This window comes from Hakea prostrata, chromosome 5 (assembly GCF_041222555.1).
Source record: "Hakea prostrata isolate BN-2017 chromosome 5, UWA_Hpros_2, whole genome shotgun sequence".
Taxonomy (NCBI): domain Eukaryota; kingdom Viridiplantae; phylum Streptophyta; class Magnoliopsida; order Proteales; family Proteaceae; genus Hakea; species Hakea prostrata.
This window is the reverse complement of record NC_142604.1, coordinates 47,647,011-47,717,885: the sequence shown is the minus strand read 5'-3', so window position 1 is coordinate 47,717,885 and position 70,875 is coordinate 47,647,011. Positions and strand designations below refer to the sequence as shown.

At 38.6% G+C, this 70,875-nt stretch overlaps 5 protein-coding genes and 1 pseudogene across 7 annotated transcripts in view; all 6 read left to right on the top strand.

Annotated features, from left to right (window-relative positions):
• Nucleotides 1-18,434: 18,434 nt before the first annotated feature.
• LOC149016233 (2-alkenal reductase (NADP(+)-dependent)-like) lies at nucleotides 18,435-22,621 on the top strand. Its single transcript, XM_089157359.1, has 5 exons — nucleotides 18,435-18,758; nucleotides 20,282-20,459; nucleotides 21,536-21,702; nucleotides 21,789-21,871; nucleotides 22,014-22,621. Exons 1-5 carry the CDS (start codon nucleotides 18,525-18,527, stop codon nucleotides 22,390-22,392), a joined length of 1,041 nt encoding a protein of 346 aa, XP_089013485.1. The 5' UTR covers nucleotides 18,435-18,524; the 3' UTR covers nucleotides 22,393-22,621.
• Nucleotides 22,622-34,096: 11,475 nt separating this feature from the next.
• On the top strand, nucleotides 34,097-34,867 carry LOC149016232 (uncharacterized). Its single transcript, XM_089156710.1, has one exon. It carries the CDS (start codon nucleotides 34,097-34,099, stop codon nucleotides 34,865-34,867), a length of 771 nt encoding a protein of 256 aa, XP_089012836.1.
• Nucleotides 34,868-36,263: 1,396 nt separating this feature from the next.
• LOC149016231 (2-alkenal reductase (NADP(+)-dependent)-like) lies at nucleotides 36,264-38,681 on the top strand (annotated as a pseudogene). Its single transcript, XR_016173686.1, has 5 exons — nucleotides 36,264-36,531; nucleotides 37,181-37,358; nucleotides 37,765-37,931; nucleotides 38,043-38,125; nucleotides 38,276-38,681. The product of XR_016173686.1 is annotated as a 2-alkenal reductase (NADP(+)-dependent)-like (transcript).
• Nucleotides 38,682-49,877: 11,196 nt separating this feature from the next.
• On the top strand, nucleotides 49,878-51,817 carry LOC149016230 (2-alkenal reductase (NADP(+)-dependent)-like). Its single transcript, XM_089156709.1, has 5 exons — nucleotides 49,878-50,221; nucleotides 50,505-50,601; nucleotides 50,967-51,133; nucleotides 51,230-51,312; nucleotides 51,439-51,817. The coding sequence occupies exons 1-5, from the start codon at nucleotides 49,979-49,981 to the stop codon at nucleotides 51,815-51,817; spliced, it is 969 nt and encodes a 322-aa protein (XP_089012835.1). The 5' UTR covers nucleotides 49,878-49,978.
• A 6,685-nt stretch (nucleotides 51,818-58,502) lies between these two features.
• On the top strand, nucleotides 58,503-64,672 carry LOC149016229 (cysteine-rich receptor-like protein kinase 15). The gene is made up of 7 exons (XM_089155660.1): nucleotides 58,503-59,404; nucleotides 59,564-59,713; nucleotides 60,377-60,498; nucleotides 60,645-60,855; nucleotides 63,086-63,320; nucleotides 63,633-63,780; nucleotides 64,331-64,672. Exons 1-7 carry the CDS (start codon nucleotides 58,543-58,545, stop codon nucleotides 64,613-64,615), a joined length of 2,013 nt encoding a protein of 670 aa, XP_089011786.1. The 5' UTR covers nucleotides 58,503-58,542; the 3' UTR covers nucleotides 64,616-64,672.
• Nucleotides 64,673-69,344: 4,672 nt separating this feature from the next.
• The window catches only part of LOC149016228 (2-alkenal reductase (NADP(+)-dependent)-like), a 3,571-nt gene continuing 2,040 nt past the window's right edge, over nucleotides 69,345-70,875 (top strand). The window contains exons 1-2 of one of the 2 annotated variants that reach the window (XM_089157354.1): nucleotides 69,345-70,140; nucleotides 70,335-70,539. In XM_089157354.1, coding sequence (XP_089013480.1) covers nucleotides 69,898-70,140; nucleotides 70,335-70,539 — 448 coding nt within the window. In that variant the 5' untranslated portion in view covers nucleotides 69,345-69,897. The remainder of the gene's footprint in view (nucleotides 70,141-70,334; nucleotides 70,540-70,875) is intronic. The other variant, XM_089157353.1, reaches the window with a different exon arrangement.

Here is a 70,875-nt window from a genome sequence, read left to right as displayed (position 1 = left end):
GTGTATGCAATGTCTTGGTAGATTTTCAAAGCATGTCTACACGACCTTCTCCCTATTTCTTGAGCGTGGTCGTCATTTCTTAAGTTAATTTACCCCAGAAAAAAATGTTGAGAGGCCGTGTATTAAATCTTTTAATTGTTTTTTTTTTTTTGGTGGCTCACGTTTTATTTAAAGCGAGCCAAGAGTAGAAGGTGAACATAATTCAACCAACCACTATATCAAAAGTGGCTATTTTAGGGCTCCAAACCAAAAGGGCCTTTGAATATAATTCAACCACTCTACTGTATCAAAAGTGGCTATTTTTAGGGCTCCAAGCCAAAAGGGTCTTTCAGGGTAGGAATATAGAAGGGGATATGATGGTTTATGTTTTCATGGTGATGTGGGCAAACTCCAATCGACCAATCTGATAAAGACCGACCTGGTCCAAGACGGTCCGACCATGTTATGGTCATACGACGAATAAATCAAGAAGCAACCAATTCCGCCTATAAACCAATTTCCTTGAAGTTAAGAGTAAGTATCCTAACCAAGTTCGGATTGGAATCAATTGTCATCACATGAATAAAACACTTTTTCTCTCAATGGATAAGATTAGATCCATCATAGAGTTCAGGTCGAACTCAACCACAACATTACTAAGGTAACTTCAACTATAAATATTTATACTTTCGCTAGAGATCAGGTATGCTTTGAGAGTAGACGTACTAACTTAGTCGAGCACGTTTTTGCAGGTACACTTGATCGAACCATTGAAATGATTTTACAGCAACACATGACAGGTTATACTATCAAGTGTTTGGAAAAGGATTAAAGGAAAGAGACAATCAAATTCTATTTATTGTATTTAATTTGGATTAGGGTCAAACACTCAAACCGGAAGAAGAAGAAGGAGAAGAAGGAGGATCGAATCAGCACAAGTCAAGCTGTCAATTTCGACCATATAAAATTTCTCCATTACACGTTTCTTTGACAACAAGATTTGAACACGTTTACATAGAAACAAATTTCTCTCCCTTTCACTAGTAAAACCTCTCTTCACGTCTGGATTTTATAATCGATTTCACATCACAAAATTCAAAATCAAACCTTTTGAGTCTTCCTAACCCGGTCTTACTTTTAACACACATCGAACCGGGTTTAATTATTATCGACCCAAAGGTTCTTTAATTATGAATTTTGGACATAATTTTAGAATTCTTGTAAACACCATCCTTCAAGGTTGTTTTCTGTTGCCTTTTAAAATGCAAGTATCTTCGATTTCACCTTCAATCAAGATCAAAGAAATGAAATCTTTGAATCACTGGCTCAAATCTATTGTCGAATTTTGCTCAAAGGAGTATAAAGGTAAGATCTGGTCTAACCTTTCACAATAAAATGATAGAACTTTACTTATCTTTTTTTTGGTAAATAAAAGAGGGGATGCAATAGCGGCAACCTAACACCCCCTGTTACGCAATGTTCAGACTTTTTATAAAGTGTGACCTACGCAAACATTAATATTGTGCACTACTAGCGCAAGCATTGACCCCGTTAGCAGAGCCCCTCGGAGGTCTAGTATAGTCCATAGAAGCCGGTAGAGCTTATGCCCAACTAAAGAGCACACAACCGTCCAATGCAAGAAACAAAGGAGCATAGGAAATTTAAACCTGGAATATGAGGTTTAGCAATCCACTTGGGAGTGAGCTTTGGACCACTGGACCACCACCCCTGGTGGTTATAGAACTCTACTTGTCAGGATAGAAGTTTCAAACCAGTCATTGACGTCTCTTTTCTTTATTGGGACCATTTAACTTATGTGCTTTTTGTTTTGAACTGGTTTAAGTGCCCTTCTAGTTTTCATAGACTAGAAGGCCCAAATATATGGGCTTAGCTCAGAGATCTGATCAAATCAAACATTTACCCAAGCCTCATTAGTTAACATGGGATAACCAATTGGCCCAATCCAACAATTTATTTTTGGGCATTAGCTAGTCCCTCTCTGGTTAATTAATATTTTGATGAGTAGCCGGTCATCTATCTATCATCTGTCTAGCTAGTGAAACTTTTCTTGGCCCCAGTAGTTTTCCTAGGAAGCTTTGGGTGGCGTTTGGTTCCGCAATTCCCTGGAATCCGCTTCTGTAGGGAATCATGAGTCTGTGGAATTAGGTTCTGTAGAATCATATTCGTAAAAAAAAACTGTTTGGTTACCCTGATTCTGGAAAGTGAATCTATCTGAAAAACCATTTGGTTACCTTGATTCTGAAAGTGAATCTGTTTGAAAAACTGTTTGGTTACCCTGATTCTGAAAGTGAATCTGTTTGAAAAACTGTTTGGTTACCCTGATTCTGTGAGTAGATTCAACCTGAATCACTTTGAACAACCATTTATTACTAGGTTGAGGGCATGACAATTTTTTTCTTTAATTTGGATACATTTTTTTCCCTGTTAAGTATAATATATAATTTTATATAAGTGTAACTACATAATATAAAACATGGCAAGACCAAAACTTTATGAGAGTACCAACCACCACCACCAACAGCTTCAAGTACTGGATCCAATGTTGCATGATATTGCACTTCTAAAATGTTTATAGTTGGTGAGAATATAAATATGGCTAAGAAGATTCGTAAAAAATGTTTGTAGAGAAAAAGTGATTCAACCAAATTGAAGAATGTCCACGAAAGAAAGCCATCAATGGAGATCTCTTGGAAGATCCAATTAATAGTGATGGATGTAAATCTTTGGCAAATCTTGAGTTTTGATATATCACACCAGTTTTCTTTTATGGAGACCTCACAAATGCTTTGGAAAAAAAAAACCCTCTTGACGTTCTATAGATTATGACTGAATTACATTCCAATACTTAACCTTTTAAGTGGGTAAATGAATATTTTCTTTACTCATCTTTTCTTCTTAGAAGTTAGACCTTGCTTGAAACTGCTCACCCACCACTGGAAACTTGCTCTGTTAGTGATTACCGCTCTTATCTTTCTCTCTCTTATCCTTCTCTCGCCATAAATCACCCACCCAAAACCCTTCAAAGTAATAAAAAAATAAAAACGTGCATGCAATCTTTGATATTGCACTAAATAGATATTATTGATGTGATTATCATAGAGCAGCTAAGTTGGTCTCATTTAGAGCTCAATATAATCTTATACAAAGACTTGTTATGGTAATCTCATCTTCTCTGAAATTTGAATGCCCTATACAATTTTTGTAGGGCATCGGAACACCACTAGCAACATTTATCACAACAACGCAAGCAACAACAACCGGCAACCGAGAAATATTAATGTACCCTTACAATACATGTTGAAAAGACAAATGTTTTTACCTATTTGTTGCAAACAAAAATACATAACAAGAAAGTAAAAACCCACACACATAAGAACAAGAATCCATGATACAACATTGTGATTCGATTTGACATAATTTCAATGTGCATGATATCGGTAGGGGCTCGGCACGCAACACCCAAATTCTTCTTGTTGATGTCATACGATGCTTTGAGTCGGAGAACCCTCATCCATTGTATGAATCTCGGACATATTATCTAGCCAAATAAAAGAATTTGGATGGTTACTACCACTTGGGCACCTATAAAATCTTCGACCTGGATTTTTCCTAGTTCTTGAAGTCATTAGGATCATCCTTCCTTGCCTACAATAGCACAATGGAGGTGTTGTTCCATTCCAGTTGAAGTTTGATCTTCACAATAGTAACCACCCATCACTTCACCTAGAAACAAATTCAGTTGGTATATATCAAATAAAAAATATTTTAAATGGAGAATCTCTAGGCGTAAGCTGAAAATATATTAAATAAAGTTTTTGATGTTCTATTTTCTTAATAAACTAGGTGATCCGCACTAGCATGACATAAAACACGGAGAAAGAAAATGTTTTTGGAACTCTCAATCCATTCAACTGGTGGGGATGCCATATATGAATCGAGGCCTTAATGGGGCTGGCTAGTTAAAATTTCAAAGCAAATTGATGGTTAGATTGGGAAAACCAAGCAAGGACAGAAACGAAACTATACACCCGTAATTAGAAACTTGAGAGAAAAATAACTAGAATTCGCGATGCAAGTGGCTGGTTGGGTGAGCACCAGTCTTGAACTGAATCCAGTTGGAAGGAGTGCAACAACATACTAATAATTGTAGATTATTTGGCCATAGGTTAGAGATAAATGCATGTCTGCTCTGTGGGACACAATGGATGGAATACGAATCATATGCAAGTAATATAAAGCCTGTTGAATATCAGTGAGGAACAAAACAGAGATAGATATAATGGTGAGTAGAGATCAAAGTCGCCCAAAATAGATCTACGTTGGATGAGGAAGCTTGTTAGGAAACACTACATGGTAAAGGAACAAAGAGAAAAGAAGAAGATGTGAAGATGGAAATCAATAATGTCCAAAGGTCCATCTATGGGTATAGCAAAGCTTCACCGATTAGGAGCAGCTGATTCACCACTCCACACTCATGTATGGCATAGATTCTCAAATATCCAATTTGTGGACAAGTGAGCCCTTTCTCTTAATCTATTGTTAATATGTACATGGTACATCAGTTCTTAGTAGCTGTCACAATAAGGGGGAATGTCTGTTGTACTATGAGTTACTAGCTAAGTCTTAGAATTCCCTAATAATCTGTTTGCTCTCCTATAAATAGAACAAAGCGTCACCGCAATAGACAAGTTGAATCTTTTGTGGTTCAGAATATCTCCTTCTCCAGTGTTTTCTGTTCTCTTCTCTGTCTTCCACTCTGCAAGTGATGGTGTCTGATCCTGATTAATTACAGGGGTATCATAACCAATCCTTGATAGCTGTTCTGAGAGTTGTCCAACGTTTCTGGTTTTTAGTGTAAATCCTCCAGCTATGTTTTGACTTCGCATTTTTGAAACTCTATTTGATTGAACAAGAACAAATAGCTTGTCAGAAGATTGATTTGTATGAAAATTATAACTGCTACTGCTGAAGTGAAAATAAAACATGTAAGCTTGGTCTTCATATCAGAAAGAATTCGAGTGGAGACTAAATCAAGGATCAATGAGGATCAATGAGGATATATCACCAATACCTAACCCCTCACACTGATAACAAACAGCATACCTTAGCTTTAACAACAACAGACACCATCTCTTTAAAGTAAAATACTTATGTGGCCCTTCCAGCTTCTGCATGTAACAAGAGAGGTTCACATGATGTTTGTAATTCTCATTCCCTTCCGGCATAACTTCTGCATTGGCAGGGGATGTTCACATGATATTTGTAATTCTCATGCTCTTCCTCAAAAAGAATACATCCAGCAGAAAGTTAAGGCATGAGAACTGAAATCTAGGAGCAACCAATCTATATGATCTTTTACAGAACACGTGGGTATGCAAGCTCATCAGAAAACCCTACTACAGAAACGGCTAAAAATAAGAACTGCCACAAGAAAATGTTTTATCTGGAAAACCAGGAACATGAGTTTAGATCTCAGAATAGATACCCTTAACCCTGGGCAAATTCTTCCGTCTCATTAAAGAATGGGAAGAAATTACATGTTTAAATGACTAATTCACCCATTCACCCATTCACCAATACCTAACCCCCACACTGATAACAAACAGCATACCTTAGTACACACAGAAATCACTCAACAACCATTACAATTTTCACATGAGGATATATCTTAAGCTCCACTTTGCAAAGAATGTATTGGTAGGTGAGGCAATAGATACCAACAAAGGAATAGGAGTTTATGATTCTAACTTACTGAGCACCACCTTGTTGTTATGGCAAGACATGAAAAAACTAAGCAGTATAGCATAACCAAAGTCATAGCTATTTCTCTTTGACTGAAAAGATCTCAGCGTCATCAATATCAATTGGTCTTCATTTAAATAAACACCTAAATAAAACCCAACTACCACTGCCATGAAGGAAAAAGGTAACAGCATAGTTGTCATAACAAGTAATTAAATATCCACATAGTTTTGTACCCGAAATGAAAAAATATCCACATAGTTGAGCTGGACCCAACTAAGTAAAATGTTAATACCCTAAATTAAAGCTTAAAGTCATGTTATCAAAACAGCATGATTGTTGGGGTGATTCAATAGCACTAAACATCAGCCATATTTATCTAAGAAGTACTTGATGGCGCTTGGCGCCTAGCCTCCTCTTTTCTCGGAAGTAGTGCATTCCTAAACCGGATGTGATTTCCGAAGAGGTCTTTTGCACGCAGCCGAGTCTCGAAGTCAAGATCTGCTGCATTAATGGCATTTTGTAGAAGTTCATCCTTGTCTTGACCTTCTCGGCCGCCTCCCTTCTCGGCGGCGCCCCTTCTCTGGGAAAGTTTCACCATGTCTATGAAAGCGCAGAGATATTCTCCAAGGGAGCCAATGCTTTATCAACTGCAGTTTTCTTCTTCTTCTTGTGGGAATCATGAGACTGCTCATCACCTCTTGGCCTACCTCGAGAACGACTACTCTCATGTGGTGTAGATTGGGTACATGACATGTCGGGTGTAGTAGTCCAGGCTAAACTGGAGTTGCCAATGTCATTGTCATCCAATTGGATGTTGAACTCATAGGCTTCATGTGAATTCAGGTGGGAGTCATTGAAGTAGTCCTAGCTGTTCCGGCTTCTGCCGTTGCCATCTCATTACCTAGGGCTGCAGCAACCTCTAAGTGAATGGGACGCCCGAATGGTCCTTCCGTATTTTGCTCCTTCTTCTACAAATACAAATTATACATTTTCAACTTTGAATCAACTATATTAAAACTTCACATTCACTCACTTTTTTCTTCTAATGTGCATAGCAGGAGGAAAGTGTTTTAATCTATAAAAATTGATGGTTTGTCAATATAGTTGTTACCTTAACTTCAGACCAAAAATGTGGGGCGCTTCAAACCTCTTCTCACTTGGATTCCATCCAAGTCCACTTTGTTTTTGCAAGTCCGATAATGCTCGAACCTAGTTTTCCAAATCCTAAAATGGTTCGCTTGCTCCCAATCATAATTCGAGCCATGCTTTTCAGATATTTGTCTACTAATTCCCAACCAATGCTCTTTTCGAGTCCATTGTCTCCTCCCTACCACTGCCATGAATTTGTAGGAAAAACTCTAGTAATGAAAGAGACACCTCTATAGGCCATGAGGCTTGTCTCTTCCTCTTGAATTTGATGTATTTTGAGACTCCATCCGGTAAAATCATAATTGAGGGACAAAAGTAAATACATATGATGCATTGCTAGTTATGATCAATCAAATACATATGGTACAAACATAATTGCAGCAATCATATGATGACACTAGTATTCATGATCAGTTGCAATTCTAACATTTGAAGCTAACATTTGAAGCAATCAAAGCGAGACATGAAATAATACCACAAAGTTTGAGACAAAGTAAACAAAATAAGGTACAATCCAAAGTCAAACTCAAACGTTGGAGTCATACAAATTGAAGTACATTAAAAATTTAATCATTTCATTCGACTCTCTCGATCCCATGTCTTCATCATCTCCATTTGTTGTTGCATATGCATTCCACATCTGTATTGCCAAGTCATTCCGGAATGCTTCGCATCAATGACTCGCTGTTCTCTTCATCTTCATCGAATCACTACTTTCCTCATCTTCCTCCAACTGTGGTGCTTTTCCACCCCTCCCTCGACTCCAGCGCCTTCCTCCTCTTCTTAATGGTTGTGGTTTAAATGTGGTTTACGCCAAGCTATCACAATCTTAACTTGGTTCAAGGAAACTCCCTGAGTTCCATTCTTGCACTCTTCAACAAACTAAAAGCACCTTCAATGACGTGGCGTAACCTTCGTGCCTCAGTTAAACAACTCCTTTTCATTTTTGGGTCTTAGATTTCCCCTCTTCCATTCCTTGATGGTCCTACATTTCGATTCCTCAAAAACCTCTTTGGTTGGCAAAACCGATCAGCAAGATAGAATTTACCATTTGGAACAACTAATCTTCCATCTCCTTCTCTATGGAGAGCATCATCCAAAATGCAGTCCTCACCCTTCCCAACCAGCAAGTTATCTGATTTTTTTCTTTCCTTGTTTTGTGTAATAAGACCCTTCCTATCTCAAACCTCCTATGTTTTTCCGTCGTGTTTGAGATCCATCATGGCTCCAACCACTTTGAGTGGGTGACTTGATGGTTCCCTATCTTCGATGTGTTGGACTGGGGTTTTAGCAATGTCTTTCTCTTGCATTTACACTTTTTAGTGTCGACTCCTTCTCCCGTGCCCAAACGGCTCTTTAAAGTTGATTTTTAATGTGGTGTCCAGACATGTAGAAACATCTTCTTGTTCCTCAACTACACCATTTTTGTCTTCTTGCCCGTCGTCCATAATTCACCATGTAAGGATCTTTGGCTCATTCTTGTTTCACACATGTTTCTCTCCCCATAACGTTGGGTTTCAAAACCCACGCTCTACTCTTGTTGCCTCTCACCATATGTTATTCTAATATATTCAATGATTGTGACCTTTCCACCATAAAGTTCAGTCATCGTCTTCTGTTGATCTGGTGGGGCCTTTCTATTTATCCCTAAATGATGACCCACCAACAAGATTGAATACCTTATTAATAGCAAACATCGTTAATAACCATTCAATCAAAATCAACCAATCCACCAATGATAAACTCATATATCCCATTGACAATAAAACCATCCATCCATTCCCCCATCATTCTCCATTCCAATTAAAATAAAACACAAGTCATTCTTGATTCCGTTTCAAATTAGATATAAAACTCAACCACACTGCTCACGTCTACTGCTATGATTGATACAAAACCACAGTAACCACGTCATGTTTTTGTTGGTTAAATATTTACTTCTTCTAATTTCTTCTACTCTGACTCTGCGCTCTCTCCTTTCCGTCTATCCCACCCACTTTATTTTTGCTCATAGATTTGTTATGTCTCTTCCTCCACTTACTTTGTTCTCCACATCTATTACCTGATATATATGTTATTATAGAATTTATTATTTAATTGTGACACATATTAATCATTTTCTTTTGATTCAACCCATGTGTTTTTCAAATCTTATCCCAACCCACCCTTGTTTCGCTTTCTAGTTGTATGGTTTAAACCATTGTCTATATTGAGAGTCTCTCCTTGTTTGGAAAACTCATTAATTCATCTCCTTTGATAGCTAGCTGCTACGGTTACAAGTTCCAATTACATAATTTTAAGTGTAGAGCCAAAATATGGAGTACCCGCGAAAGGTTTCTGGGAGGTCTTCTCATCAAGTCTTTGTTCAACAAACGTGCTGCCAGGGATATTATTGTTTAGAAATAGTCAAACCCTTCATTAAGAACAAAAGAGATGCCTTCTTGGATTTTGCTGTATAAAAGATTAGTTCCACATCTAATCAAGTCGGAACCATAATGAGCCACGGTCCCTCATTAATTGGATTTCTTAAACTTATCAGTGGGGATATTTCGCCATTGTCCTAAGACCATGCTGTTCATTGGAAGAAGCGAGAGGGTTCAAATCCGGTGTACATCCTTTCAATGAACACAAACATTAAACACTTCTCTTTATGTATAATCTCTTATAAGTAAATAAATTTCCACTGAAGCAAATAGAGCCTCAAGTGATCGAAAGCACGCTTAACACCTATCATATTTGACAATGGTGGTCTGAAACAAAAGCAATAACCCCTTTGTTAATATTTATACTGATAAATCAAGTGTTATTACCATAGAACTCTAATAAGAACGTTAATGAATCTCTGTTGTTGTTGTGTATGTGATACTAAAAGAATTTATAGCGAATGCAGCATCCATATTGAGAAAAAAATAGCTGTGCCAATATACGAGCATGAGATTGTCAACCCGTCCTGCACTAATCAAGTACACCATATAATCAAATACAGCCAAGATTGAATCAGGATAACAAATCTTCTTGCAAACAGAGAATTAATGATCAGACATCAATCACCTAATACCTAAGTGAGCTCATTATTCAAGGCTTACAGATAAATGATTCACCAAACCCATTGATCTCACATCACTTAAGCTTGTTCCATTCCCATTTCGGAGGGAAAGGGAGGGGGAAAGATATGAAGCAAATATTTCAGTCAGAGCAAATTTCCATCATAAATCATGTTATCACCTATCAATACAAAATGAAATAAAAGATGCAACCGCAAGCCAAAACCAAACAATGGATCGGATAACAAGACATTAGAGCTTAACAAAGAATAAATCATAGATTGCAGTGACGGCATATAAGAGAGAGATGTTACCTTTTTGTAGAAATGGGTGTGAATGAAGCTTAGAAGAAAAAAAACCAATGGAGCTCAACGAAAGACCAGTGCTCGGCGACGAAAGCGGAAGCCGTAGCGAGAGATGAAGAGGTGTTGAGACAAGCTGAGCCCTCGAAGCTAGAGATCAACAAGCTGCTCGCCGATGACGATGACGGAACGGAAGCCCTAGCGAGAGCGAAGAGGTGTTGATCAAATTTGTTGTACAATGACTCAATAACATGAACCTCTTACCTATAAGACTCACAAACCTTACAGAACCATGCAAGAGAAGCGTGAATCTTCACTACAGAAATCACCAAAACACACAGAAGAAGAAGAAAAAAAACCCCTAGAAACAACACCCTAAACCCTTCGATGCACAAGATTTTTTCCCAACAGAAAAGCGATGAAAATGAAAATGAAAATGATCCAAACAACTGGGTACTATACTCTCTTCAATCGGAATAACTTGAAAAAGGAGCCCGGAAATGATGATCCGAGCAAGTTGGCTGCTCGCGATGGCGATGGCGATGGCGAACCGAGCCCTAGCGGAGCGCGATGGCGATGCGGAACCGAAGCCCTAGCGAGAGCGCGATGGCGATGGCGGCGGAAGTCCTACCAGAGCGAAGAGGTGTTGATCAAATTTGAGACCTCGGCTGGAGATCAACAACCGCTCGATGATGGCGATGACGGACGGAAGCCCTAGCGGAGAAGAAGAGGTGTTGAGGATCCTTTCACGACAAAAGTGATTCGAAAGTGAGTCGATGTTATTTATACCCCCGCTTCAAACGATGAGTCTATTTGGAAACCACCTCAAGAGGTGGTTTCCGGTGGATTTCATTTTTAGGCAAAAACGTGGATCCGGCCGATTCATGATCCCCTTAGAATCGGACTCATTTTTAAACCAAACGCGTTTTTGTTGGACTCATGATTCCCTGGAATTAGATTGGAGGGGACAAACCGGCGCCCCTGTGCTAGATGTTTGGTGGGGGGTTAGGTTGGTTTTTTTTTTTTTTTTTTTTTTTTTTTTTTTTTTTTTATTTTTTTTTTTTTTTTTTTATTTTTTAAAAAAAAAAAAAAAAAAATATTTTTTTTATGTTTTGTGTGAGAAAGACGCCAAACCCCGCTCATTGCGGGAGGGGAGGGAAAAAAAAAAAAAAGAGGGGGGGGGGGGGGGGGGGGGGGGGGGGGGCCCCCCCCCCCAAAGGAAATAAAAAAAAGGGGGCAAAAAAAGGCGTTGTTTTGAACCGGGCGCAGAGGAAAGAGAGCGAGGAGGCCCCTTTTTTAAAGGAGGTAATTTTTTTTTTGGGGTTTTCCCCGTCCCCTTCGTTAGATTTACTCAAACCTTATTTGGGTGGCCGTCCAATCTTAACGATTAGATCCATTGCTAATAGATCCGTTCGCGGTAGGATAATGGATAACTGCACGATCATAGCGTGGCAGTTATCTAAGTAAGCACGATCGTTTGCTCCCATAAGTGTCGTTTAACCGTCTACTTGACGATCCGTCAACTTCAATTATCATGGATTCGAGCGTGCTTGTTGATTGAGTCAGTTTACTTCCTCAGCAAGTTAGCTTTTAAAACCGATCCGCTCGAATGCGAGTCGGTTCCTTTCTTCCCGACCGAGGTTGAGGGTCGAACCAAAAGCAAACCCGGTTCGATTATGATTTCTCCCGTATCAATGAGAAAAGGAAAATTTACTAAACATATACATACCTGTCATTTTTTATCTATGAGACTAATTCGACCTTGCTTTAGTTCTATGCATTTAACGTATAGGACAGTTAAGCTGTACATCTCGGTCCATCGGATTGAAATCTTGACTGAAATTTTGGATCCGACAATTCGAAATTTCGCTTGATCATAAATGTGCACGACTGAAACAATTTCGAACCTAATTCTACTTCAAAAGCCTTGTTTAGAAGTCATTTTAAGAGAAAATCATTTTTGTAAATCATGAAACGTAATATTTTTCGTCCTACTCGAAATACCCAATAAAAAAAGGTCAAGTTAAGAAGGTAGGATATTTGTATTGGCATGGGTAACAGATCAAGTATCTCTTTCTAAGTTCCAAATCTCCTGGATTTTGATAAGATAGAAGCGTGCGTGATCTATAACATAAACGGCAAGGTGGCAACCAACTAACCATAATAACTTCAAAAAATTGATAAGAAGCTATCCATCCCAGTTACTCATTACTATAAACCTTTTGTATTCCAATCCGAAAAACCATTTCAAGAGAAAATAAATTTTTAAAAGCACAAGACTATTTTAACCTAATCAAAATATCGACAAAAAATGGGTTAGGAGCATAGTTCGAAATTTCGCCAAAAGTCAGGCGACTTTTGGTAGGGGTTCGATGAAAAATCGAACCCCTGTTTCGATGGGTTTTTTTGGTCATTTTGACCTGAAATTTCATGTGTAGCCTAATTTGAGGCTAATAAACACATTGGTAGTGTTATTTTGATCTAAAACATTACCTAAACTAATGTTCTTAATCGACCCATGTCCTACTATACGCGGACGAAAGCCCCGAAACTAAAAACCTAAAAACTCATAAAACCAAATCATATAAAGTCTACAATTCATTGTACAAATACTGTAATACATAAAGTCATCCAACCATATAAAATCTGAAACTCTCAGTACCAAGTACTGTGCCTAGGTGGATCGAATTCCTCTGACTCGGACTGTCTCCATTGATGCCCCCCCAACAAATTCACATACTCATCCCATCTCATACGATATTGAAAATTGTCTAAGTAATCATTAACTGAGTTCTATAGCGGTCATCTTCCGCACGTGCCATGAGAACTCCAATTTGAGGGAAGTGAGAATAGGGCCAAGGAACGTCTCGCATGCCATCGGATGCCCTTGTTGGTACGAATGACTCTGATTGTGAAAGAGGGAGATGGACACCATAGCTCCCATGATACGAAGAACTAGAGGGGACACCATAGCTCCCATGATACGAAGAACTAGAGGGGTTACTAATTTCCATATCATACCTGTCCATCCGAAGGAGGGAGAGGGACACCATAATTACCCGTAGGCCAATAACCGGTGTGGAGCCTACGACTCATCCAAGCTCATGGACCCCATTGCGCAATCGCCGCATCCCAAGGATTAACATAGTCATGGCCAGCTCCCCTCCGATGGTGGCTCAGCCTCGTATCAGGATATTGACGACCACGCTGATAATCACCACCATGATCATAATCGTGAGTGGCATGATCAAAATGACTCTCCCCAGTGTATCTGGGTGGGGGCTCTGTGTCTCCGGTAGTGGAACATGTATACGCTCTCCAATTCCTCCACCACCACCACCACCACCACCACCACCACTACCACCACCACCACCACCATCATCTCCACCACCACTACGATGTGTCATCGGATTGTTGTCCTCGCCCTCCGTGCCCGGTGCCATCATCCAATCCTCATCAGCGGTGGCAGCTGCCTCGCATGTGCCCGACCCTCTTCAGGGCCATATACTCACCCACATTAACCCTGCAGCTGAGCTAGTTCGGTCGGCCTCCCTCCAGGTTGGTCCAATACCGCTCACCCCGTCCAACATCCCCGGTGAGGGGATCTTGTCATCTTCGGCAACATCAAATATATCATCAGATTGATGTATTGCCTTTCATTCCGAGCCCGCTCTCCGCATATTCGCCTCAACCTCATATTATAGTGAATAAATACGAGGTCATTTAGCGCTGGTCCCAACCGGTTCCTCCTCCGGGAGTGGATCATGTTGAATGTACTCCAATTCCTCTCACATCCGGAGGCGAGCAAGTCCGCAGGATCCCTCGCCAATCTTCCAAGTTTGATGAACTATTGCCATAGAGATACCACCATTCAGCCGCATTATCACAAAAACATTAAGTTAGAAACTCAAAAGTCAAAAGACTCAAAACATTTATGCATCTAAGCCCTAAAGATCTAACTATATAAGTATCTAACCCGGATCCATGGTTTCTCCGCCCGTCGACCACTCCACTAAAAGACCCAAATGCATCTCTAAACAATTTGATCTGCAATAATACAATCATTAGTATTGATTGGTTATCTAAATTATTTAAACAATTAATACAACTCACTAATCGTTTGAAATTCCCAATGTCTCACCTCATTGTGGCAAAATGATTGGACCATCTCATCCGGCTCCAACTTCGTTATCACCCGTATTAGGGCATCCAATAGGTTTGTGTCCAACCCTAAATGTTGACTATATTGATACTTAGGGTTTAGAAAATATGCTGCATAATTAAAAAAGCTTAAAATTAGTACCAACTACCAAAGTACCAATACCTACAATGCTACAAGCCCACAAGTCTACAAGACTACAAGTCTACAACTACAAATCAACAACCCGAATATTTACTTACCGGCCCTATGAAGAGGATGCATCGATGAGCCGTCCATCGTGCACGACAATATCTAAGAAAGCCCATGCCTCAGGGTTTGCGCCTTTATAGCACCTTCATCGCTCAAGGGATGCATACAAGTGGGGCTAGTGGGTCCCCTCAAGGAAGAGTCCACCATACGCAAGACCTTTACTATATGATCTATGGTCCAACACTCAGAACACATCTCCGAAATCACGATGATATTGTGTTCGCGGCGCGCCCATTGGTCGTGCTGAATTATCACAAACTCATTAAGTCAATAGACAATAAATATCATACAAGATAATCATAAACTCATAATATAAATATAATAATTTATAAGATGAAATAGTAGATAGTTATCTTACTTGGATCCACCCAATCAAACCACTCTTGCGATGCAAACATGGATGTGAGGCCCGACTTCTATCTTGCTGCTGCTCAAGGCGACGAAATTTATCGCAAATCTTGTCGGACCGGTCGCACCAACTCACCTCCACATGATCTCCGCATCATTGCCAAAGCAACGTTATGATTGTAGATGAAGTTGGTTACCTGCTTGCACTCTCAACGTGTTGTGGACAATGCTGATTTTTCCAATGTCCTTCAAGTTAGGTCAATTGAATGTGCAGCACAAGGTGTCCACATAAGGTTATAATCGGTGAAGCCATCAACACTTCACCGGCCTTCTTATAGTTGGAGCCATTGTCGTGACAATTTGCACCACATTTTCCTACCAACCCGGTCGATCACATCCTGCGAGCCCATGATATATCCGTGGTCTTTCGTATGCCGTGCATCCACTCGATTTCAAGAAGACAGTTCTCCAATCACGATACCATGAAGTTGATGATGACTTTCTCGTCGGGCCGGTCCATCCATCCATGATGGTGCATCCATAGTATCCCAAAAGGGTTTCATACTATCAATATACTCCTGCCTCTTGCTTCCCTTTTGAAGGAGGGTGGTCATCAACTCTAGGGTTGGGACCACTATATCCAGGGCCTCCCCAATAGTATCAATCATATTCGTTGTTGGCCCGTGCTGTGTTTCTCGGATGTGATTGTAATAAACCACTTTGACATTGCCTCTTTACCTTCTTTGCCATACCTTTCCATGCCCATCTTGCGCTTGGCCCCTTTTCTCCGAATGTATCGGATCTGCTCCATGTCTCCGCGCGGGATAATCGTGGTTCCGTGGTGTGGCCCGACGTCCAACATGATGTAGGGGCCCGCCGCTCGTGATCCCCAAACATGCCAAATACACCACCCCTCCCCCGATCGGGTCTAGCCCCCGTAGGCCTAGATGGACCAGCCCGGCCGCTCGCCATACCCGCTCCCGATGGTGCAATCGCCGCCTCTCCCATGGCCCGCCGCATACCCTCTCCTCCCGATCTCGCCACATCAACGATCAACATCCCTATCATCATCCCAATCATCCACATATGATGCGCCCCGCATCACATCTAGTGCTCTGCTTTCCTCCGATCATCTTTCTTCTCCCTTTGTTTTGTAAACCCCGAGTAACTTGATTACATCCGGATGGCCTCCATTTAGTCACACCTTTGAACTCCCGGATGTGACCCTTGAACCTACCGATGCCACCCGTATATTCTTTGGACAAAAATTACACTCCTTTATTTTGTCTCCATCAATAGCCGCAATATTCCAGTTGGGTCGCCCCCCCTCCTCCGCGATCTCTCGGTTGCCCCGACCCTCCCCTTGCCCCGTCCCCGCCCCTGCCTCGCCCCCCGGGAAGACCTAGTCCCCCGACTCCCACCGCGCATGTGCTGCATTCAAATAACATTAACAAATAACAACATCATTATAATTGTTTATACACATATAAACAATCATATATGAAATTATGAATATTGCATGTATGATATAATTATAAAAATAGCGCCCATATCAAACCCGATGAAGCCACATGGGCAACACAACCAACAGTTGAAAAATACTTATATAATTATTCCATAATTTTCAAAACATTTTCCCCCATTTTCCCTTATTTTTGCATTTTCATAATTATTGATATTTTTATTAATATCAGGATATTTTTGAAAAATAAAATAACTTATTTTTGGGTCAAAAATATTTCGACTCCGTGAGTCCGTAGATCGCTCACGGAGTTCCACATATGTTTTTCTATCATCATACAACCACCGTATCACTTAAAAAGTAATTATACAAGATAATCAAAATATCATTTTTTACCCACAAAAATAAAAAAATTAAATACTTTGCGAAAAAATTCCGACCCGTGAAATCGTAGATCGTCACATGGTATTCAACATATATTAATTTCAAAATCATCCAACATCATATAGCATGCATTTTGTGAAAAATTACTGGATAAGAATGGTTCCTGCTTGCGAAAAACTCTCGATCCATGCCGCCCGACGCGAAACAACGGATACCGCACAAGGAAGCAAGATGTCCCGTAGATGTCAAGATCGGCGAAAATATAGTGAAAGTCGAAATGAGAGAGAGAGCTCGGAGAAGAGAGAGAAGAGAGAGAATTAAAAATTCGGCCCCGCTTCTCCGATGTCGTGTCGTCGCCCCCCGCATGGCGACATATCGCCCGTGTCCGTATGTCGCCCATTTTGTACCGTGGTTAGGAGATCTGCCTATTTGTCTTGGCATGGGTAACAGATCAAGTATCGCTTTCTCAGCACCAAATCTCCTGAATTTGTCAAGATAGAAGGTGTGGTGTGCATGATCTCTACCATAAATGGGATTTCGGCAACCATAACTTTGTTATGTGCATTCGGACTTTGGATTGGTACCATGGATAAGGCATCTGGTGGCTAGACGCACGGATACATGCCCTGCCCGGATGTAGGAGATCTGTATGTTTTTGTATTTCAATCATCATCATGTAGTAAATATGTTTAAAACTTTATATAAATATTTGTTTTAATTGTGTCTTTTATCCATAGTTTTATTTAGTCCCACATCGGGTTCATCATCATCATTGTAATTAATCAAGCATTGTCCCAACTAATGAAGTTAGCTTCATGGACTATTGCCAGCTTTGTTTCAGGTCATGCTAGATACAAGTCCTAAGCTATGCATGTCATTTTTCAATACTCCTCTTAAGTTTATTTTAGGTTTGTCCTTAGCTTTTCTAATCATTTCAATATGGATTATATCATTTATCCGTACAAAGGTATTTATAGGTGATGTGGACAAAAGAGCACCGAACCGGGTTTAACCATAGTCGGGTCATGGACTCCGTTTGAGGATGGGTTAACCATGGTCGAGACCGGTCTAAAGTTTGAACCAGTTAGTTACGTAAGGGTGGAAGAACTCTGCGGTCGTAGAGATGAACGTAATCCCATAGAAATTCGGATACATGATTGAGTTATAAAAAGATAACTTCCACTAACACGAGGACAACTTCCACTAACACGAGGACGATCGTGCTAAGAAAGGTAATTAACCTTATCTCCAAAGAAGAGAATAAGAACAAAATAGTTTATTTTATCAAGAATCTCAAGGCTGATCCATTTTTGGATGCATTAATAGGTGGATGCCATTGTGTTACCTCAAACGATTTTTTTGTAGCTTATCACTTATTGGAGCTATTCCCACCTCAATTCTAATATAATCATTCATTATTTTATCATTCTTAGTTTTGTTACGGAATTATCTATCTTAAACGGGATGGGAGAGAAGCCAATGGCAAATAGCCAAACTTTTTACTGTAGCATATGAGATTAAGGAGTGGGAGTGGGTGGACTGGTGATGGTGGAAGCTTGTCTGAATGGAAGCTCGCTTTCAGACAAGAGTCCCCATGATGGAATCATGGAAGCTTAAAATGGGCTCGTCGATCAAGAAAAAGGCAGAGTCACAGAGAGAGACACAAAGAGAGATCAGGAATGGCGCAGGGAGTGGAAGTCAGTAACAAACAGATAATCTTCAAGGACTACATCACAGGCTTTCCCAAGGAGACAGATATGATTTTGAGCACTGGAACCATCAGGTTGAAGGTTCCTGAAGGATCTAATGCAACTCTTGTGAAGAATCTCTACTTATCTGTTGAACCATACATGAGATCCTGTATGTCCAAGCTGGATAAACCCAACTATGTCCCTTCTTTCATTCCTGGCGCTGTAAGACACTACATTCTACATTCGTTTCAATCATTCTTAGATATGTGATATGATGATCCGTTAGTTTTTTGTTGCATTAATTGGTTGCGTCGTTTCAGGGGTTTTCTGTTCTCTGTTGCAATAAAATAAACCTAATTTCTTGGTGATGTACTGACTTCCATTTTTAGATTTAAAAAATGGTCACCCTGTTCCGGCGTCTCCAAATCTGGTGAGACAGTGATCTCTGGATAAAAAGCATAAACAAATGTTTTCTATTCTGACTTTTATGTGCTTTGTTATATTTTCTATACTAAACTTTTCTGGGTTTTGTTTATTCTGAATCCGTTCTGGTTATAGCCTTATCTGAGATGTTTAAACCTTTATTAGCCATTAATCCAATCGTGAACCGGATTCAACAAAATTGCAGGATTTCATGATTGGAAAGTCGGATTGATGAATTTGCTCGATCTGATTCAGATCAGAGCTGTTGTTGATCGATTTTCTCTCTGTCGCTCTGTCTCTTTAGTAGTAATTTTCTCGATCAAATGAGTTGATTCTGGCCCGTTTCAGATCTGAGTTGGGAAAGACGATTGCTTTCTTATCTGTCTGCAAATTTATGGGGTGACAGTTTTTTCTAGTTCCTAAAGTATCTTAACCCCTGGGAGATTACTTTAATGCCCTTACCTGATCCTATCAATTTCAAACCCTAGCCCATCAAACAAACAAATGGTGCAGGAAATGGTGCAAGCTAGGAATCAATTCAAAAACCATTTCATCCTCAGTGCAATGTACTCTATGTGTGGATATCCGAAGTGCGATCAATCAAACCAGAGGAATTTGTTTCAGTTACCATTTTTAGACCAGATAATTTCACCTTTCCATGCGTTTTCAAGGCTTGCACTGGGCTTTCATCCTTGGGATTGGGACATTCCATTCATGGCATGGCAACGAAGATGGAGATGAGTTCAGAAATTACAAACTCCTGCAACTTCTTCTTCCACATTCCTTTGCCTTCAAGCGGTAGGTCCGGCCTCTGCTACCTGCTTCTTGGCCTCTGGCACGGTAAGCTGATTCACCACAAATACAATGAGTTTTAGTCGGGTTTCTCTTTCAAGCTCGATTCGCCATGGGAGCTCTGCAACACAGGATTGGGAAATAAAGAGGGAAAGTAGAAGAGGCATAATGAAATTTTCATATTTAGACCTAACATTTCTAACAGAAAAGGAAACGTGTGTATTTTTTAACTTGTTGTGTATCAGCATTCTGCAAGTTAGGGGTTCCATTTTGGGGGTCTTGCTGCAATTTGAATTTTACTTTTTAAAAAAATGATTGTTTTAAGTCTTGAATTTGACATATGACTAATTTGGGTCTAGATCAATCATTCAACACTTAGAATTACTGCATTATCATGCCACATTGATAAACTTGTTTGGGGAAATTGTCTAAAACAACTTTGCACAACGAAATTAACAATTGAATCCAGTTAGTTGTGCGGGTAGTATTATGTTTGTGCTTACTTACTCTGTTTTGTTTGAGAAATGCAGCCTCTAAATGGAATGGGTGTGGCTAAAGTTTTGGATTCTGATAATCCAAGTTTCAAGGAAGGTGACTTGGTGTGGGGGATAACCAGATGGGAGGAGTACAGCCTGATTACAATGCCAGACAGCCTGTTTAAAATTCCAGACACAGATGTACCGCTCTCCTACTATATAGGATCACTTGGTAAGTTGATTTATCTTAATTCATGAAAGATTCCTACTAGTCAGTGTTAATTAAAGCATCTAAAGATCATTGCCAATATGTTTTTATGTTATTGTTGTGTTTAGTTTGCATTCCAAACTATAAGACTCATACTGAATACAGTCTTCATGAATGGTTTTAAACTTTTGGATCTAGTAACTACTTATCATATAATTATCTTCTGAACTTCTCAATCTGAACATTTTTAGTGTCCTGGCACCCTAACCCTAAAGATGTCACCATAGACATTGTGGTTAAGGTGAATGAACTATAAAACTACTCCATGAAATTGTTTGGAATCATTGTTGAGGGATTAGTAATTAAAAACGCGTTCGGTTTATCATTTTTCTGGATGCATTTTAGACCTATAATGCTTTCCAAGAATGCATACCAAACACTGCCTAAGAATGCCCTCTATTTGCAAAGGAAGGAATGATCACCTTAGAACTTGATGAGAGATCAGACACAAAGCTCTCTAGAGATCTGATACAGGGAATGCTTTTCTATGGCTATAGTCTAAGGGTATCTGTGTCGTAATAACCAGAAGAGGGTATTAGCCATATTATCATAACCATTGTAAGTTACTGGAAGCTTGGGACTCAGCAGAACTCGCCTTAAAAATGCTTTTGCATTCAACATATCTCCTTCACACAAGGAGGACATTTGGGAATTGGGATCTTCCCAGGTTGAATTTCTCCATTTCTGGAGGCACATCAGAGTTGTAGGATCCCGATTTTGTACTGGTTGAGACCTGGGTAGAAGTCACCCTTTAAAGTTTAAAGCTAGGCTAGCCATTATAGGGAAGGCAGCATGCCAACATCCTTATTAGCTTTAACAACAGACAGTACTAGCCTTCACAACCGACTACTGACTTCTGATTTTGCTTAAAACCCCAACATTTGCATAGTCTTTCTATACTAGTGACTGTTTTACCATTTCACCATTTCACCATTTTGTGATCCTCTACCTATCGTTGTACATCACAGTTTGCAACCACTTTGATTTCACTTATTAAAGTATCTAATGCTTCACCTTATTGTAACTTTGTTGCTTTATAGGGGGCACTGGTTTAACTGCTTATGCTGGTTTTTTTGAACTGTGCTCACCAAAGAAAGGGGATAAAGTGTTCATATCAGCAGCATCTGGTGCAGTTGGCCAAATTGTTGGACAGTTTGCAAAGATAACGGGTTGCTATGTAGTTGGAAGTGCTGGTTCCAACGAAAAGGTGAGGCTTCATGCTTACCATCTCATTTTGCTGTGAACTTCTTGATCCAGAATCGTGCTAATAATTTGTTTTGGGGTGAAATTAAGGTTGATTTATTGAAGAGCAAGTTTGGATTTGATGAGGCTTTCAATTATAAAGAAGAGCTTGACTGGGATGCTGCTTTACAAAGGTCTGTCTCAGATTACAAGATAAATCTCTATATGGTATCAATTTTGAAGTCATGGATTATACTGTTAGTTTTCTCTTCAAAATTATAGATTTCCTTGCTTCTGTTGAATGGTTATAGTTGAGAATTTCTATCTTCTTGTCAGGTACTTCCCTGAAGGGATAGACATTTACTTTGACAATGTGGGTGGGAAGATGCTTGATGCAGTCCTCCCCAATATGAGTTTTGGCGGTCGAATTGCTGCATGTGGGATGATCTCCCAGTATAACCTTGAAAAGCCAGAGGGTGTTCACAATTTGTTCTGCCTTGTCACTAAGCAGATTCGCATGGAAGGTTTCTTGGTTTACTACTACCGTCACCTTCGGCCCAAGTTCCTTGATTTTACTCTTCCTCTCGTCAAAGAGGGGAAGATAGCTTGTGTAGAAGACATTGTTGAGGGGATTGAGAATGCACCTAGAGCTCTGGTCGGACTCTTCACAGGCCGTAATGTTGGAAAACAGGTAGTCGTAGTTGCTCGTGAGTGAATGATCTACATTCTATTATCTATCGACTACACTACTCTGTGAACTCACTTTGTATCAGATGTTATTAAGTATCAGATGCTATTAAGCATTAGTTTAAGCATGAGACTCGTTTAGGGAGATGGGGGGATTGGTTCTGAGGGTGGTTGCTCCTCTTTGAGATTTGGGTTTTTCTCAAATCAGGAAAAAAATAAAAAAATAAAAAAGAAGAAGAAGAAGTATGGGTTACCAAGTACCAATGCCTTCTTGTGCCTAATCAAATTTGGATACTCAAATGAAATTATATCTAAGGTCTAGTTTTTCTTTCTTTTTTTCCAGTGATGCAATTGTGGCAGTACAGAGATTTCTACCTACATTTTCCTTCATTTGCAGAGAATTTTCCTTCCTTGGTCGTTTCCTGAATGCCAATGATTTTAGGCTCCAAGGGACCATACCTTAGCCCTGTGACGATCTGTTGGAACACTTGCAGTTAGACATCCAATTAGTGTTGGATTGAGTCCTCAAAAAGTATAAGAACCCGTATATTCTCCTCTCCTTAAATGAGAGATAAAGAAACAAAAACAGACGAAGGAATGCGAGATATCTACAGAATAAAAGGAAGGAGATGAGAGAGAGAGAGAGAGACTTGGCATTTGGCTTCAATGTGCAGCACTGAGCTGCCTGCGGCTTCGATTGATTCTGGTGGTCGAGATTGAGGGAAGAATAATGTGTTCAAGGTCATAGACTCATAATTGAGAGCTTAAAGCGAAGGAGAAGATTTGAGCGAAAAGTGATGTGTTGAGGTCAAAATTGAATGCAACTGTCAAAGGGAAAGCAACAAAAATGGTGATTCTCGCCTATCCATCACCCACTTTTCAAACAAAGTGTGCATATGGGTAATCATGGTAATCCAGTCAAGGGAGAGAATGTATGTGGAGTTCCGGTTGGCTTGAGTGCTGTGCATTTGAGCTGCTTGCGGCTGCGATCGATTTTGGTGGTCGAGATTGAGGGATGAGTAATGTATTCAAGGTCATAATTGAGAGCGTAAAACGAAAGAGAAGGCTTTAGGGATAAGCGACCTTTTGAGGTCAAAGGTCAAAGTTGAATGCCACTTTCAAAGGGGAAACAACAAAAATGGTGAGTCTTGCCCATCCATCACCCACTTTTCAAAGAAAGTCTGCATATGGGTAAGCTAATCCAGTCAAAAGAGAGAATTTATAAGGAGTTCACAATGACCACCCTTTTATTACACTCTATAGAGAGGAATAAGGGATAAGGATACATCATCACTAGATAAAATGCTAAAAAGAGTTAGTTCAAGAATTCTGAGTTTTTTTTTTGGATGAATAGAATTCCGACTTGTTATGTAAATATTGATTGTTAGTTTTCTTTCACAAGTTAGGAAACGCAGAAGAGTTTATATTAACTTTTAGAGGTATCATGTTGGAAATTTTTTTTTCCTAATATTATCAGCTACCTATTCCAAAAAAATAAAATAAAATAAAATAAAAAAATTCACAACATTTTAAAACATGTTTTATTTGATTTAATAAGGTGGAGAAGTCAATTTCCTTGATTTAAAAAATCTTGTCTGCTAAAATGAAACTATACTTCTCAGTTTTCCCACTCTCATCTTCTTTTAAAGTTCCACTAAATTAATATGACTTTGTAGAGAAGTGATGAAATATGAGATAATTTTTTCACACAATCCATTTCTTTCATTTTCTACTCCCCCACCCTCACTACATGTAAGTCTTACATGTTTATTTTTCTCACATCTTTTTATCAAGCAAAGAATCGATAAAAAGAACGGGTGGAGACTATTACATATACTAATAGGGAGTATTGAACTTTAACCTCCTCTCTAGGAGACATTGGTCGTTACCAATTGAGCTGAAAGTTGTATTATCTCTATTGTTATAGTAAAGAGCTGTTCAATTATCTAGTCTGAACAATATGATTTTTTTATATATTTTGTTTTGTAATATAAATTTGTGTAATTTTCATTTGGACGTATTGAGATTTGATCTAAATTATTTTTATTATTCATAAAAAGTGACATTTTGCATTAGTCTCCTATGTTGTATGTCCTTTATTGGTCTTTTTTGGATATCATAAAAGAAGCAAGGGCAAAATTTCAATTTATGTTATTTTATGAAAAACGATTCATGACAAACCTCATGGGGTCGAAATGAAAATGATTCAATCTATTTTACACCTAGATCCATACTTATTCAATATCCAGTCTCTTGATTTCCAGCATTGCTTTTGCGTCTGGATGGGGCTGTTTATGCAAGGCAGAGGTGGATGCGTCGTCAGAAAGTGCGAATGGTTGATGATGGGTGTTTGTTGGACAATTGTGTACTCCTTGGTCTGAACATGGGCACTACAGGCTTCTGTGGACTATACTAGAGCTCCGGTGAAGCTCCGCTGATAGGACTAGTGCTTGCATTGGTAGTGCACATAACTAATGCTTGCATAGGTCGCACTCGATAAAAAATTCGAACATTACGTGGGGAGTGCTAGATTCCCCCCTTCTTTTCTCTTTTTTTTTTTACAAAAAAAAAAAAAAAAAAAAAAAGAAGTATATAATTTTTTTTTTTTTAAGTTAATTTTTTTTTTTTTTTTTGATCAAAGAAGAGGCAAAGTATTATATTAGTTAAAGCCACAACTACATATTTTGGTTGTATCTATTACAACCACTCTGTTGTGATAGTCTAGTGCAGAAGATTCATATGCTATATGGTTAAACCATTGTTGGAGCATTGGTTGGCTACACCCACTAAGGTGAGAGTCTTTAATATTACATATTATGTTAACCAAAATGGGGACATATGCTATTGGCCAAATGTTGTGATTCCATGATGAGAGAAGATGTAGCACATTCTTGTCATCACACCAAATTTCATCCAGTAAGATATTCCTTTTCTGTGCTTGATCCAACCCATCCTTGATCCCAACTAGTATGGCCTCGTCTACCTTTCCTTCCCCTATTCTTCCCGTACTAGCATAACTTAGTCTTTCTTTCGCAAAAAGGCCAATGCTCCATCCCACGCTATTTAGATCTGTGTTATGTACCCCTGCACATATCAAGAAAGACAACTGACTCATATTAGTTAAAATTCTACAAATACAAGTGTTTGGTTTATCACTTATGACACTGGTCTCACTATTTGAGGCATCTTGGTAATCAGGAAGAAATAAATTTAAGTCTTGGGTCCATCTAGCTGTGTTGTGTAACACTCTGCTTGGATTGGGACTGTCTTTATTAAAGATTTTATTATTCCTTTCTTTCCATACAAAATAACATGTTATTATGAAAACCGATGCCATCCATTGCTGTGTGTCTTTTCCAAACCTAGGGTTTAGAATAAAAGAGCTGCAGAAATCCATAATAGACCCCTGTGTCAGTCTTTCAGCTCCTTAAACCTAAGGGTCCAAGCAGCCCATATTCTTTTTGTCCAGTCACAGGACATGAAAATATGCCCTAAAGTCTCCACATTTTTTTCACACATCTCACATATCGGGTTCATTGGTATCCATTTAGAGAGAATTTCTTTCACTGGAAGCCCTGTATTTAACAGGCGCCAAAAAAACAATTTAAATTTGGGATGAAGGGGGAGTTTCCAAAAAAAGAACCACCATTTTTTAAGAGAGTGGGCTGTCATCTGGCATTCTTCTTTGTAATAGGGATTTCCTTGCCAATTTGACAGAGAACTCCCCATTACTAGAAATAAGAGCCCTCCACTCATCCCTGTTCATTATTCAAAACTAGATTGGAAATGCTATAAACTTGTGAAGGTTGAGGAAAGATTAACTCCCTGTTTTGATGGTTGGCTGCCACTTGTTCAACTGACGCATTTCTTGCCCACATATCGGTATTTGGTGTTAGATATGATCGATCCATTGGTTCTTTTATCCATGGATCAAACCAAAATGATGTAGTCCTTCCATTTCCAACTTTCCTCCGGACCATTTTTTCGAGGGTAGGTAAGATTTCACGGATGCTGTTCCAAGTCCAAGAGCCCTTTTTCTTCAAAACCTTAGGATCAAAGGGTGTGATATTTGGGAAATATCTCGCCTTCAGTATCTGCACCCATAATGCGTCAGGGTTTTTGAGAATTCTCCATCCTTGTTTTAGGAGCAATGCATTATTGATATCTTCCATTTTCTCGAAAACCCAAGCCACCCCCGCTCTTTCCGTTGACAGATCGATCCCATGAAATTAGCGTTAGTTGCTTCTCCTTTGTTGGATTCCCTAACCAAAATTTCTGCGAGGGAATCAATTTCTTTGCACAATGTCCTTGGAAACTTAAAGCATTGCATGTGGTACAATGATTGCGCTTGAAGGACAGACTGTAGTAGTACCCCCCTCCCTGCAAAGGAAAGGCTCGCCGCTTTCCACAGTGCTAATTTTTTCTTCATTTTGTTGGTTACAAACCTCAGGTTTTTCATTTTGGATCGACCATGTACCAACTGAGAGCCTAGATAGACCGAATCCTTTTGCATTTCATTGATGCCCGTAGATGATGACAAGATCATTTTTTTGTTGCTAGGACTCACTTTTTTGCTAAAGAAAGCCCCGCTTTTTTCAAAATTAATTTGTTGGCCGGTAATATCGGAGAAAAGTTCTAACACCGCTTTGAGGGCCAAAGCATCTTCTTTCTCCGCACGGCAAAAGAGAAAAGTATCATCCGCAAAAAAGAGATGAGAAATCTCTGGGGCACCTCTTGCGATCTTGATTCCTTTGAACAAATTGAGGCTTCTGTATTCATTCAAAAGCCTCGAGAGGACTTCCATTATGAATAGAAACAGGTAAGGGCTCAGTGGGCAACCTTGACGCAATCCTCGGGTTCCTGAGAACCAGAAATAAGGATTACCATTATATTTGATAGAAAAAGAAGCACTAGAGATTAGTGACTCTATTAAGGAACCCCATTTTTGGTCAAAACCCAGAAACTCAAAGATTTTGAGTAACACATTCCATTCTACCCTATCATAGGCTTTAGACATGTCAAGTTTGAGAGCCACATACCCCTGCTTACCATTGGTTTTTTTCAAAAAATGGAAGATTTCTTGGGCTATCAAAATGTTATCTGAAATTTGTCTATTTTCCACAAAAGCCCCTTGACATGGAGAGATGAAGGTTTTCAGTAGTGGCTTTAGTCTACGGGCCAATAACTTTGCTATTATTTTGTAGCAAACATTGCATAGACTAATTGGTCTAAAATCAGAAACCGACGTTGCAAGGTCTTTTTTTGGAATGAAACACAGAAGGGTATGATTTACACCAAATGGAAGTGTAGAGGAGCTAAAAAAGTTTAAGACAAGATCACAGAGATCATGCTTAATTATTTCCCAATTTTTTTGATAGAAAAAAGCATTAAACCCACCCATCCCAGGGGCTTTAAAGGGGTCCAAAGAGAAGACAATTTTCTTGATTTCCTCCACCGATGGTGGCCTCGCCATTCCTTCAAGATCGACCTGGGTGGCCATATTTGGGAATAAGCATTCAATGAATAAAGGGTCCAGAGGGTTTGAAGACAAGAATAAGTTTTGCATATGGCAAGAAAAAGCTTGAGTAATTTCAAAAGGGGTACTTACCAGTTTACCATTGTGTACAAGATTTTCAATCTTACCTTTATGTCGATGGAGTCTAGACGATAGGTGATAATACCTTGTATTCCGGTCCCCATCCTTGATGTATTTACCTCTTGACTTCTGAAACCAGAACTGTTCCTCAGCTGCAAGTGCCATCGAGAGGGCCTGTTTTTTCCTCTTAATCATCTCCCAGTCCGTACTAGGCATGCTCTCAAGTACCTCAATTTCATTAGAGATATTGTGGAAAATATTATCTATATTCCCAAACACCTCTTTGTTCCATTGCATTAGAAATCTGGACAAATTGGCCAGTTTACAGTTTAACGGGACATTACCTGTATTTACCCATGCATTCTCAATGGCTCTTTCGAAGAGTGGGTGGCAATGCCAGGCCATTTGGTAATGGAACAATTTTCTTCCCTGGTTTTCCTTGTTGGCCAAGCAAAGAAAGATAGGATTATGGTCAGGCCCTGTTGCTGGTAATTTTTTGAGATTGGCTTCGGGAAACAGACCAATCCATGATGGTGACGCCCAAACTCGGTCTAACTTTTCTTTGGTTAGATTGGGGGGCTTTTGTTTGTTGGACCATGTGAATGGTAACCCTGGAAAAAGGAGCTCCTGTAAATCAAGATTGCAGATTAGGTCTTGCAGGACCGGTAGAGCTGGAGATGGTTTGAACTGTTTGCCAAATTTGTCACCTTGGTTCATGACCTCATTGTAATCTCCCATGATGATAAAGGGTTTGTTCAGGGTTTGGGTAAAGCTTAGAAGATCAATCCAAAAAGCTTTTCGGGAGGCATATTTGGGTGGTGCATATATGAAGATTGTGATCCACTCCTTCCCTTCAAGGGTACAATTGATGGCTAAAAAGGATACTTCTTTTTTGAAGAGCGTACATCTGGTACCTTCTTTTTGAAGAATCCAAAGACCCCCTTTTAAACCTTTTGCCCCTTCACTATCGATAAAACCAATAGAGGAATATTTCTTAAGAAAATTTCTCCTCCTCTCCAAAAAATTTGCATGGTCCCCACATTTGGTTTCACATAAGAAGACCAGATTTGGGTTAAATTTCTTGATAAGTTTAGAAAGGCAATTAACAGTAAAATTACCATTAATGCCCCTAACATTCCAGGACAGAATTTGCATTGTGAACAGAGAAATGGCTTCTCTAAAAAGAAACAAAGAGGCTAATTACAAGAATAGGACATCGAACAAAGGTAGTGAAGACAGGTTATTTCAGCAGACGTGTGTAACTAAAGAAATCCTATTGCAGATTAAGTAAGTCAGCTGAGGGAATAAAAACTACATAAGATCTTTAACCAAGATTCCTACCAAGATGGAGGTCAACCAAAGACAGACAAGCGTAAAAACGATTAAAGAATGAAAGTTACTTCCTATCGCAATTATTACAACTTTTCTAGAGTCAAAAGAACAGAAACTCAAGCAACCGTCAACTAAGATCACGCAAGCAACAATCATTTTCTAAACCAACTAAGAATGATAGCAACCAGCAGATAAAATAAACGATACACCGGTCAAGAAAATCAGAATACAGGTGATATGGGAATACTTGAGGGGCCATAAACGCCGGAGTTCCCGATCTCTCGCTGGTTGTTCAATGGCTGAATGTCGTGCTACTCCCAAAGACCCGCACATCTCCAGCTTGTCTTGGATTGTTCATAGTGTTCAAATTGTTGAGATGTTCGAAGATTTGGTGACGAGCATCCATCTCAGACTTGAATTGGTAAAATACAGTAAGTGGTTCCGAACAGTTGTGAAGGGTTTGGTCTAGGTTCAAACATAATGAGGCCACCGCATTCGGGTGGTTGAGAGCTCAACAAGACGTCTTCTTTTAAGCGAGGTTTGGGTCGGGGTCGATGCAAATGGAATACGGTTAACCTCCCCCCGTCGCAGCTTATTTTGTCTGCTGTCCTTCAAACATCTCGAACCATTCGTTCTCATTCCTTGAACACCTAATTCAGAGGCTTCATCCTTGCTTCTATTCTCATTTGTTGCAGAAGAGGTCAGCCTACTCTCAATGTTTTCTATTTTATCCAACAGCTTCAGCAGAACCGGGTTGGTATTCTCAATGTCCTTCATCCCATTTGCCTCACTTTTCTTTGCTTGTGCTTCAAAGTAATGTTTGAGCAACATTTCAACTTCATCTTGTCTTTCCTTTAGTTGCTGAAAAGTCAACTGATAGTTTACCTCTTCTTCAAGAACAATCTGCTTGCCCTTTATTTTTTCCTGTATTTTGTTTCCCACAACATCTTTTGCCACCACAGTCCCTGCTGCTACAATAGTATCAGCAATTTGTGTTTCATATTCCCGATGAGGTCCCTGAAGATCCTGATGTTGATAAAACTGCATAGGAGACTTCCCTTTTCCCAACTTTACTCCTTGTTCTTTTCCTTGACTATTTGCGAACACTCTCCTTCGTAAACCGAGTTTACATTCTCGCAAGAGGTACTTCCGGTACAACCTAAGGCCCTTCATTGTCATCCTCCTCTTCAACCAATGCATTTGTGGTAGATCCCATTGGTATTGCCAACATAATTCTAATACTTTTGGTCGAAAGAGTCTTTGGAAAACCCCCACCAAAGGGTTCAACTAGCATTCCTTCATATAATTTTGAAATAAAAGCGACATCGGAGGGAGGAGAAGAGCTTTCGATTCATACCTTTTGCGGAAGCCCATTTGGTGGGAAATTTTCCCACATCTTAAATACAAGACTTTTATTTCATACTTCACATCAAATGAAATCCATTCATTTCTAGCATTCCTGAAAGAAGTTTTTGTTTGCACTTTCTTATTAATATCAAAAACTATTCGGATTCTAGCAGTTATGCTCGGCACCTCAACATCACATGGATTCATCTGAACCTCAAGGATCCTTCCAACTTTAGCAGTAGCCATAAGGATCCCTTCATATGACAGGTGATCTGGTCTAAGTGCTAAAAGCTGGATCCATATAATTATAGGTGGCAACAGAGTATTTTTCTTGCACTCAGGTAAGGGGTCTAAAGCTAAATGCCAGATAGAATTACCACTCCACCAAGGAGACATGGCCATCACCTGATTTCGATGCTCCTCCGAAACAAACAGTACTTTAAAATTTTCCCTTCCCATTCCAGAAAGGAGGTGGCTCCCAGCGGAGACCAGAGGTCCGTTATCTTAGTCCTAGTCACAGAACTGAGTTCCCTTGGGAATCCAAGAGCGTACCCATAGAGAACAAAGCACAATGGACTACCCTCACCTTGCTGCACATTCATCAGGCGTACCTGGCTTGTTGAAGAATCAACAACCCTCCAAGAGTCTGCTTCAGCTCCCTTTCTAGCTTCAAGATTTCTGTTAAGATACCGATTAGCTCCAGCTGAGTGGTGACCAGCAGAAGGGTGGTGACGCAGCTGGAGGATAAATTTGGTTTACACGTCCACTTTGTCTACTCATCCTTACAGCAGTAGAAAAGAACGAATCACAGTAGATAAACACCCTATCCTCCAGTAGAAACGAACAAAGTACTGAGCCTTCAAACAACAGAAGCAACCAGCACCAGTGACAAGGACAGAACGAAGGCAAATTCAGCAAACAGCATACTAGCAACCCACGGGGGAGGTAAAATATGGTAAGTCCACTTCAAAAGAGCATAACACGTTTTTAGAACATAAATGACATAATTACTCATTTGCAGTCAGTAGGTAGAATGGGTGGTCATGGAAACGAAGGGTGTAAGTGGGTAGGTTGTGAGTTATGCAAGTAAAATGGGTGGTTAGAAGCAGATGGCCATTTAATGTAGTGAGAACCTAGTTGTTGAATCATTACTCATATTTCCAATTCATGGGAGATGGATACCATTGCAAATCAATTCGGGTCTTTGACTAGCTCACCGACATGCATCGTTAACCAGGTGTTAATCATTCCCCAGCTCCATGGCCCCCAGGTGGAGCTCCCTTAGCCTCCACAATGGGACTCAGTAGAAAAATGAGACCAGAAAAAACAGACAGAAACAAGTGCAGCCATAGCTAGGATAAGAAGAAAAAGACAGAACAACAAGTTAACTAAATAAAAGGAAACATCAAAAACAGCAGTAGCTGTTCAAGGGAAGATATGCAGAAATATGCAGAAATGCTCCATGAGAAATTGTTGTAGCGAGATGTGCAGTAGCTGTTCAAGGGAAGATATGCAGAACAGCAAGTTAACTAAATAAAAGGAAGATCACTTCTTTTGAGCATGTTGTTCATAAAACTTGGAGCTCCTCTCCTTCAAGATCTCATTGCTTTACTTTGGTGCTAAAATTGGTGCTCCACCTCTACTTAGGTAAATTTCTTATTTGTTTAAATGTCTATACTACTAAAAATCTACAGGTAATGGTTTATCAAAAAAAAGTATATCTATGATAATGTTCTTACACATTACCAATTATAAAAGGACAAACCCCATATCCCAAGCTTCCATGTTAGTAAACTCCAAAGGAAAAAGAAAAGGGTTGAATGGTCCTTTTTGGAGAAGGTTCTATTGAAGATGGGTTTTGGTGGTAAGTTGGTGAATCTTATTATGGCCTCTGTCACCTCAGTTAGCTACTCCTTTATCATAAATGGTTCCATAAGATTTGCAGTGAAACCAACTAGGGGGATACAACAAGGTGACCCACTCTCCCCAGTATTATTTGTCATTTGTGCACAAGCTCTAAGTGCTCTATTGAAGCAATGAGAGATGGATAGGCATATTGGAGGGATCAGAGTAAAAAATAGAAGTGAAGCATTATCCCATTTATTATTTGCAGATGATTGCTTGGTCTTCTCAGAGGTGAAGTTACAAGAAGTGCATAATTGTAAGAATTTATTGGATCAGTATTGTCAGGCATCTGGGCAACTCATTAACTCCAAGAAATCCTCCATCTTCTTTAGTCCAAATACTCCATCAAGACTCAAGAGGTGGTTTTCAAGAATCCTAAAACTTCCATATGGAGATGGTCCATCCAAGTATCTGGGTCTTCCAATTATTATAGGTGGCAAGAAGGTGGAGATTTTCCATGATTTAAATGACAGGACTGCAGCCAAGAATAAGGGTTGGGCCAAAAATTTACTCTCATATTCATGGAAGGAAGTACTACTAAAGGCGGCAGCACTCCCTGCCTCTAACTATGTAGCCCAACACTTCAAATTACCACAAGCTCACCATAAAAGAACCAAGAGATTGGCAGCAAAATTTTTTTGGGGTGATAAGGAAGGTCAGAAAGCAATCCACTGGATATCATGGAAGAAGTTAACACTTTCAAAGGAAAATGGGGGTTTGGGGTTGCGGGATCCAACTCTTCATAACCAGGCCTTACTCTCTAAAGCTGCCTGGAGGCTACTGCAAGAGCCAGATTCTTTGTTCGGAAGGATAATGAAAGCTATTTATTTCCCAAACACATCCTTCTTGGAGGCCAGATTGGGTAGTAAACCATCATGGGGGTGGCGAAGCATTCTAGAAGGAAGGAAAGTACTCATAAAAGGTCTACTATGGAAAATAGGCAAAGGAGACAAAGTGGCTATATGGGGCTCAAAATGGATCCAGGGCATTGATAAGAACAAGGTTTTGATTCCTATGCATCCGGTTGGTGATACCTTTCACTTGGTAGAAGAGTTGATTCATCCGACTGAAAGGATATGGAGGAGGGAATTAGTTGAACTAATATTTGAACATGATGTAGCTGCAGCCATCCTTAAGAATGCATATCTCTTCCTTTCCCTATGAGGATAAATTGGTATGGGGAGCATATAGAAGAGGTTATTTCTTTGTCAAATCAGCATATCATCTCCTCAAAAATGAAAGTGAAGTAAAGGAGAACCAACAACCTTCTACTTCAACACGCGATGCTTGGGCTGATGTACCAAAATAGGTGTGGAAGAAAATTTGGAATTGTCACACACTACCCAAAATTAGAAACTTCATATGGAGGGTGGTTGCTAATGGGGCTGCATGTGGTGAAGGTTTTTTGAGGAGGAATCTAAATATTGACCCTTCATGTAGTTGCTGTGGGGAACCTTCGGAGACCATGGATCATGTTCTTCTACATTCATCCTTGGCTAGAGCTACTTGGTTTGGCAGTTCCTTAAGTATAAATTTGGGTATGGACTCAAACATGACAGTAGCTGAATGGGTTGCACAGTGGAAATTTTTCTCGACAAGTGGAAAGGCTGAAGGGCAGCAATCCGAATGTCTAGCATCCTTTATCCTATGTCAGTTGTGGTTAGCACGTAATGAGAGAGTCTTTAAAGGCCGTCATACCCAACCTGCAGATGTGATAGCAATAGCCTCACGATTTGCAAAGGAATTTTTGGACAGCAACTCTATCAAGAATGGATCGGGGAGAAGGGGGCTACTAGTCAATGAACCCATCTCACCCATCTCATGGACCCCTCCTCCACAAGGTACCATTAAGGTAAACATAGATGCTGTTTTTAGTAAGACCACAACCAAAGCTGGTCTAGGTGTTGCTATAAGAAACGAGGAGGGTCAGTTGTTGTTTGCAAAATCGTTTCCTATGATGTTTGTGGATATTTTAGATGGTGAAGCAATGGCAGTTCGTGAAGGGCTTCGAGAGGCCCTTGCGTTGGGCTACTTGAACGTGGTGATTGAAGCGGACAACAAGGATTTGATCTCAATCCAAAACAACAGCAACAGATCAGCTCCTTTAAGTGCTCAGCCTATAGTTTCAGATGCTTTTTCTCTTGCTTCCCAACTTGAGAATTGCATTTTTTGTTTTGTTCCTAGATTGGCCAATGTTTTGGCCGATAAACTAGCAAAGGTGGCATTGTCGATTCCGAGCTCGACATCATGGCCCATTACCACTCCGTGGCTGGATGACTCTTTTGCTGTCCCCATGAGCTTGTCTCGGTCTTTTGATCTTTGAATGAAAAATCTTTATACCAAAAAAAAAAAAAAAAAAAAGGAAAAAGAAAAGGTAGTTTCCTATGCAATTTTATCCAAGTAAATTTTAGCGAGAGACCGCTTTAAATATATATGTTTCTTTGTATGGGGTAAATACAAAGCACATGTGAAAGGGTATAAGTCTAATGTAGGGGGTGGGTACATGTCTCTTGGGGGTTGGTAACTGTTGGATTTTGGTGATCAGATACATGTCTATTAAGGAGGGTATTTTGGTCAATTAAAATACATGTCACATTTGTTTCTAGTTTTCCTTTTATATAGTAGTATATTTGTTACTTTAATGGTTGTCTATTAGTAGCTCCTTACAGAGAAGTGCTGAGGAAGGGAACGATTGGCCGAAACTTGTATGGGGTAAATACAAGCACATGTGAAAGGGTATAAGTCTATTGTGGGGGGTGTATGGGAAAAATACAAAGCACATGTGAAAGGGTATAAGTTTGTTGTGGGGGGGGGGTATATATGGGATAAATACAAAGCACATGTGAAAGGGTATAAGTCTGTTGTAGGGGGGTGGGTACATGTCTCTTGGGGGTTGGTAACTGTTGGATTTTGGTGATTAGGTATATGTCTATTAAGGGAGGATACTTTCGTCAATTAAAATACATATCACATTTGTTTCTATTTTTCCTTTTATATAGTGGTATGATATAATTTAACATTTTATTCCTTACAACTAGGAGTTTAATTATAACCATTAGATAATAATTAAGAATGACATCTATATCCATCATCTTTATCTTAAATTTTTATTTTTAATTTTTGGAGGGGGCCAAATAGTGGTATTTTACATGTAAAGTGAGAGAAATAAGGAAAAAAATATAGAGTTTAATATTTTTTTAAAATCCGGGGGCCATGGCCCCCGGCCCCAACATGGCTCTACCACTGAGGACCAAAATCAGGTTCAGGAATAGGAAGTTTATTTCCTTGTAGATGTGTGACAAATGTTCCAACATTACATCAAATGGTGGAAATTTATTTCATTTGGAATGAAATGGATGGTCCGACCTGATAAATTTCCCTGCCACTGAAAAGCGAACCTGGAAAAACCTAAATAATAGAGCTTGAGTCAGAAATTTTGAGGAAGAATCATTACAGATGTGAAACTGAAATTCAGCTCGAACAATAATGAAGTAATAGAGATCAGAATTTGAGGGTGGGGGGGGGGTTGGTTGATACCTGGGGGTAATAGGGGGGGTGCGCGGGGGCGGGGGGGAACCCCATAAAAAAAAAAAAAAAGGAAAAGTCGAATTTGAAGGGGCACTTTAGTCATTAGAGGACAATACAGAAGTTCAAGTTCAAGTTTATAAAGGGATCACCAGGACTGAAGATGAAGCTTTCTATGAGAGTGACTTCGCAGACAGAAAGAGAAAGACAGGGAAAACCAGAATGGCGAAGCAGGAAGAGGAAGTAATTTGTAACAAACAAGTGATCTTCAGGGACTACAGCACGGGATTTATCAAAGAGACAGATATGGTTGTGAGCACTGGAAGTATTAACTTGAAGGTTCCTCAGGGATCTAATGCTGTTCTTGTGAAGAATTTCTACTTGTCTTGCGATCCATCCTTGAGAACCTGTATGAGAAAGCAGGAATGGCCGGATTATGTTCCTTCTTTCACGCCTGGCTCTGTAAGATACTTCAGATCTCATCTTCTTTGATTCATTTAATTGAATGATTGGCTTTTCAAGTTTATAGAGATTCTCACTTTTGTTCATCAACGAAGAAAAACCCTAGTTATGGGGAAAGGGTTTGCTACACAAGTAACTGGTAACATTACAGATTCATGCAAGGTCTTATGAGGGATATGAACAATATCATACAATTTTAGAGGAAAATAGATTACATTTTACATACTTTTCCCTCAAAGATTATATCTCTTGAAGATCATTGATTCATGTCCCTTACTAATAGAATTCAGATCCTCTGTAATGACATATAATCACCAACCTCTGATAATCGGATCACACTTAGAGGAGGTTCCCACGACCAATGGATGATGGGAGATTGACTCTGGTGGTTAAATGTCACTGGGGAAGATCCATGCTCTCAATAATACTTGCTCTTGACATGATACCCTCATAAGACTTGTGAGATTCTAAAATGTCCAGTGAAAGCTCCTGAAAGACTAAGCTACAAGTACAAGGAAGAATTTTGTAGATAGGTAGGCCTCAATGACCCCAATGTAGTCTAATTTTAACTCAAATCAAGTTTACCAACTCTCTAACAAGTCCATGGAAGATAATGAAGTTGCTTATTTAACTTGTTGGAGATGTGCAGCCTTTAATTGGACTCGGTGTATCTAGAGTTTTGGATTCTGAACATCCAAACTTCAAAGAAGGTGACTTGGTATGGGGGATGACCGAATGGGAGGAGTATAGCTTGATTACAAAGCCAGATAGCCTGAATAAAATTACACATACTCATGTTCCACTTTCTTATTATGCAGGATTACTTGGTAAGTTATTGTTTTATCTCTAACTCATGAACCCAAAATGCTATTTGTTTTTCTCTACCGATGTTAATCTTATTAGAAAATAAAGACTCTAATTAACTGTTCCTTCGTCCAAAGAAGAGGACACTTCACTGACCATATATCCTAGGATTTTTATATTGCTCGAGATCCCTTCGAATACATATTTCTGACTTCTCACGAGCCTAATTGAATGGATCCTATTCATGGGTGAAGGAAACTTGATCCTTAATGATACTCCACCATATGCAAAGGGATGATCATCCTAGAAAATTTATGAAAGATTTAGAACTAGGCATCAATTTTAGTGGTTCTACTGCACACACTCTTGTTTGACTTGTTCATTAAGGTTTCCAATGCTTCATCTTGCTTTACCTTTGTTGCTTTATAGGTTTGCAAGGTTTAAGCGCTTATGCTGGTTTTTTTGAACTCTGCTCGCCAAAGAAAGGGGAGAAAGTGTTCATAACAGCAGCATCCGGTGCAGTTGGCCAACTTGTTGGACAATTTGCCAAGCTTACTGGTTGTTATGTGGTCGGAAGTGCTGGTTCCAAAGAAAAGGTGAGTCTTCTTCATGTTTACAACCTCATTTTGCTGTGAATCGATTCAGGATCTACCCAAGAGAGAGAAAAATGATAACTTGCTAATGGCTTCTTTTGGGCTGATAATAAGGTTGATTTATTGAAAAACAAGCTTGGATTCAATGAGGCTTTCAATTATAAAGAAGAGAATAACCTAGATGCTGCTTTACAAAGGTCAGTTTGAGTATTTTCACAATGGAAATCTCAACTTCATATCAAGTTTGAAGTCAATTAATGAATTGTAGTTGTATTTTTGTCTTCATGATTATCGATTTCTTTGCTTCGATTAAAGGATACAGTTAAGAATTTGTATCTTGTTGCTAGGTACTTTCCTGAAGGGATAGACATATACTTTGAAAATGTAGGTGGGAAGATGCTTGATGTAGTCCTTCCCAACATGAGATTTGGTGGTCGAATTGCTATGTGTGGGATGATCTTCCCAGTACAACCTTGAAAAGCCAGAGGGTGTTCACAATTTGTTCTACATTATATCTAAGCAGATTCGCATGGAAGGGTTCTTGAGTATTTCCTACTTCCACCTTTATCCCGAGTAGTTGGATTTTATTCTGAATTGCATCAAAGAAGGGAGGATAACTTATGTAGAAGATATTACTGAAGGCCTTGAGAATGCACCTGGAGCTGTGGTTGGACTTTTTACTGGTCGTAATGTTGGAAAAGAGATAGTTGTAGTTGCTCATGAATGAATCGATCAGATTTGGATACCCAAATAAATTAAAATAAAATAAAATCCTGCAGGTACAAAAAAATTGTCATTGAGGAATGAGAGTGGTTCCATTACAATGCTAATTTTGCACAAATATTTCTTTCCTATACTTAGCTCTTTTTTTTTTTTTGATAGAGCTCTTACTCTCTTCTAAGTGATTATGTTGATTTTTTTCTAATTGTTTTCAGTTTTCTTTTTTCTTCCTTTTCTCCCTCTTTATAGCTCCATTCTGATATGTTTTTTTTTTTTTTTTTCTTTCTTTCACTTTTATATATACATTTAATTTTTTTCTCTTTAAAAAAAAATTAATTCTATAAAAGATGGGGTAAGGAAAAAATAAAAAATAAAAAAAAAAAGAAAATTTCTCATATGGTCAGATTTTAAAAGATTTATTCAATAACATATTTTTAAAATTTTTTTACGGACTCTAATTTTTAAAAACAATTACCAAATCTCAAATTTTGTTATAATTTTTTCAGCTCAACTAATTTCTCCAATGAATTATCCAAATTGTCCTTAAGCCTTTTATATATATGTTTACTTATATATTTTTAAGAAAATAAGACTAAGAGTTCCCACCCACTAATATAAAGCTTTGATTCTCCAAATCTCTCTCTCTCTATATATATAGTTAAACAACTAAAAAAAAAAAGGGAAAAAAAAATGAAAGATGTATATAGTTAACAACTAGAACAAAAAAGTAAAAAAAATGAAAGAGAAATTAGTGAGAATTATAGACAAATTTTCAAGAGTATACTATTAAAAAAAAGTTTGAATGCTAGTAACTTAATAAGAACTCTCAAACGTGAGAGATTGTATACCTAATTTTTTTGGAAAATATTTTAAAAGGTAATATATATATATATATATATATATATATATATATATATATATATATATATATATATATATATATCATATTATTATATAAAAGCATGCACTCTTTCATGACAAATCTTTTCTTTGATCATTTTATCATTTGTTTGTATTCAAATGATATATTTATTGTATTAGTCCTTTTATCACTTTCTTTTTTATTCTATTAAACTCTTGGTACCCTTTTTATTTTTCTTTTATTTAAATTTATAGAATCAAATCAAGAAAAGAGAATATCCCTACTTATTTTACAAATATCACGATTCATCATTCGCACCTATGATTTAGACCCTAAACAGGAAAGATAATTTCATTTTTCCCAAAAATTCCATAATGCTATATTATTATATTTCATTAATTTTATATAAAAAATAAAAAGTAGAGAAGGTTAAAAATCCCTTTATAATTTGCTTATTCCAGTAAATTTACTATCCTTATTACAAAGAAGAAAAAGAAAATTGCATCCTTCGTTTTCTTATAAATATTATTTTTCTCTATTTTACTAACAATTTTGGTACCTTCTTTTTTAATTTTATTTTCATCTAAAACAACCCTATATTTTCTTTTTAATATATGGTAAAAGATAATTCTTGATTTCTCTCTCTCTCTCTCTCTCTCTCTCTCTCTCTCTCTCTCTCTCTCTCTCTCTCTCTCTTAAGTTACTTTACGCACTTAAAATTATATTTCACGATTTTTCTTTTTTTTATCCCAAAGAAGGATGATCCTTCTAAAGTGACTGGCTTCATACCCATTAGTCTATGCAATGTGTCCTACAAGATTCTTGCAAAAATTCTAGCCCGTAGAATGAGACTTTTGCTAAGTGATTTCATTTTTCCTTTGTCAAGGTAGTTTTGTTCTATCTAAACAAAACTCATTATAACATTATGATTGTGCATGACGTTTTTCATTTTTTGTCATACACTAGGGGTAAATAGGTTTTGATGGCCCTTAAGCTTGACATGTTTAAGGCTTATGATAGAGTACTTGAGTAGAATTCTCTTCTGAAAATTTTGCTATGTTTAGGGTTTAACTCCAAATGTTGTAACCTTATCTTTACTCTAATTTCTTCTACCACTTTTTCAATTAAAATCAATGGTTTTCCTTATTCTTGGTTCATCGGTAATAGAAGACTCCGACAAGGGTGTTGTATGAGTCCATATTTGGACCTCCTTGTCTTGGAGGTTTTATCTAGATTGTTTTCCAGTTTTAGAAGTGTCAATACCTTTCAAGGCTTAAGGATTGCTAGGAATGCCCCTGAGATCCCTCACCTTTCAAGTGTCATTTGTTTATGATACATTTTTGTTTGTAGAGCCAATGTAGAGGATGAGATTCACATCCTCTACAATTCCTACCCCCTACAATTCCCTATAATTCCTATATAGGATTGTGACTCGTGGCGGTTAATTCTCCAAGGGTCAGAATTAGAACCCAATAAGGATCTGAAACTAATAAATTCCTAAAAATAAGCCTCAAGAAAAAAGGAAAGATGAAATTAGGAGAAAGTTTATGAATTTTTTAGATTCAATTCCTAATTGGGTTCTAATTTTGACCCTTGGATAATTAATTGCCACGTGTCACAATCCTAAATAAGAATTACAAGAAATTGTAGGGGTGGGAATTGTAGAGGATGTGAACCCATGTGTGTTTCAAGTTATTCTTGATTCTTTTTCTCTAACATTACAGGACATGTTATTAATCTGGAGAAAAGTGAAATTTTCTTTAACAGGAATGTGAATTAACATACTAAAGATAAGCTTGCTGGTATTTTGGGAGCTAAGCAATCAGGCAAAAAAGCTCTCTACCTTAGTACTGACATTTTTCCTTTTAGATCTAGAATCAAAGATTTGCAACCTCTCCTAACCAAAATGCAGAGAAAAATAAGTGGTGGAAAGCTTGCTCTTTGTCTTATGCTGAGAGACAAATTATTAGTGAAATCTGTGCTAGCTGCTTTGCCTGTCTATCATATGCAATACTCTCTTTTTCCTAAGGAAGCTTGCAGAAAAATGGATTCGTTGGGCACACTGCTTGAGGTAAGCACCTCACACTCATAGCTTGAGATAAGTATTGTATGCCTAAAGAGAACGGGGGTTTAGGCTTCAAAAAGCTTGAGGATGTGAATCGTGCTTTACTTCTTAAGCAATGATGGAGATTGATTAATGAACCAGAATCTATGTGGGCTAAATGCTTTAGAGCTAAGTACTTTCCAAATACCTCTATCTTTGACCCTAAAATTTCTCAAAAAAATGGCTCACTTGTTTGGAATAGGTTGCAAAAAGTTCTTCCCGACTTTGCAAGATTGGTGTTTAGGAAAGTAGCGAATGGACAATCTACTACTTTATGGTTTGACCCTTGGGTGGAATCAACACAAAACCATACCATCGGCGAGTTCAACTCTCATTTCCAACAAATGGATGTTAGTTTATCTAAGGCGATTCAATAGAGAGCTTCTTTGACAGAAGAAATCAGGTTTTCATTTTCTCCTCAATCTTGATTAGCCATCAACTGTATTTCTCTTAATAGGGACCCAGACTGTTGGGTATCAAAACTCTCTTTGAATGGTTGTTTTACCACTAAACTTGTTTAGAGTAGAATTATTAATTAGAAATATGCTATTTGTACTTGTAGTAATCCCACTAATGCTTGGTGGTGTTTCTTGTGGAAATTACCCATTCAACCTAAATTTAAACTTTTCTTCTAGTGATGTTTGCATGCAGGAATTTGAGTTAAGGCAATCATTGGTCAATGGACGACGATCCAATCTGATTGTCCTCTTTGTGCCAAATGTGAGGAGACGATTTGGCATGTGCTTATGGAATGTGAATGGAGTAGACATATATGGACATCGGGACCATTAGGCCTTCGAGTGGACCATGTCCACCACAATAATCTATTGCAACTTTACCTTCATTTTCTTCATTTTGGACTGGATAAAGCTACACTTAAGTGGTTCTTTAACATATTTATTCCACATGTTATACCATTTGGTCTTTTTGTAATGGTGTTGTCCTTAATAATATGACTCCAAATCCACTTAAAGCCATTGAGTTTATAAATAAATAGTCTTTCAGATATGCAACTATACCCAATTAACACTGAAGAAGAATACTTGGGAATCATCACGAATCACCCCCAAATGTCTATTTGTAAGTCTCTCCTCATTTATCAACATAGAAATGACTCAATTCTAATTTGTGCAAGGAAACGTCGGCATGCGCAAAATAAAAAACTGAATGGTTATTGGGATTGCTTGAGAAAGGCACAATCACATTCCTAGAACGGGGAAGCATGGATGGCAATGATTCGACAAAGGCAACTTTAGAGGGCATGGCTTGTGGATTGACACTAATGTCCAAGGAAAAAAAAATAAAGATCCACTCAATTTGGAAGCAATGCTAAGCAAATGGATCACATCCTTCATCGTCCGATCTTGACTCCTTGGCACTCACAATATCTTGTTCAGATTGTTACCATCTTTTAGACCAACTAGGAGATATAAAAATCAAACCATTCCAAGATCACAACATCCAATTGTTGGCAGGGACAATTGCGGAAAAAGGACCTAAATGTATGGATTTATGGACAAAACTTCTATCGCCGCAACGTTGTATTTGTACTTCTATTATTTAATGTTTTCTTTCAACAAAAAAAAAGATAAAAAGAAAAGAAAAAAACATCCCAACCCAATATTCACACACAATTACCCTCTTCCTTCAACCAGGATCATACATAATGGAAGTCAGTAACAAACATATAATCTTCAAGGGCTACATCACAGGCTTTCCCAAAGAAGCAGATATGATTTTGAGCACTGGGCCCATCAAGTTGAAGGCTCCTGAAGGGTCTAATGCAATTCTTGTGAAGAATTTCTACTTTTTTTTTTGAGCAGATATGATTTATATGGTTGAATTGTTCCAGGGGTTTTGTGTCCTCAGTTCCAATAAAATATGTAAATAGTAAACCTAATTTCATCGCAATGTACTAACTAGAATGTCTAATTGATGAATCTGCTCGATCTGATGATTCATATCAGAGCGGTTGTTGGTGGATTTTCTTTCTGTCGCTCTCTCTTTAGTGATAGTGTTCTCAATGATTTGATTCTGGTCCATTCAGATCTGAACAATCTCAGCTTGCAAATGTGGGGAAAGACAATCACTTTCTCATCTGTCTACAAAATTTTGAACTTTTGCGGGAAAAACAACAAATTTTCTATTTCCTAGTAAAGTACCGTAACCATTTTTGGGGAAAACCTGGGATTACTCTGATGCCTTTATGCCTGATTTTTCAATTTCAAACCCCAACCCTCAAACAAGAGTTTGTCTGAGATTCTCAATCTTTAGTTCAGCTGAAACCAATCAGAGTCACTGCGAATCTCTCCCTTCTACTTGATCTGTCGGACCATCAATCTGACTTCTCTGAACAGATAAACAAGCTCTGCAACCAGAGGAACTTGTTTCAGTGGAATTTGCTTATGAGTGGTTATATAATGAATGAACTCTAGAATGATGCATTAGCCGTGCTCTGTAATTAACCATTCTTGGGATTGTGGTGCATCCATGGCATGGCATTGAAGATGGAGATGAGTTCAGAAATTGCAAACTCCCGTAACTTCTTCTTCCACATTCCTCTTCTTTCAAGCGGTAGGTCCGGCTTTGCTACCTGCTTCTCTGGCCTCTGGGAGGATAAACTCGATTTGCCATGGGAGCTCCGAAACACAGAGTTGGGAAATAGACAGAGAAACTAGAAGGGGCATATTGCCAATGCAGCGTTGGATGAGTGGTAAAGATTCATACTTCTCAGTGGAGAGGTCTTAGGTTTGACCCTTGCGGATGGTATTACATTTCCAGTATTAAAAAAAGCAAAAACAATAAAAAAAATAAAAAAAAAAAAAACTAGAAGGTGCATAGAATGAAAATATTGACAGCCAACATTGTGTAATGAGATGGTTGTAATCTTCACCAATATTATTTATAACAGATATTAAGTACTAGAATAACTATTTAATCTTTGAATTAATGCTTAATTTTTTTAGCTGTTTATACCAATTAGCTAGTGGTAATATAATGATTCAAATACTATTTAATGTAAAATTACAAAACGGGCTATAACGGGTTGCGGTTCGGTTTCGGGTTGGTGCGAGCTTTGCCACCCTTAGCCCAAACATAGCCCATTAAGGTTCGGTTTGGGCCGGTTCGAGCTATAACGGATCGGTGTGATTCGGTTTTAATGGTTCGGGCTACAATTTGACACCCCTAATCTCCAGGGTGTATGGTTCGGTGAGGGTTACCGAGTTGTTCAAATTAAATAATATCTAAGGGCTTTTTTCTTTTCTTTTATGCAATGCCTATAGAAGATAAGACTTAGTTGAACTGGTGGAAATTCATCCAGTAATGCTAAGTTTTCATCAAACAAAAAAGAAACATGAGTAATCAAAGTATCAAACTATGATCTCTTGAAGGATTTTTCTATGATGCTACAACCTTTTCCCCACCACCGCCACCCGTCTTTAGATTCCTGATCATCTCATACTTCCATCTTCTTCATTGTGTTAGCCATTTAAGGCTAAACAAACCCCATATTTTTTCCCGGATGAAATGAAACATTTGATTCATGTAACAGGAGAAAGATTTCCCATTCCATAGCCCAAAAGATATGTGGTCATGAAAGGGGGATTAAGTGGAACAGAATTGACGGGGTGGTAGAGTCGTGGAAACACTTGTTTCTTCCATATTTTGGACCTTAGCTCCATGGAACAATATGCTTCTGCTGAAACACGGAAGAATTGAAATCTTAGATCAAAACACTATGTATGGATGGTATGAACTGCCTAAACAAGAATTCTTGAACGGCGAACAACCAGAGTCTTGTTAGGGATAATGGATGCGCAATCACAAACAGAGAAGAACACAAACAAGCACACAAGGGGAATTTAATGTGGTTCGGCAAAACCTTACCTACGTTCACCAGAGAGAAAAAGAGTTTAACTATTTTCAGAAAACCTCACACCACTCTCACAACCACAAAATATTAGCCTTTGCTTCCGTTGCCCAACCCCTATCCCCGGGATGGTTTCCCCAATCCCCTACAGGGGGTGATGCCTAACTCCACGATTCCATCAACCACCTCCTCCTAAATTCCCAAGTGTTCCTTATATTCACATACTTAGCATCTATCTTCTCCTTCGATCAATCCGTCGAAGCCTTCTCCGTTCTCATAGCATCTATCTTATCCTTTCTGGATCTTCACACACCTCCGGCAACGATCCACCGAACCTCGCTCTGATGCCCCTTGTTAGGGATAATGGATGCACAACCACGAACAGAGAAGAACACAAGCAAAGCACACAAGGAGAATTTAATGTGGTTCGGCAAAACCCTGCCTACGTCCACTAGAGAGAAAAAGAGTTTCACTATTTTCAAGAAACCTCACACCACTCTCACAACCACAAAATATTAGCCTTTGCTTCCGTTGCCCAATCCCTATCCCTGGGATGGTTTCCCTAATCCCCTACACGGGGGTGATGCCTATAGATTATCCCACAGAGACTATATATAGGGAAACTTACAACCTTAATTCCAATGGAATTACAATTTTAACCCAGTATTAGTAATTGACCCAAACCTTATTTCAATTACAAATACAATCTAAAACCATAATTACATGGATCTACAAAATACAAGACACTCAAACTCAACAATCTCCACCTTGGCTTGAATTTTACAAAACCACCTTGAAGAAAATAGTTGATGATGTCTCTCTGCAATCACCAGTCTGTGTATCCACCACACCTTACCGCATGGCCCACATCCCCTCTAGGGATGCTTTTGTTACCGTCATCACTAAACCAGCATGGTGCACACCCCCCACATGGGGTATCATGTACTGCTCATTACCGCTATACACACATGACCCACATCCCCTCCAGGAATGCTTTTGTTACCGCCATTACTAAACCAGCATGGCGCACACCCTCCACCTGGGGTGTCTCGTACAGCTCGCTGCTATATGACGTGACGTGGTTCCACCTCTCCTTCTACCACACCCGGCTTCTAGAGATCACTGTCACTCACCAAATCCAAAGCGAAAATCACTCGCTTCTTTCCATATTTGCACTTGTTTTGTGCCTAAACAACCTGAAAATTTTGTTTATTTGTACCCCTTGCCAAAGTGTCAACTGGAGCTCCACCTGTTTCAACACTCCCTGCAAGCCTGTATAATTTACCTGATCTGTGGCTTTCGTACCCATCAATCAACTGAAACAACTTCACCATTGATCTCCATACGGACTCACAAAATCAATACCAACGGAGCGAAGTCTCCTCGATCCGTCACTTTCATTGAGTTCGAAACGCCCAAAAACCTTAGAAACACTTAACTCCATACAAAAAACTTTCACACAAAAACCTGTGAAAATAATCTATACAATACGATCAGATAATAAAAAAACAAAAGAAATTTTTTTTTTTTTTTTTTTTGTCTTTTTTCCACCAAATCTCCCCCCTTTTTTTTTTTCTTCTCTTCCCTTTACGTTCTTCTCCACGTTCCACTCACTTTTCAACAACTTTTTTTTTTCATTTAAAAACAAAATAATCATTGCATCAAGACAAAAAAAAAAAAAATTAAAAAAAAACTTCTCTTCCTCACCGTCAACAATCTCCTTGAGACTGTACTAATTTTTTTCTTTCTTTTCCTTACCACGATCTCTCTTCTCTCTTTTTTTTTTTTTTTTTTTTTTTTTTTTTTCAATTCTCGAGCCGATCCGCTCAAATCATAAGAAATAAAAAGATAAAAAATTTATCTTCGATCAATCCGTCGAAGCCTTCTTCGTTCTCCTAGCACCTATCTTCTCCTTTCTAGATCTTCGCACACCTCCAACGATGATTCACCGAACCTCGCTCTAATACCCCTTGTTAAGGATAATGGATGCACAACCACGAACATAGAAGAACACAAGCAAATCACACAAGGAGAATTTAACGTGGTTCGGCAAAACCCTGCCTACATCCATCAGAGAGAAAAATAGTTTCACTATTTACAGGAAACCTCACACCACTCTCACACCCACAAAATATTAGCATTTGCTTCCGTTGCCCAATCCCTATCACCAAGATGGGTTCCCCAATCCCGTACAGGGATTGATGCCTATAGGTTATCCCAAAGAGACTATTTTTAGGAAAACTTAAAATCCTAATCCCAATGTAATTACAATTTTAACCCAGTATTAGTAATTGACCCAAACCCTGTTTCAATTACAAATACAATCTAAAACCATAATTACATGGACCTACAAAATACAAGACACTCAAACTCAACAATCTCCACCATGGCTTGAATTTTACAAAATCACCTTGAAGAAAACCGTTGATGATGTCTCTCTGCAATCACCAATCTGTGTATCCACCACACCTTACTGCATGGCCCACATCCCCTCCAGGGATGCTTTTGTTACCACCATCACTAAACCAGTATGGGCACACCCCCACTGGGTGTCCCTGTCTGACTCATTGCCGCTATACACATGACCCACATCCCCTCCAGGAATGCTTTTGTTACCGCCATTACTAAACCAGCATGGCGCACACCCTCCACCTGGGGTGTCTCGTACAGCTCGCCGCTATATGACGTGACGTGGTTCCACCTCTCCTGTCATAGCCGGCTTCGAGAGATCACTGCCACTCACCAAATCCAAAGCGAAAATCACTCGCTTCTTTCCATATTTGCACTTGTTTTGCGCCTAAACAACTTGAAAATTCTGTTTACTTGTTCCCCTTGCCAAAGTGTCAACTTGAGCTCCACCTGTTTCAACATTCCCTGCAAGCCTGTACAATTTACCTGATCTGTGGCTTTCGTACTCATCAATCAACTGAAACAACCTCACCGTTGATCTCCATACAAACTCACAAAATCAATACCAACGGAGCGAAGTCTTCTCGATCCATCACTTTCATTTAGTTCGAAACGCCCAAAAACCTCAGGAACACTTAACTCCGTACAAAAAACCTCACACAAAAACCTGTGAAAATAATCTGTACGATACGATCAGATAATAAAAAAACAAAAACAAAAATTCCTTTTTTTTTTTCGTCTTTTTCCCACCAAATCTCCCACCCCTTTTTTTGTTTTTTGTTTTTTTCTTTTCTTTACGATTCTTCTCCACGTTCCACTCACTTTTCAACAACTTCCCTTTTTTTCTTTTAAAAACAAAATAATCATTGCATCAGGACAAAAAAAAAAAAAAAAAAAAAGTTAAAAAAAACTTCTCTTGTACTAATTTTTTTTTTAACCACGATCTCATTTTTTTTTTCTTTCAATCCTTGAGCTGATCTATTCATATCATAAGAAATAAAAAGATAAAAAAACTTCACGATTCTAAATCTAGAATCGTACTTTCGATCAATCCGTCGAAGCCTTCTTCATTCTCCTAACATCTATCTTCTCATTTTTCTTGTTTTTGTAACCACGATCTCATCTTTTTTGTTTTTTTTCAATCCTCGAGCCGATCTGCTCAGATCATAAGAAATAAAAAGATAAAAAAAATTTCACGATTTTAAATCTAGAATCGTACCTTCAATCAATCGTATCTCCATTCTCCTAACATCTATCTTCTCCTTTTTGAATCTTCACACACCTCCGGCGACGATCCACGAAACCTCGCTCTGATGCCCATTATTAGGGATAATGGAGCACACAAGGAGAATTTAATGTGGTTCGACAAAATCCTGCCTAGGTCCACTAGAGAGCAAAATAGTTTCACTATTTTCAGGAAATCTCACACCACTCTCACAAATACAAAATATTAGCCTTTGCTTCCGTTGTCCAATCCCGGATGGTTTCCCTAATCCCGTATAGGGGGTGATGCCTATAGATTATCCCACAGAGACTATATATAAGGAAATTTACAACCTTAATTCAAATGGAATTACAATCTTAACTTAGTATTAGTAATTGACCCAAATACTGTTTCAATTACAAATACAATCTAAAACTATAATTACATGGACCCACAGATTACAAGACACCTAAACCCAATAGTTTTTATCATTGAATCAAACTTTCGCTTTCCAGGGGTCCTCCCCTCTTCAATCAAGTAGCCTTTATGATATACTCTGCAACAGGAGTCGCAACAGCAAGAAAAAAGAACCCAAACTGAAATAATAGATTTTGAGTCAGAATATTTGAAGAAAAATCATTATAGATCTGAAGCCCGAAATTTAGCTCGTTCCAGAACACACATGAAGAGAACAATAGATCAGAATTCTCGGTTTGGAAACTTACTACATTAGGGACAGGGAGGGGTATTTTAGTCATAAAACGACAAAGCAAAAGTTTATAAAGGACCCACGAGGACTCAAGGCTAAGGTTTCTATGGTTTTGAGAGACCAAGAAACTGGAGATAGCAGACACAAGGACAAAGATAGGGGATACCAGAAATGCCGATGCAGGGAGAGGAAGCAATTAGTAACAAACAAGTAATCTTCAGGGACTACAACAACACAGGCTTTATCAAGGAGACGGACATGGTTCTGAACACTGGAAGTATCAACTTGAAGGTTCCTGAGGGATCTCATGCTGTTCTTGTGAAGAATCTCTACTTATCTTGCGATCCATACTTCAGAACCTGTATGAGAAAGCACGAATGGCCGGATTATGCTCCTCCTTTCACCCCGGGCTCTGTAAGACTCATTATATCCCATCTTCTTTGATTCATTTAAATGATTTCCCTTTAACGTTTATAGAATTAGTTTAAAACTTTCACTGGTTAAATGTTAATGGAAAAGATCCATGCTTGGTCGCAGTAACAGTTGCTCTTTTTTATTAGTAACTATAATTCTTGCTCTCGACATGATACCCTCACAAGTCTGTAAAAATTTATGCTAAGTACAAGGTAGAATTTTGTAGATAGAAAGGCCTCAATGACCTCGTCTAGTCTAGTTTTAACTTGTTAGAGATGTGCAGCCATTAATTGGAATCGGTGTATCTAGAGTTTTGGATTCTGATCATCCAAACTTCAAAGAAGGTGACTTGGTATGGGGGATGACTGGTTGGGAGATGTGTAGCCGATTTCATTGCCAGACTCGCCTGTATAAAGAGTTTTGGATTCTGATGTTCCAGACTTCTTATATGAAGGATTACTTGGTAAGTTGTTTATCTCTTAACTCATGAAGCCAAAATGCTACTTGTTTTTACATATGCCAGATAACCTGAATGGACAAATTACACTGTAATTATGTTCCACTTCCTTCACCCATTATGACAGGATTCCACCATATGCATAGTCTTTCTATACTAGTAACTGTTTTCCATTTCACCATTGTGTAAGCCTCTACCTATCCTTGTGCATCGCAATTTGCACTCACTTTGATTTCACTTGTTAAAGTATCTAATGCTTCATCTTACTGTAACTTCGTTGTTTCATAGGGATGGCTGGTTTAACTGCTTATGCTGGTTTTTTTGAACTCTGCTCACCAAAGAAAGGGGATAAAGTGTTCATATCAACAGCATCTGGTTCAGTTGGCCAACTTGTTGGACAGTATGCAAAGATAACTGGTTGTTATGTAGTTGGAAGTACTGGTTCCAAAGAAAAGGTGAGGCTTCGTGCTTACCATCTCATTTTGCTCTGAACTTCTTGATCCAGTACCAAGAGGTAACTTGCTAATAATTTCTTTTTGGCTGAAAATAAGGTCGATTTATCGAAGAGCAAGTTTGGTTTTGATGAGGCTTTCAATTATAAAGAAGAGCTTGACTGGGATGCTGCATTACAAAGGTCTGCTTTCAGATTACAAGAAAAATCTCTATATGATGAAAATCATGAATTATAATATTTGTTTTCTCTTCAAGATTATAGATTTCTTTGCTTTTGTTTGAGGGTTTATTTCTATCTTCTTGTCAGGTACTTTCCTGAAGGGATTGACATTTACTTCGAAAATGTGGGTGGGAAGATGCTTGATGCAGTCCTCCCCAACATGCGTGTTGGTGGTCGAATTGCTGCATGTGGGATGATCTCCCAGTATAACCTTGAAAAGCCAGAGGGGGTTCACAATTTGTTCTGCCTTGTCACTAAGCAGATTCGCATGGAAGGGTTCTTGGTTTCCCACTGCCGTCACCTTTACCCCAAGTTCCTTGATTTTACTCTCCCGCTCATCAGAGAGGGGAAAATATCATATGTAGAAGACATTGTTGAAGGACTTGAGAATGCACCTGGAGCTCTGGTTGGACTCTTCACAGGGCGTAATGTTGGAAAACAGGTTGTTGTAGTTGCTCGTGAGTGAATGATCCACATTCTATTACTGATCTACAATTCTGTGAACTCACTTGGTATCAGATGCTATTTGGTATGGGTTACCAAGTATCTCTGCCTTCTCCTTCTGACATAATCAAACCTAATCAAATGAAATAATATCTAAGGTTTAGTTTTTCTTTCTTTTTTGGTGGGTTTAGAAGAAAAGGTTTAGTTGAGGTGGTTTTTCCAGTGATGCCATCGACTTAGTATAGAGACTTCTAATTGCATTTTCCTTCATCTACAGAGAATATCATTCCTTTGGTCGTTTCCTAAATGCCAGTAATTTTAGGCTAGCTCCAAGCATGTCTGGTGGAACCGTTGTCATGTCAAGATCTCTTGGATCACCTGCAGAGAGAGATTGTATTCTGAGTGTTATTTTTCTGGATCAATAGTTTGGAATGCAAGAGAGGAGGGTGTATAAGGGATTCATGAGTTAGGTTTTGGTATAAATCCACATATGTTTCTTGTCGAATTCGTATCCACATCCGTTTAGGACTCTGCGAATCCGTCCGATTACTAATATGATGCATATATGGTATACCTCTTTCCTACTGATTGTCTGGCCGATAAAATTATCTGATTAAGTTATTTATTTGTTTTTGTTTTTTAATAATTTTTTGATTGAGATATGTGATTATTTTTCTAGATTTTATACTAAAATAACTACCAAAGTTGTTAAATTCTTAAATTTCAAACCTTGCCCTTACAAATAAGATGGTAAAGTTGTCAACAAGTAGTCGAAAACTTGTACTCAACTTGTATTCATTTATATTTAGAAGAATCTACTTAAGAAAATAATCATCCGATTATCATCCGTATTTAGCTGAATCCGTCTGAAAATTACTAGGACATTATCTGAATCCATCTGAACATAATAGAATGCGAAATGGTATTACCACTATCTGATTTGAATATGATCCACTTACACCCTTATCTTCATTTTTATGATTAAAAGTTTTCAATTACCTAGTGTATGGTTGAATTCACTGCAAGAAAAGGGATTTTCGACTACACTTTTTCCTGTAACCATCACCATATATTTATTTTTGCCTCGTGATTTTATCCAAAAGTAAATTATACATTGAAAAGTTGGATTATGGAATCGCGAAGCATAATTTTGTTTGAATTGGATCAAGACTTCCAATTGAATGAGTAAAAGATCCATGGATGAAGATAGAAAAGTTTATTTCTAATTGTAACTAAATCTTCCATTTTTTGGTTTGTAGAGAGGAGATTCATTCAGCTATCTCTCCGCCATTGACTCATTAGCTCTCTCTGCTATCTCTCAAACGATTGACTCATTAGTTTATCTAGATTTTTTTTGGTTTTTGGGTTTTGGGGCCCCCCTCTTTTTCCTTCAAAATCTGTTATGGGAGACATGGATTGTTTCAGCTCGTGGAAAGAAAATGCTTTTCTCTGCTCTCACGGATGTTCAATATTGTTTGGCCTTTTATTATGGTCTACAATCTAGAAGTAGAAATAGAGAACCCAAGTAACTAGAAGTAGAAGGATCTGTTCTAATCCTAGAAGGATCATCTAGAAAAGCGAACCAGTGGATTAAATTCAAATTGTTGAAGAGACTTTATATGAGCACCTGATATAAAACAAGAGAAGGAACTACAGCTAACATCGGGCAAAAACCCCAAGATGTTAAATTTGGATCTATGTGGATTTTTTTTTTTCCATTTGGGATGATATTGCTTTCTTCCTTGTTCCATTGCCAAAGGGAGATGACCAGAATACAATTGTTATTCGAGATTTTCAATAAATAATTTTTTCACAAGGATAACTTCCTGTTTTATAACTAGTTGTTTAAACAGGGACTTTTGTGAGGTTATGTGGGAATTCCCCTTTCCTGTTGAACTCAATGGACTCCTGAACTAGTCACTGCAAGTTGGAGAAACTGACGTAGGTTTCCCTGTGGAACAACAAGAACAAGCCCCGGGGCGCTAGGTGCGGCCTTGTGATAATGTGATAGGTTGTTGTGGCAAGTTTTCAAGCTTGTGATAGGCATGTGCATCGCATAACCCAAAAAGAACATGAAGAAGAGAAGAGAGAGGCAGAATTTCTAGGGGGAAAAGTGCTGCTGTTATGGTCCTAGTTCATGGTAGTGGATTGGCATGGGTCTATTGTAAAACATGATGATCAAGTATTATCGGCCATAACCTATATGGTTCCGAAACTGTCTAAAATAATTTTGACAGCGTACCCATCTTACCTACCTGTATGAGTGGCCTTGCAAAACTAGTTGTGAAAGGTATACTATAAATTGAGCTATGGTTTTCTAAAACCACATGGAGAAATATATTTTTGGCGACAACTTCTTAGTTAAGTGGGGGGGCTTCCCGTTCAGGCCCCGTCCACTAAAAAGTTGTTTATAATTTGAAGCAAATTCTTTTGTATGTTCTAGATGAACTTCCCCATGTCTTTGCACTTTGATTATTATTATTAACTTTTGTGACGATTTATATCATAGGAATGTGATGCATCTTGCCAAGTCATGTCGGGGGGCAATTATTGCAGCTCCAGCCTTTTTTGTTGCCCCGGCGCCTCATCCCTAGCCTGGTAATCAAGGTCAATCAAAGTTTTCATTTATGATTCGGCAGGGACCCAAACCACGCGGTCTGGGGCTCCATGTCCCTCTACTTTCTCACACTCATCATATGCTATAGCTTGGGCAGCCAAGTACGAAGCCAAGAGAGCTCTTCTATCTACCATTGGAGGACCTAGAACAAGGAAAAGTGAATCACTGTTAGAAAATAAAGTGCAAAACATGAAAACAGAAAGAGAAGATACAACACTAGATTCAAGGGGGCTCACCCTCCATGATTTCCCACTTCATCAGACGGAATTCAAAATCCATCTCCCTCCCATGGATGGGCACCCCCTCACAATGTACGAACTTCGTGAAGATCCTATCATCTTCAGCAGGCAATTTAGGCTTGATGTTGATCTTCCTCAACTTACTACTAGAGAAGGTAGGCCACTCCAACACTGCACAATCCTGAGGGGGGAGACATGCTATATATCTGTCCCTCCAACCCTTATTGTTGGATGGTAGTGTTCCTTCTATAAATACTAGGAACTTCATCTGAGCAATTCCTCTTCTGTTGAAGCTGTACCACCCTTCATGCTCTATGGTCTTCAAGGAGAAGATGCAACATAACACATTCAGGTTTAGCTCTACCCCCATGTTGTTGTAGTATCCCATGAATCCCACTAAACTTCTCCACCCATTAGGGGCTAACATCCCTGGGTTAAGATTGAAATGAAAAAGAACCTATAAGATGAAGGGGTGAAAGGGGACCCTCATGCCTCCAAGCATGGAATCAAAGTAAGAGGGAATTCACCCTCTCTCAACAAACACGCCCTCTCAAAAGGTCTTGGGATCCTCACTTGGAAGTCAAAAGGGATCCTAAAGGCAGTCTTCATAAGGCAAAGATGTTCGGGGAGTAGGAGAGAACGGAAATACTAAAGCCCAAACTTATTTGTGAAGCTAGGGTGTATTCTATCTAGGGGAGTTTTAAACTCTTCAACATCCAACTAAGAAGACCCCGTAGCGTCCTCTTAGACACGCCCACTATCGGAAGTAGGTGTAGGGTTTGATGGGGAAGGAGGGAAGTCTCCTATAAAGGGATCACCTCTAATGCCGTGTTCCTCCTAGGGTTCCTTGAGACAGTAAGGTTCCCTTGAACATCATATTCTTGATATACCCATGGCTAAAGATTACGGTAAGAACTTACTGTGTTTGAAAGAGAGGGTAAGAAGAAAATAACATAGAGACTTCACACAAAAGTTTCGAAAGACTTGTAAGCTTTGACAATTGTAGCAGCAATAAAGAGAAGAAGAAAATGTAACGATGAAGGACAAAGGGTTTTTATAGGTAGATAAATTTTGAATGAACGGTCAAGATTACTTTGAAATCAACGGTTGCCAACAAGTAACATTCCCCCTTCCTAATAATGAGGAGTTGCTAGGCAAACGTGGCCATCAAGTGTGTGTGCGATGGGATTTGAAGACGTCACCTCATTTATTGACATAACTATAGAGCATATTATGCATGCGTCTCAAAAAAGCATTTTTGTCAGTTCATGCTCTTAACAGCTCCACTTGGAAGCGCCCGCAAAGTTACTTCCCGATTCGAGTATTTTGATTCCGGAAACTAAAGGGGCTAATGTTACTTCTATTTTGGGTTGTAATAATAAACCTGAGTGAACCGTTTAGTATGAATAGATGTTTACACCGGTTCAATCAAGAAGGGAAAAATGAACCGTTGGGTTCATTATGGAAAGTTACATTTGAGAAGGCCAACATAACTAAAGTGCCACTTGGGCCTTGCCATTTCACATAATAGAAATTCAAGTGAGGACACCTGAGATGCAACTTCTTGGTGGAGAACTAGATACGACAGAGCATTAGATGAGAACTTAACATCAGTTGCCAAGATGTCAATATGCATTAATTGTGTAACAAATCAAGGGACTATACCAACGGATATTTCGGATGATATTTGAGGCCAATTGTATGGCACTTGTAGCTTCTTGAGGAAGATTCAGGCCTTGGCTTCTCCAACAAGCCAAGCGTTGCATTCAATCTAGACTTTTCAACAATCATATGCCCATCTAGAGGAGGAAGGGAATCTTTTCCATGAGAACCTCAAGGATTCTTAGTATAAAGGTAACAGATGAATGATAGAAGGCAAGTCAAGTGAGAATACTCAACATTTTACTCTCCTACAATTACTCTTAGCATTGAATGCTCTTTGAGTTCTAAATCCCTCACTACGAGTTTTTTGTTATCCTGAATTTGACTCAATCGTTGGAGGTGGTTTCCCATTCTCAGAGGTGGCCCACTCTCACAATTCATTTATTGTTCAGTCTTCTAGTTTAAGCTTAGTTCAGTCCATCTTCGAAATAGTTTAGAACCAGAGTAGATTCGGGAACAACACCAGGTATTGGAACAAAGAGAGAAATCTTCACGAACAAAGAGAGGAAACAAAGATTTTGTTCAAGAAAGTTAATTTAACTTTAAACTCTTGGAACATGAACATGCAAGTGAATCAATTAATCTGATTTTAAATTCTGCAATTTCCACTCCAGTAGGCTTCGCCATAAGAGAGAAAAACAAGGAAGATGAGACTCCAAATGGGTTTTCGGGTTTGGTGGATTTAGTGTGGGTAAAAGTAAATTTTTTTATTTCCATCCCTTAGATTGACATAATCCACATGGCAAACTCACGGAGTTCAGTAGGCACTCCCTAGGGGATATGCTCCATGGAGAGGAGCCAAACCCTCTAAGAGTTGGGTATGAGAAGGCAATTTAGTAAATTGATATTAAAGGGTATTTATGGGCATTATGGTCATTTCAATTTCAAATTTTGAATTAATTAACAAAATCAAGCCATTCTCTAAGGGCCTATTTGGTTACTTTAGTCAAGAGATTTCAAATATCTAGAGATTTTAAATCTATAGATTGTAAAAATAAGGTAATTGAAATGTATATTAATGTATGTTCTCATTTAATCAGCAAGAAAAAGAAGAAAGATAGCAAGGTTCCAAAACACAGGAAAGAAGGAGAAGAAGAAGCACATATTGTACCTATGATTTGCTCCAAGAAAATGTGCTCCAACATAAATCTCGTTATTTCGCTCCAACACTATACTGTGAGAAGAAGATATCAGTGGAAGTAGAAGAAAAATGAAATAGAAGATGAAGACCAAGATCTACCTCAACCCAAACAGTTGTGGAGAGAACGTTGAGGCGAGAAGATGAAGAAATATGGAGAAGTTCCTCTCGCATTTTAGTCTGGTATATGCCAATCAAGAACACCAATCTATGTGAGGTTTTAGCTAAACCAGCAATTCTAGTGTTTTTATTGGTATCAAATTAGAGTAGATATCAAATTTGGGCTCAAATAATCTAAAATATCCCCTGAAATTGGGGGTCAAAATCTGACATAAACTTGAACATATATCACCAAAATTTTGGCGAAATTGAATTTCAACAAAATTTCGGACATTGCATTTAAAATACATTTGGATTTAGGAACATGTAATGAATGAATCTCCTTTTTTTCTCCCATAAGAACATGTAACCAATCTCAATTGCTATTCTTCGACTACTCTTGCTTATTTTAATCTAATTTATTATATCTAGTATCATTTGTAGGTGCAAAATCTATCGCATCTAGAAATAGTTCAACAACTTGTCTAAAACTGGAATCAATGAGAGATCCATTGCTTTAATTTATTCAAATCAGCTAGTTTAATTCATTTTCAAAGTCAATTCAAATTGCCTAGGTTGAATCTATTTGAGTTTAGTAAAGGACTTTTGAGTATGTTAAATTCTTGTTATATAAGCCGTATAGATAAATCAACTTCCTATTTTTTTGGCTCAAGAACAAAACAATACTCTCTCTCTCTCTCTCTCTCTCTCTGTGGGAACCCTAATTAATATAATTGTCCGAAGGTCAACATTTGTTTATTTATTTATTTTCTTGAAGGGTCAACATTCTGACAGTCAAAGGAGATTCAGGACTCTTTTGCGTGCAATTTCATTTGAAGAAGAACTAATAAAAAAACACGTTAACGCGTTGACTGTTTATGGTCAACAAAAGGATCGCTTGACCTATATGAATGAATGCGTTTTTCCTCTTTCTGAACTGTCATTTCGTTCTTTCTCTACTTCAAAGTTCAGACTCTGCTCCTCATCCTTCCATGCGTCGCCTTCTTCTGGCATCAAATGCGAACACAACCATTATCTTATCTGCAATTCTTGCTATTCTTGCTCTGTTGTTTCAGATACCTTCTCTTTCGGAAGCCGAGGATCCTTCAATCGTCTCCTGTTACGATTCCGACAACTATACTTCCGGCAGCCAGTTCGAAACTAATCTCAACCAAACCTTGTCCTCTCTGTTCTCAAAGACTCCCTTAACTCGTTTCAACATCACCGTTTCCGGCAATGTTCCCAACCGTGTGTATGGTCTCGTCCAGTGCAGAGGAGATTCCACACAAGAAGAGTGCCGAAACTGTGTGAATACTTCTGCAACTGAGATCCGTCGACGTTGTCCTAATCGGAAGGAAGGATCGATATGGTATTGGGGTTGTGTCTTACGCTTCGCAGACTGGAACTTCCTCGGCCAAATCGACGGCCAAAGCCCCAAAATCTACGTCTATCCAGTGGACAATGTGACAGATGTGACTCTCTTTAACGAGAGGGTTGCAGGTTTAATGGATAACTTGTCGATCACGGCTGCTGAAAGCCCTTCAAAATTCGCAACTGGAAGGAACAGCTCTATCAGCAATTTTGAGTTTGTATATGGGATGTTGCAGTGCACGAGCGACTTGTCGAACAGTCTCTGCTACACTTGCTTGCGAAACATAATATCAGACATTCGAAGTTGTTGTAATTGGAGATCGGGAGGGAATGTTCGTACAGTTAGTTGCTTCTTAAGTTATGGTTCTGATCCCTTCTTTGACTTGTTATCTCCGCCACCGCCGTCCTCAATACTGGCTTCTCCGCCGGCATTATCATCACCTCCTCCGGCTGTTGATGGTGGGGGCACCAACACCACACAAGGTAATTAAAGATTATGGTTCTCTTAATTATGTTCTTCTCTATCTGATTTTCCCTCTTAGATCTCTGAGATTAACGTTGACGGCCCATGAATAACATCCCTAACTATCAATTTCAAGAACATAGATCATACATGAAGAGAAAGACTTGCTGTTTTTCCAGGGAAAGGGAAAAGTTCATCCACCATTGTTATTAGTACTGTTGTTCCAGCAGTAACAGCGGTTATACTTGTTTCTGTCGCTTATGTATATTGTTTTAAGAGGAGGAAGCTAAAGAGTGATGGTGATGGAAAGCTAAGGAGTGAAGGTCATGGTGAGCAACTATGGTTCAAATACTTCTTTGTCTTCTTTATTTTATGTTGGTTTCCATGTCTTCAAGGACATCATTTGATGCTAAAATGTTTAAAGTGGATTAATTTCATTCAATCATGGTGACTGGGGGAAGAATCATGAGATGTGTAGGGAAAAGCATTAAAAATACCAATTGAAAGTAGCTCGGGAAGAACATATTACACTCCCTTGATTGAGCTTTGGCTAACTATGCTTTGCATTACACCAACAATATCAACAACAACAAGCCTAATCCCAACTATATGGAGCTGTTTAACATATGGTTGCCTTCGAATCAGCTCTATTTGAGGCCATACTAGACACAAGACCTAAGCTATGCATATCCTTTTTGAGCATGTCTCTAAACGTTATCTGAGGTCTACCACTAGTTCTTCTGATTCCTTCGTTTTAGATTAAATCAATTTTTTGTATAGGGGCACTTTAAAGCCTGTGTTGAACATGGCCATGCCACCTTAATGGATTTTCTCATAGCTGTTCTTAGACCAAAACTAGTATGATCATTGTTTGGCATATCTTCCCAATTTTGCCACTCATCCATTTTAGCATCATCATTTCTGCATTTTATTTGTCAAGTATTAATTGGTTTATTTGTTTATTTTTTTGGTGTGTGGGGGATTCATTTAAGGTCTAGGGGAGGTTAGCATGGTGCAACCCTTCCAGTTTGACTTTGAAACAATACAAGCAGCCACAACCAACTTCTCTGACTTGAATAAGCTTGGACAAGGTGGATTTGGTCCCGTTTACAAGGTAATGATACAAAATTGTGATGCAAGTGTACAAGAATTCTTTTACATGTACAATTTGAAGTTGCATATCAGTTCTTGAAGATGGTTGTAGATCATCTATATGAGTATACACTTTTGCTAGTATCCCCTAATAGAATTGGAGTGTAGGGTAAGCTTTTGAATGGACAAGAAATTGCTGTGAAGAGGCTTTCTGGAGATTCTGGACAAGGTGAACAAGAATTTAAGAATGAAGTGGTCTTACTGGCCAAGTTGCATCATAGGAATCTTGTAAGGCTCATTGGCTTCAGCTTACAAGGAAAAGAAAAGCTCCTGATCTATGAGTTCTTGCCAAATTCAAGCCTTGATCACTTCATATTTGGTTAGACACTATTTCTTCTTCTCTTTTCAGTTGCATTTCTTTCAATTGCTACCGAAAGATTAGAAGTATTCTCCCTTTTATCTAATGCAAAGTAGTATGCTGATAAGATGTTTGGCTGGAGAAGAGTACCTCTTGTTTTACTGAAAGACCATAACGGATATGTTATGGTTTGAATTTGATTTTTGAATTCAAATTTGAATATTGTAAATGACTATTGTACAACAGCCATGTTTATTTATAAATTCATAAGACTTACACATCAAGGTACGCAACCAACTTATCAAAATTAGAGTTTTTCTCTACATTGTTTCATGGTATTAGAGCTAAGGTTTTGAGTTTTTTTTTTCTCCAAAACACTACATTTTCAATGACCACTGGTAACACTCCATTCCCCATTACCAATCTCTCCAACCTTGTTTCTGTCAAGCTTGATGGAGCAAATTATCTCATGTGGAAAGAACAATTAGAATTCATTTTTATTACCTGTGATCTTATGCATCATCTTGATGGTACTGGATCAATACCAAATCAAACTGTCACTTCTGGAGGAACTCAAACGCCGAATCCAATATTTCAAACCTGGAGAAAGAATGATCATTTTGTTCAAGCATGCATCAATGCCACTTTCACACTGTCTATTACTTCTCATATTCTTGGCTTTCAAACAGCGAAAGATGTATGAGATTCTCTTGCACAACTCTTCCAACAACAATCAACTGCTCAAAGGACTTATCTTTGTAGTGAATTGCAAATGATCAATAAAGGAACGAGCACAATTACGGACTATCTTCACAAAATTAAGTCCATCGCTGATTCCTTAGTGGCAATCAATGCCAAGGTAAATGACTCTGACTTGGTAGCATATACATTAAATGGTCTTGGTTCGGATTATCTCACTTTCATCATCACTGTGGAAAATATTACCCCATTCATTACCTTTACTGACCTAAGGGCCAAATTACTTACGCATGAGCAACGATGCCATGGCTATGGGAACACCCAATCAATCTTAACCAATTCCTATTCCCCTACTGCATTACTTATTGCAGATCAGCCTAAATTTAATCGGCCTAATAATAGTATTAATTCCTACAACAATCGAATCCCACCTAGATCTGACTTCCGAAATTCATCAAATGGCCCTCTAAGATCTCAAGATTCTTATAACCGACCAAAGCAGAACACCTTTAATACTAATTCCTTCAAATGTCAAATATGGGCTAAGCAAGACCATTCGGCCAATAGATGCTATTTCCGTTATGCCCAGAGCCGAAATAATCCTAATCCACCAACTCACACTCCTTATGTTGGCTTACATGGTACCCAAAATACCCAATACATTACACCACAAAATGATGCACAGTGGATACCGGATTCAGGTGCTACCAACCATATGTAATTTGATCCAGCCATGCTACGGCGATCTGCCACTTACAAAGGAGAAGACCAGGTTTCAATTGGTGATGGTAAGAAACTCCCTATAACTCATATAGGCTCCTCAACTTTGAAAAAAAAAAATTCAAATCATTTATCTCTTAATGATATACTAATAGTTCCCCAATTGTCAAATAATTTAATTTCCACTTCTCAACTTACATCTGACAATAATTGTTCCGTTGAATTTTTTCCATGGGGTTTCTGTGTTAAGGGTTTGGAGTCAAGCATCATTCTACTGAAGGGTCCAGTCAAAGATAAATTGTATTCTTTCTCGGCCAATGTTGTGCCTCCTTTGGCTCTTTATGAAAATAAAGCTCCTTCTGATATGTGGCATCGCCGGTTTGTCATCCTTCTTCCGCAGTACTTACTCATTTGAGAAATAGTATCTTATTTAATTCCTTTGAAACACTTAGATTCAATAAAATTTGTGACGCTTGCCAACTTGGCAAACATCACAAATTACCCTTTTCCATTTCAGTTAGTAGAACTACTCAACCATTACAGCTTATTCATTGTGATTTGTGTGGTCCCACTAAAACTTTGTCAATTAGTGGATTCAATTCATATATTATTTTTGTTGATGATTTCAGTCGATTTACTTGGTTTTAAATCTCTACATCTATTATTTTATGTATGCAGCTTCATTATGAGAACCAATTGATTTTGATGATTCCTAAGATGAATATGTGGTTGTCATGATTATTTAGAAACTGCATATGGAACTGTTATGAGTATTTGGAAACTGCATTAGTACCAGAATCCTAATTTGATCTTTTTTTGGATGAACGTGTAGATCCAATCAAACACACACTATTGAACTGGGAAAAGCGTTACAAAATCATATGTGGCATTGCTCGAGGGCTTCTTTATCTTCATGAAGATTCTCAACTTAGGATTATACATCGAGATCTCAAAGCCAGCAATGTTTTGTTAGATGAGAAAATGAACCCAAAAATTTCAGATTTTGGTATGGCAAGGCTTTTTGTCATTGACCAAACTCAAAATACGAGTAGGATTGTCGGAACATAGTAAGTGAAAATTCCATGATCCTAATATTGATCTTAATCATCATTTATGAATTTATGAGATGAACTACAAACTGGCCAAACATTCTTTAGATATCCTCAATAGAGGTAGATAGTTTTTTCTTTTGTAGACATTCTTGCACTCCCCTGGGCTCAAATTTGCTGAAGTTTGTCATGTTCCATTTTATTTATTTCTATATTAATAGAGTAGTAGGTTTGAATTTCATTTTTTCGAATATCCCATTTCATTGATCATGAAGTACGAAAGAAAAAATAATAATAATTAAAAAACTAATGCGTTGAGGTGCAATGCAGTGGATATATGGCTCCAGAGTATGCAATGCACGGGTTCTTCTCAGTTAAGTCAGATGTTTATAGTTTTGGTGTATTACTTCTGGAAATTGTGAGTGGAAAGAAGAACATCAGTTTCGGTCAAGACCACGATGAGGACCTTCTTAGCCATGTAAGTATGAACTCTAGATGTAAAATAGTTACTTCTTATCGAGTTTCAGTCAGGGAAGCTGAAAGTGCACTAGGTGTGGCAATAGATTTCCCACAATGATTTTGAAGCCCAAGAGTTTTGAGACATCAAGGTAAAATATAGAGCAATTGTTGAGTAACTTAAAGTCCCCTCTCAAGGTGTAGAGACAGGGATTCTAAAAATGGAGTTGGGATGCGGATCAGAATTGGCCTGGATTGCCTTCAGAATCAATGTACTCTTGGCATCTAGGCCTTTTCCTTATGCTACATCTAACAGAAGCTCGATGCAGTTTCTCTGTAGCTGCACCAGATACTTTGCCATCGTTGGTTCAGGTTGGGATTATTGTATTAGATGAAATTAAGCTAAATTTGAACATGAACTGATTCAAGCCATTGCAGTATTGTGCAATTCATGTCATACTAAAACTACTTATGGTTGGTATTCATTCTTGCTTCTCATTCTATGCATTTTTCTTTTCTTTTTAAAAGGAAATCCTATCTCTTTATTCGCTTATGTTGATAAATTCTTTTAGGCATGGAGACATTGGAGGAAGAACACAGCCTTGGAGTTTATAGATGCGACTTTGAGAGGGAATTGTTCAGAAAGAGAAGTAAGGCTGTGCATTCACATTGGACTGTTATGTGTTCAAGAAGATGTAGCCGACAGACCTACCATGGCATCAGTTAATCTCATGTTCAGTAGTGCATCTCTCACTCTCCAAGCACCATCATCACCTGCCTTTTTTTGTAGTTCCACATGTAAACCCAAACCAACGTCTATCAATGGTGCATCTATTACAGAGCTTCACCCTCGGTGAGATACAAAGGCAAAGTAGTCCACAAGAGCTGAAATCACTTATTGTTATCACAGGGTTGTTCTTATAGGAGCCATTCAGAAACACAAGAGGGCTTGTGATTTTTCTGGAGGTCAGCATGACAGAACTGAACTGCTTATTTTGATAGCTTTTACTCCTGCAAAAGGTTGGGAGAATGTATAGTAATAACATTGTTATGTATGAACAGAAATAAATGATATACATGATTATACTATTTGTATTTGATTGGAATACATTCTTAAATTTGATGCATTACTAATCTAGACCTTGAGCTATATTACCAATGGACACACTTTGGAACCAGGGGTAGGGTAATGCTGCATCATCTAACTCTCATTCATGTTACCCCCCAAAAAAAAAATTCTAACTCTCATATATTACTTGTCCTTCTCACTTCATCGTAGCATGCTTTTCTTTTCTTTTTTTTTTGGTAAACTGAATTTCAATTAGCAAAATGGCAAGAAAAAGCCAAGACATCCTGAGTAGCATGCTTTTTCAATGCAAAAGGAACATTCACAAAATAGGTGTACAATGTACTTTGTGCCAGTACACCGATTCATTATCTAGAAAGAATCTCATGACTGGGGACATCTGCAAATAAACATCTATGATGTTAGGAAAGCTGTGCAAAAAACGCACTTATAAGGCGGGATTTACATAAACCCACGGCCAAACTGCGACAGTTTTCACCATGATGAAGAAGAGGGGATCCAATTTTAGTTGTTTTCTACCCCTCTCAACTTGTCAAGAAACTATAAATATAGATACAAGTGAAAACTGAAAACCCTAGAACAAATAAAAAGACCCAGATAACCTTGTAAGTTGATCCAGCATGTTTAGGCACTAAAACTAGCCCCAAACATTTTATTTGGTGGCAATATATGATTAAAAAAAAACCATGTATTCTTTGAAATTCTAGTTAAAACCCATATAACATTCGAAACAAGTGGTGGTCCAATGGAACGTAGGAAGAAGAGAGAAGGGAAATGGAATAACATTAGGGTATATCAATCATTTCACACATGGTTTTAAAATGGCTTTATTCAGTGAATGTAAAATCGTTAAATGATATTTCAGTAGAACAAGTTACTATTAGTTGTTGTGAAATCCCCCAGATTTCTACCCCTTTAACCCGTGGTTTTAAGACCGAGAACCTGGGCCTTGATTCGGCGACAATTGTGGACCATTCAATTCGAGCCCGAAGGATTGGAAATTAAACAAATGTTAGTAGATGACCCTTATAATGACTCAAAAACTCTCCTAAAGTTTAAGTGAAGAGAGAAGATTAGTCTCGATAGTGTAAAAAGGGTAATTTTGGAATATCTGTAGATCAGTGATGGAGATTCCAATTGATGTAAATAAGATATCAAATCGAAGATCGTTGAAAGACCTTTCCAACGACCAAAGATCATCAAAATCGGAGTTCATTTGGGGGTCCAACCATGGACGGAAGTTGGGCCGTTGGGTGAACCAATCCCCACCCTATTTTCTATTTAGGGGCAAAACGGAATTTCGGATTCTTAAACCCTATTTTATGTTTTAACTCATCCGTGCCGCATTTTATTTTACAAGAACGACTTGAGGCTGCGGGAGGGAGAACGAAGAGGGGCGATTTCCATTCTTCCGGAGGCATCTACTGATTCGAATCTTCAAGAAAATTTCAAGAAAGGTTAGTTTTATTTAATTATTCTATTACTCACAATTTTGTGAGTATTTTCTCTCCTTCCCTTTTGAGGAATCTTGGAACGGAGCATGTTTAGGTTGATAGCTTATTTCTCAATTTTCTTTTTAATGTCGCTTTCTAATAAATGAGTTATTGGTGCAATCCCATGATAAGGGTGATTCATTTTGACTCTCTAGGTTACCCACGGGTGATTTATGAGAGCCAATTTGGGGGACTTTGATTTAGGTCAAATTAAATCAAATTGAGAACACCCTTGTGATCTCTTTATTTCCAATTAATTTTTCCCACAATTTCGTTCCATTTCGACTTCAATTAAAGACAAAATTATAACTTTTAGCCGATTTAGGTTAAAAGGGTGAGTTAAAACCTAGAGTTCTATTTGGGGTTGTTACGGGAATATTTTTACATATTTTACTAAACCCAAATTAACTCTTATTTTTATTTGGTTAATCCTTTTGCATGATTAGGATAAATTACCCAAAGGTTATTTCCTTGTGGGAAGAGATATTGATCTGTGGAGAAATATCAAAGTAAAGGTGAGGAATAACCAACCCATTATATTGAATTGATTGTTGTTGTTTTATATCTTTTGATAAATATGAATTGTCATAATATATGTTTATCATTATTACTTATGATGTTGCTTCTTCTGTGAAATATATTAATGTTGTTATGATATGGAATGTGAATGTATGTGAGGAGAGAGAATATTATTATTTCTTCTACCTTGTATTATCTGTTTGGGTTGTGGGTTCGCCCATCGCCTAGTTTGTGATTGCTTAGTTGTGGTTGGAGAATGGGGAATGCCCTTTTGGCATTTCTGATAGGATACCAGAGGAGGCGGTTGGGCGCATTCCTTGGTGCCCTTGGCGCTTTCCCTAACTCGTTGTTTCATATTTAGGGCATGTCTGAGTGTTGGGCTAGGTGACCTCTTGAGTACTACTACTCTTCCGGCGGGGGTTTGAGCCGGTTAACCCGTGATGGTAGTGGCTGGGTCTGTGTCGAGCAGCCCACTATCATCATTGAGAGGTAGGGTTGCATATCGAGATGGGCTCATGGGCACTCAAGACCGGTGAAACGACCCGTGAGAGGACATGGAGATCATCATGTCTATTATATGTGGATGATCACTGGGTTAAGGGATGTAATCCGACGGATGCCTCCGTTGAGGATTACATTCATAGGTGGGAGGTATTGAACCACGAGCACTAGGCGTGAGGGGAGATATCCGGACCATTGTAGTACGAGATGTATGACCCCTGCCCGGGCTTAGGTTTGTCCACACGCGCCGGATCTTATACCAATGGTGATGTGAGAGAGTGGTGACTTAATCCCCACCATGGCTCGATGAGACTTTACCAACCCGGGGACCCAGCGGCGTGCTTAGTGCGTGAGGGGTGATGGGCCTCAAGGGCTTGTTTGCTTAATGCGTGTCTACCATAGAGACTTCATGATAGAGTTAGGAGCATAATTATTCACATATCATATCATTGTCATTAATTACATTATTGATATTCATGTTATATGTGTGGTGTGAATCTTGAAAATGAATGTGTGATATGATGTTGAGTTGACCTCATGTTTTGTTGAACTCATTCCTTTTATATGTCTTTTTCTATTAGATTATACTGCAGGTTTATGAGGACTTCTTCCAAATGGAGGATTCGTTGCTAGTATATCTTCTTGAAGGAGTGACCGAAGAAGAAGTTGACGCCATGGAGCTTCATGCCGTATCAAGACTATTCTTTTGGGTGGGATTCCATTAGAGAACTAGTATACTTTAGTTTTCCGCTGCGTTGAAAATTACTCTCTTTTCTTTTAAAAACTCTGATGTTATATTTTTATTTTGAAGTAATGGATGATTGTAACCATTATTTCGGTTTTGATAACTTAGTATGATAAACTTGATTTATTCTTGTCCATTTAATTATACTATATCATGTTTTGTATGGATTTGTCACTGGGGGGGTGGATGACCGGATCCGGGCGCGGGTGGGGTGTGACAGTTGTAGTGGGGATCCTCCCCACCTAACTTGTCTTGGGTTTGCACCCATTCGGCGGCATTAATCGTTAAATGATGGGTTAGTAAAACGGGGAGGTCTTGGGTTCGCACCCCTTCGGCGGCATTAATTTGAGGATGTAATCGTGGTGCACGCAAGCTGGCCCGGATGAACCTCATAAAAAAAATGTAAAAAATAAGTTAAATTTGGCCCAAAAAAAACTTGTCCCTCCACCCATCCACCCACTTTCACGGTCCGCCCATATTTGGCAGAGGCAATGTGGGTCACACGCTCATGTGAATGTGGGTGGATTGGTAGAAGAAATAGGTTGGGTGGAGAAGATCTAGATTCAATAACGGTGTTAAACACTTTTATAATAGGGGTGAGATTTCACCCTATACCCATAAATCGACATATTCACATTTTTAGTGTAAAAAAATGAATCTCTAAATTTTCTTGAATCTAGGGATTTTCACTACCAAACTATAAATCTCTCATTCATGAATTCAGAGATTTAAAATGTCTGAATTCATATAACCAAACAGACCCTAATTTTAAAAATAGGTAAAATTAAGTCATCAGTAATTTTTACCTAGAGTTTCCCCCACTTAAGTGGACTATTAGTAGGGGGGGGGGGGGGGGGGGGGGGGGGGGGGGGGGGGGGGGGGGGGGGGGGGGGGGGGGGGGGGGGAAAAAAAAAAAAAGCTTTTTGATTTTTAAGGAAAAAATACAATTACATTAAAGTAACCATATTTACAAAGGTTCAAATCCTCACAACGCCCAACTGAGTGGCCATATAGCAGCGAACTCCAGTGAGTGTCAGTGTCCTCTATGAATCTTTTTTATACTTGTGACGTAATCAAATTTGGATATTCAAATGAAATAAGATCTATGGTCGAGTTTTTCTTTCTTATATGTGGTGCCTATAGAAGATAAGATTTAGTTGAAGTGTTAGTTTTCTGGTGGTGAAAATTTGTCCTTTTACTCATCCAGTAATGCTAAGTTTTCATCAAACAAAAAAGAAACATGAGTAATCAAACTATGATCTCTTGAATTTCTTGAAGGATTTTTCTATGATGCTACAACCTTTTCCCCACCACCGCCACCCGTCTTCAGATTCCTGATCATCTCGTACTTCCATCTTCTTCATTGTGTCAGCCATTGAAGGCTAAACAAACCCCATATTGTTTTTATCATTGAATCAAACTTTCGCTTTCCAGGAGTCCTCCCCTCTTCAAGTAGCCTTTATGATATTCTCTGCAACAAGACTTGCAACAGCAAGAAAGGAGAACCCAAACTGAAATAATAGATCTTGAGTCAGAATGTTTGAAGAAGAATCATTACAGATCTGAAGCCCGAAATTTAGCTCGTTCCAGAACACACATGAAGAGAACAATAAATCAGAATTCTCGGTTTGGAACTTACTACATTAGGGACAGGGAGGGGTATTTTAGTCATAAAACGACACAGCAAAAGTTTATAAAGGACCCACGAGGACTCAAGGCTAAGGTTTCTATGGTTTTGAGAGACCAAGAAACTGGAGATAGCAGACAGAAGGACAAAGATAGGGGTGATCAGAAATGGCGATGCAGGGAGAGGAAGCAATTAGTAACAAACAAGTAATCTTCAGGGACTACAACAACACAGGCTTTATCAAAGAGACGGACATGGTTCTGAACACTGGAAGTATCAACTTGAAGGTTCCTGAGGGATCTAATGCTGTTCTTGTGAAGAATCTCTACTTATCTTGCGATCCATACTTGAGAACCTGTATGAGAAAGCAAGAATGGCCGGATTATGTTCCTCCTTTCACCCCGGGCTCTGTAAGACTCATTATATCCCATCTTCTTTGATTCATTTAAATGATTTCCCTGTTAAGTTCATAGAATTAGTTTAAAATTTCACTGGTTAAATGTTAATGGAAAAGATCTATGCATGGTCGCAGTAACAGTTGCTCTTTTTTATTAGTAATTATAATTCTTGCTCTCGACATGATACTCTCACAAGTCAGTAAAAGTTTATTTTACTTGTTAGAGATGTGCAGCCTTTAATTGGACTCGGTGTATCTAGAGTTTTGGATTCTGATCATCCAAACTTCAAAGAAGGTGAGTTGGTATGGGGGATGACTGGATGGGAGGAGTATAGCTTGATTACAAGGCCAGATAGCCTGAATAAAATTACACACAAACATGTTCCACTTTCTTATTATGCAGGATTACTTGGTAAGTTGTTTTTTCTCCAACTCATGAACCCAAAATGCTACTTGTTTTTCCCCTACATATGTTAATCTTGTTAGAAAATAAGACTGTAATTAAGTCTTCCTTCATCCATAGAGGACAATTCACCGACCAGCCTAGGATCTTTGTATCACTCGAGATCCCTTCAAGTACACATTCCTGGCATCCCATATACCTAATTGAATAGAACTCGATCCATAATGATACTCCATATGAGAGATTTGGAACTAGGCATCCATTTTAATGCTTCTCTGAACTCACTCTGATTTGACTTGTTAATTAAGATATCCAATGCTTCATCTTGCTTTACCTTCATGCTTT

What these genes read in the sequence shown, in the direction of transcription:
- LOC149016233 (XM_089157359.1), top strand. Translation starts at nt 18,525, where the DNA reads ATGGCGCAGGGAGTGGAAGTCAGTAACAAACAGATAATCTTCAAGGAC. An exon ending in CTACTATATAGGATCACTTG is followed by an intron (nt 20,460 to 21,535) that starts GTAAGTTGATTT and finishes GTTGCTTTATAG; the next exon opens with GGGGCACTGGTTTAACTGCT. An exon ending in GTGCTGGTTCCAACGAAAAG is followed by an intron (nt 21,703 to 21,788) that starts GTGAGGCTTCAT and finishes GGTGAAATTAAG; the next exon opens with GTTGATTTATTGAAGAGCAA.
- LOC149016230 (XM_089156709.1), top strand. Translation starts at nt 49,979, where the DNA reads ATGCCGATGCAGGGAGAGGAAGCAATTAGTAACAAACAAGTAATCTTC. An exon ending in GTACTGGTTCCAAAGAAAAG is followed by an intron (nt 51,134 to 51,229) that starts GTGAGGCTTCGT and finishes GCTGAAAATAAG; the next exon opens with GTCGATTTATCGAAGAGCAA. An exon ending in TGGGATGCTGCATTACAAAG is followed by an intron (nt 51,313 to 51,438) that starts GTCTGCTTTCAG and finishes TCTTCTTGTCAG; the next exon opens with GTACTTTCCTGAAGGGATTG.
- LOC149016232 (XM_089156710.1), top strand. Translation starts at nt 34,097, where the DNA reads ATGACAGTAGCTGAATGGGTTGCACAGTGGAAATTTTTCTCGACAAGT.
- LOC149016229 (XM_089155660.1), top strand. Translation starts at nt 58,543, where the DNA reads ATGCGTCGCCTTCTTCTGGCATCAAATGCGAACACAACCATTATCTTA. An exon ending in CCTTGATCACTTCATATTTG is followed by an intron (nt 60,856 to 63,085) that starts GTTAGACACTAT and finishes ATGAACGTGTAG; the next exon opens with ATCCAATCAAACACACACTA. An exon ending in AGTAGGATTGTCGGAACATA is followed by an intron (nt 63,321 to 63,632) that starts GTAAGTGAAAAT and finishes GGTGCAATGCAG; the next exon opens with TGGATATATGGCTCCAGAGT.